At 36.5% G+C, this 70,011-nt stretch overlaps 1 protein-coding gene across 1 annotated transcript; it reads left to right on the top strand.

Moving 5' to 3' along the window:
* Positions 1-35,928: 35,928 nt before the first annotated feature.
* LOC107192288 (UDP-glucuronosyltransferase 2C1-like) lies at positions 35,929-56,784 on the top strand. The gene is made up of 4 exons (XM_015581506.1): positions 35,929-36,551; positions 40,039-40,469; positions 51,999-52,218; positions 56,502-56,784. The coding sequence occupies exons 1-4, from the start codon at positions 35,929-35,931 to the stop codon at positions 56,782-56,784; spliced, it is 1,557 nt and encodes a 518-aa protein (XP_015436992.1).
* Positions 56,785-70,011: the final 13,227 nt, after the last annotated feature.

Below are 70,011 nucleotides of genomic sequence, written 5' to 3'. Positions count from 1 at the left end.
ATTTTTGTACGAATGTTCAGAGTAGTAATGAGTAGGGTTGTAAGGATAACATTTAATTGTAAAAATAATTTATGTGTGTACAACATAATATGTCTGTATATAATAAAAAATTTAGATATTGAAGTGGAAAACATTTATTTTCTTCTTTTTAAATGCTTCCCCAATTAATATTTTTTAACTTTTTTATTTTACTTAGAGGTTACAAAGTGAAATTATAAAATAATTAAAAATAAAAAGTAAAACCGCCGCATTGGGATGAGAACAGGGTCTCTTGACTGTTGCTCACGCGCTTAGGTTGCGGGGCATCGCGTCGAGAACGTGAATTTTTTAATATAAATTTAATATAATAAAACTCTTTTCTAAATATAGCTCACCGTCTCTCGAACGGCCAGCGCACACGGACAGGGCTGGCATATGCTTGTGTGTGCCAGCACGATGGACGTAAAGTGGGGGTAGCCGGGACGCATAGTGAGAGACGATGGTACGTCGGAGTGGGAGAGTGGTGGGGATAAACAGTACCACGATTTTGGCATCACTGACAATGAGGCTGGCACGCGCGTTACAATGTTGTATCGCCCCATGAAGAAAGCAGGGATTGAATGAAACCGTGAACTTTTATAATGTACTTTTATAAAATCTGTTCGTCAAATAAATTCTCATCAAATAAAAAAATTATTTGTCATGCGTCGAGTAAAGATTACCAGAATTATCTTTATTCGGCGCATAACTACTTATTTTTCTATTTGATGAAAATTTATCTTCAGCGTGCTATAAAAATTTCATCTTTATTTGTATATTTATTTGACGTAAAATAATTTTCTGATCGCGTTCGAGCCGCGCTGCCGAGGACTGGGGAGTCGAAGGCCCGGCACGCGCGTTACAATGTTGTATCGCCCCATGAAGAAAGCAGGGATTGAATGAAACCGTGAACTTTTATAATGTACTTTTATAAAATCTGTTCGTCAAATAAATTCTCATCAAATAAAAAAATTATTTGTCATGCGTCTTATAAAGATTACCAGAATTATCTTTATTCGACGCATGACAAATAATTTGTTTATCTTGTATTCGTTATTTGAAATTTTTATTTAAATAAAAATTTACCCATCTCTGGTATCAGAGGTGGGCAACTGATCGTTCACGAGTATCGCGCGGCTGGAATTTCTCCTTTCGATGATCGTGAGCAAACAGTTGCCCACTACCGATATAAATGTACGAATATAATTATAAGATCTAATTTTTATTTTACTGTTTCAAATAAAAAAAATGATAAAAAGAATCATGTATAGCGACCGTCGCGGTGGACGGCGCGGCGGCCGGCAGCCGCCTCATATATGTCAATAATTATTTTCATTAAAATAAAACATTTTTGATAATATGAAGATCGTACTTTTTTTCAAATCCTTCAAGTCCTTCTTTCCTTATCCCTGTGCACATATATACAAGAAAGTCGAAAAATCGTTGTTAGTTCAAAATCTATTTCCGCTGGTCGACAAATGAAAAGATTGAGGGAGCGTTTGCGATTAATTGTATTCTTTTTGCATCTTTTTATGAAATATATGTGTAAGTATATAACATCTGCATTAATTAGGTCAATAAATGATAAATAACTATTGTTTCTCGGGAATGCCATTTCAAGTATTTCGTATGTAATAAAAAAAATTAGCATCATTGCAAGTACAAATAGAAAAGGTTTATCGTTGCACACATTAGTACGTAAGTATTGCTTCATTCTTGAATCTCTTTCAGTCGCACCATTCTGTTCCTATGTTCGGCGAGAGTCGAAATCTCGCCACAAGCCGTAGGTATTCCATCGTTCTCCTGATGGGCAGAATTGTCGAATGGCAACAGCGTAACAAAACAATTGATACGATCCAGCACGTGTTGCGAGGTTACATATACCGACTTCCCTCTGTTTTATCGATGCTCGGTGGTAACATGGCCAAAGTGACTGACAAATACCATAAGCGCCGCTAGTGGAGAATCCTTGAACTATACCAGTGTATATTCCTGAGCCTGGACGCGTCAAATCGTAGAATCCAACTTACGCCTTCCACAAGTGATAAATTAACAAAAATCGGTTTTCTACGATAGTGTGACAGTGGTGTACAGGGTGGTCTGGTCAGCATTTGACGAGAAAACAACTAAATCGTGTGATATTTGACAAAATGTGACTTGAGCAGCCATCTTGTGTGCTTCATCGGCGTCTGTCACAATCGCACAATTTCTAAAATTCTAATTCTTTCAATTAAAATGTGTTTATTGGTGTTTATACGGACCAGACCACCCTGTAGGGAAGTCTACCCGTGAGTTCTATACCAGTGAAAAGTGCATTTGTGCAATTGTCGAGGCAGAAGTTGGATTCTACGAAATCGAATGTCTCTCTCGTGTATCGCGTATACATACACGGTTCCCGTTGATTGCGTGAGTGAAAATCACAGTTTTTCCCGACTTTCCACCTACAAGTGTAGTAAATCTAACAATTCTTAGATCTTTTGATGCCTGTCGCTCGTTTCTGTATCAACCGATTTCAATGTAAAGTTCAGTATGTATATAACTAACAAAAATCTTCGATATGTATTTATTAAATTTTCATTATAGCCTCAGATTAAAAAGTTGTAAAAAACGACCTTTACTATTTTCTTCGCGATTCCAACCAATCGCAAGTTTTTCAATTTTTTTTACACATCATTTAGTAAACTAATGTCCCTAACATCACAAAAAAACTCAAGTCACTCGGACCAATTTGAAAAAAGTTGTTCCGTTTTAAAGGGTGTACGAATACTTTCGTTCCCCACAGTATGATTCCATGAGCAGTAGCGTACGTCTCCTGCAGCAGTGAAAGTGCTAAATCAAGGTTTTACTGTAACAATGATAATGTAATAGCAGTTAAATTTCACGTTTCAATTTTTCATTTATTTCCTTCGTATATTTTTTGTACCCCAGGTACTTACAAGGAATATTCATTAAGTAATACACATGATTTTTCTATAACTTTGCTCAATTTTTTCTGGGACCAACTTGAGAATTTTTCCGTATTTAGTTCGTGTCAGTTTTAGACTTTAAGGGAGAAATCAGCCTTTTTATCCGATGCGTCCCTTTACTTATTCGCTTGTGACTCTACATCGGTAGGTAGCAATTTTCAAAAAATTATTTTTTTTTAAAGTCAAACGATTATTTATGAAAATTTTTGTTTCAAAATAATTGTTTGGAAAGTATTTTCCTACCGATATTTAAAAAACTGAAAACGATATAAAATTTATCTGAACTTCTTTTCGATATCTTTTGTAGTGTACAAGTTACAGGCGAATAAGTAAAAGGAACGCTTCGGATACAAAAGGGTGGTTTCTCCCTTCTGGTCTAAAAGTAGCACCAACCAAGTACGGAAAAATTTTTAAGTTGTTCCCATAAACAATTGAAGAAAGTTACAGAAAAATCAGTGGGTATCACTTCGCAAACATCCCCTGTTAGTGTACGCTTAAAATAACACAACTCCGTGATTCATTAACGAACAGAGAGCAAAACGACAGGAGCTAAGGGAAATTAATTCGTCGTTTCGCGCTGGATGAAGAAAAATGGAAAGGCTAGGATATAACAAAAAGAGTAACCATGCAAATTTTCGAATATTGTTTTAGGCGATTCGTTGTATCTACCGGAGCAGCTCCGTAATTTCACGCAGCTGCATCTGACGAGAGATCGATCGACCGATGCAACATCATACGCCACTGCACAATAGGAAACAAATTACGAAATTACCATACTAAGCGACATCCGGGGAACGACAACAGTAGAAGCAAACCACAGAGCAGATTGAACGAAATCTGTGAACGGAAGATCACGGGGTAGACACATTATTTGCATCTGACTGGTAGATTATGACGACTGGACTCGACAGTTGGACAATATTACTATGCATCGTCTACTTTGCCGAACTGACCGTTCATGGGCGAATTTTTATCGCAAAATAAATACATGTAGGTTCATTGCTTCACGATTTGGGGTGAGTGAGAATTTTAATACAGGATACCGACGAAGTTCCTATCTATTTCGTAGAAATTAGTGAAGAAAGAACAAAACTCTGACATAGGAAGTTACACAGATATTAAATTAACTCTGAAAAAGTAATGGTTGGAAGTTGGAGGATTCGACCTCCTAAGAACTGAAATAAGTTTTACTCGTCCAGAAAATTCATTATCGACTAGAAAAATGGTATCAAAGTCCGTCATAAGCATATCTGAAAAAGGATATCACTAACTTTCATTTTATGACTTGTTTGACATTTTAGGTTTATTTGAATATATGTAAATTAAATAAGTGGAAGAGAAATAGAAAACCATTTGCTGGGGTAAACAAAATCCCATGTTGGTATTTTGTTGTTTCATTTACAATTATTTTACTTATTACACTTTGACGCCATTTTTCTGACCGATACTGGATTTTCCGAATGAGTGACATTTAGGATAGATGTACCAATACTGCCAGCTTAAGATTGTAACGTAACTTCATTTAATGAATTTACATTTTGTTCAACCTAAATATCATTTCAGTTTGGAACATAATATTATTGAATACCTTCTTCGTTAAGAAAATAGTTTTATACAGGGTGTTCGACAACTAGTGGGAAAAAATTTAAGGGGTGATTCTTTGAGGCAAAATAAGACGAAAATCAAGAATAGCGAAATTGCGAAAAATGCTTCGTTTGTTAGTTATAAGCGTTTAAAAATTGACCGAAATCATGGCAATCCGCGCGCACGGAGTGTCAGCGGATCACGGCTCAACAGGGGCGTACAGTCACTTTAAAAACTCAACGACGTGCAGGAACAGTCGGTAGAACAGCTGTTTACTTACCTCGTAGAAGATGTCGATAACTTGTGCCCGCGGTGTTTCAGTCGAATCCATTTGTATCGCATTAACTCTGATTCCTCGATAAAATTCGTAGAAATGTAAATATCTTCTTACGAATATTATCGAGTAGAGAGGGTTAATGCCCCCTCTAGTTGTCACGTATCACAATTGTCCTGTCCACGAGTATCCATGAAATTAATCCGCACACGCACGTACATCACAGAAGTCCGCGAAAAGTGTCCACACACACACACTGAGCCATTGTCCCGTCCGCGAAAAATGTCCATACACACTGCGCGATTGTCCCGACCGCGAAAAATGTTCACACACTGCGCGATAGTATGTCGTCGTCATAAATAGTGCAAATTAATTATTGTAAGTTTTAATAATTATTGTAGGTTTTATTAAGTATTGCAGATTTTATTAATTATTGCAAGTTTTAATAAATATTGTAGATTTTATTCATTATTGCAGGTTTCATTAAATATCGTAGGTTTTATTCATTATTGCAGGTTTTATTAAATATTCTAGGTTTTATTAATTATAGCGTGTTAAAAATTAGTATAAAAGTTAGTGTTAAATAGTTTTAAATTAATTATTTTGAGTGTTAGTTTTGTGTAACCTATAGAGTGTTAAACCCAACGGAGGAACAGCTCGCGGGTCTACTTAATCGCGCAGTGTGTGAACATTTTTCGCGGTCGGGACAATCGCGCAGTGTGTATGGACATTTTTTATGACTTATATAATTTATCTATATGTCTTTTGTGATTTGCAATATTTCGTATCTATTCAAAACTTTTTAATGTGTTGTAATTCATACATTGCACAGATCGCTTAAAATTGACAGATTAGAGTTTATTACGTCACCTTAACGAACAATGTAGAAATTAAACCTTGTTTCTTATGTGTTTTGAGTTGAATGAAAGTTTTCATTTATTACATTTATACAAGGTACGTAAAAAATTTTCCATGTGTATTTATAGTAACAGTTTCAAAGTCCAATATTATATTTTGCTATTCTAATCTTCAACATTACGTTATCTTAAGTAAAATCAAGAAATTGCTAACACTTTTTTGACATAGATTTTGCCAAAAACAAAATATAATACATCTATAATATTAACGGAAGAACGTTACATACTATAGATTAATTGTGCCCTTTTAACTCTTCTATATATAAATTTTAAATTACTAAGGATATCATTGCATTAAGATATTACATAGGAATTTTTTAATACTTGAACTTCTCGATCTAAAATAATTAGTGGAATTAGCTTAAGAGCTTTTGACTTTATATTTCTGACACGAATTGTAAGTTAGCTTTTTAAAGCATTTCAAAAGGTACAATGCATTCAGTCCATTCAGAAAATGCGCAAGAATTCTATGAAAATTGTCCGACCAGACACTTCCATTAAGGTTCAACCATTCACTTGGCTCTTTGCAATCGGCGATATAACCGTTGAAAATGCGTTATGTCCCTTCAAGGAACAGGTGTATTCAGTATAATTGACCCTTTCCTCTCATTTAGTAATACTGCATGAAACGAATGATTCATTGCAGTCTGTTACGGAATAAAAGTTATTCAATCGATTACCGCATGCGTCCAGAAGTAGAATACAATAACCAATCAAAAAAATTCGCTTTGAAGTTGTTTGAAAATTTTGCCTGTTCATCTGAAGAAAACTGCGGCAATTGAAAATTTCGACGAAACTCCAAGTGTAGTATGCTCTCGAGTAGATGAGATTTCAATTTGCCTTAACAATTTAAACTTTCATTTATTCGGCTATACCTAATTAACGAGGTTTGAATTTTTTAACGAACCGAATTTATAAAGGATGCTGGTAAATAATGGATTTCTATTAAATGTTGAATTGTCATCAGATTTTATGATGGAAATTAGTTACTTATTAATCGATAAATTTTAATTGATAATGAATATACTGTTTTATTAGTACATGTTATCTTTAATTGGATGAAAAATATTTGCAAACAGTTCATTAAATGAGATTATTGTTTCCTCAGATTCCACGTCTCGTCAATATTTGATTAAATTCGAACATATGTGTTGAAATAGGTGAAACTTTGTATTATGCGTAATTTTTTATTAGATATACGCGGGAGAAGCTACTTTGCGATCTCCAATGGTGGCGCGCAAGAATTAAAAAATACTTTCACCTACGTTCTAACTGTGCAACTGTCAGTAATATCCAAAAACATGTAAATAGTAACGTTGAGCACGTTATAACGTAGAGCAACAGAAATGAATGAGGATATTAGGGTTACGTATGGAGAATAATTTCATTTTCGATCGTATTCTACTGCGCGGCTGGCAACGGAAAACGCCTTAAAACTCCGTCTGTTTATTCCTCAAGTAATAGAGGGGCACAATCTCGACCAACTGCTTCGCAACCTAGAGACAGAATCATGATTCACTCGCGACCGTTAAGATTTCCTTATAAAGAAATTCTAATGAAACCCCATCCAGTTTTGGGACTATACAGGGTGTTAGAAAAATGTCCTGCGCAGCTTGCCTTGGCTGGCAAACTCGCGCTCTGATTGGTCGGGGTTTTTCGTTAATATCTCGGTAACGAAGCCTCAGATTACATTGTTGCTAAGGAAAAAGTTGTTCCAATTCACCCCCCTAATGCCCCATTTCCGGGTCGGAGGACATTTTTGTTACACCCTGTATAAACCCTCTGATTTTAACCCTCGGGGCCAGAATAGTACAGTTACTTGTAGAATGACGACGTATTATATCCGGCAAAGAGTCGGTTATATCGAGTTAGATCGGGCTTAAGTTCCCTTTTGAATCATCAATTAACTTTATAGAATCCACGAGTTCGGTTCTATCCGGCAATTTATAAAACCCGCTCTTACTCCCCGCATTGCCAGTGCGTTAACACCGAGCATTTAACCGGTAATATTACACTTAATACTTTACCGCGACAATACTACACTACATATACTTGTACCAAAGAATGTTTGTATAGTATCCAAATAATATTCTTTAATAAACGTGAGTAATTTTATTATTAAAATTCATTGGTTTGGTAATCATTATAATCGTAGTTGACCTTTCCCACACGACACAACTTTAACGCTCGAATTGTATCTAAATTCATAAAACGAGTTACGAGGCTTAACTAACATTTCCTGCGGCTCCCTGATTCCGCATCAGGTGCGTCCGCAAGTGACTCCATTCCAAGAGGCTCCCTGATTACGTATCAGGTTCGTCCTCACTTTCAATCATCCTAGCGGCCTCTCTGATTTCGCATCAGATTCATCCGCGCACCTCACTAACAAATTGATAAACCATATTCCTTGGAAAACCTACTCCGCCGGGCTCTTGCACTGCTCGCGACCCTGGCTCGTATCATTAGTTTAATTTCACTGTTTTCGGAGGGCTGATCGTTAGAAGTATTTACTAATTTTCGTACAATGCCTAAAGCAAGAAGTGACAAACAAGTTATAATTAAGAAATGGATAAGTGAAATAGCTGATACAAATTTTATAATGGAAGGAGACATTGTTAATTGCTAGACGTGTAATAAGCAGATTAACTGTGACAGAAAATCACAGTTGACTCAGTCGGTAGGTATACTTCTTGCATATTTTTTGCATATTTTCTGCATATTTTCTGAAAAATTTCTGCATATTTCCTGCATATTTGTTACATATCTGGGTATGTTTTAGCTGCGTAAAATTCCGCAGTCTAAGAATAATGATGCAATGCAATTAATAAAATTAAATTTGAAGTTGTCCTCGATAACAACGATGTAACACACACAATGCAGCAGGTTGAACGCACATACCATTACTGTTGAAATAATTTTACATATTCTAAATTTCTATTCATATAGTACATACCCCGTACTCCATTAAAAAACAATGCTACCTGCATTCATTTACGGGTGTGTTCCGATTTAACTGTAGATCTTTATACATTTATCGTATACGCGAAGACAAAAGCATGAAAACTGTGATCATTCTTTCTTCATGTCTTGCATAAAGACAGAAACATGAAAACTTTAGTCAGTCTCAACGAAATGTTTTTTCTCCTAGCATGACACATTCTATGATATAATAATACAGGGTGAGGCACTTAAAACCGGCCACCTGAATAACTTGGCTGCTATTGGTGATAGGAAAAAATGCATCAGGCCAAAATTATTTGGTATCGAGGGGCTGATCATCCGATGTTACTAGTTTTTTGATAGGTGGAGGCATCAAGGAGATATGAAGGTCATCTGTTTTTTTAAATGGAACGGTATGCTTTTTAACTTACATTCTGATAGAGTATTTCAAGACGAAGACAATGACCTATGGAAAGGTCATTCGTGGTCTGGGTTAAGCCAATTGTGATGGAAAATAATTTACTTTGAAGAAATGATCAAGCACCGTTGATTTATTTATCTAACAGTAATACACGACTAATACAAGTGTTCAAAGTGGTGACCTTGAACATTGATGCATGCTCTGAAGCGTTGCTTGACGGATAATACGGCATGTTGAATTTTAGTGGTGTTTATCGCGGCACAAGTTCTTCTTATACGCTCTTTCATATCTTCTATGGTTGTTGTCTATTTTATTATACACTTGCTGCTTTAATTTTCCCCACAAATAGAAGTCCAGAGGTGTTAAATCTGGAGAACGTCCGGGCCATATATGATTTCCTGCACGACCAATCCATGAATCTCCGAATATTACGTTGAGGAATTGAGTAATTATCCGTGCAGAATGAGCAGGGCATCCATCTTGTTGGAACTACATAGTTTGCCGTATGTGAAACGGAATATTTTCCAGCAGGTGTAGCAAAATTTCCGTTAATATGTGTTTATATCTCGAAGTGTTTAATGTGCCATCGATAAAAAAAGGACCAATTATTTCACCGTTAAGAAGTCTGCACCAAACGTTTATAGACCAAGGTCTTTGTTTATCCACTTCTCGCAGCCACAGTGGATTTTCTATTGACCAATAATGCATATTATGACGATTGACCTGGCCACAGTTTGTAAATGTGGCTTCGTCCGTAAACAAAACTTTAGTCAAAAACAGCTCATCACTGTGTAATTTCTGCAGACCCCATTCACAAAAATTTAAACGGTTTTGAAAATCATTCCCATGTAATTCTTGGTGAAATGAAACATGAAAAGCGTGGAATTTGCTTAAATGTAATATTTGCAAAACACTTCGTTGACTGATGCCACTTTCACGTGCTAGCTGCCTTGTACTAGCATGTGGATTTTGTGTTACAGCTGCTAAAATGTTCACTGTATTTCGATCATCAGTCGCTGTCTTGGATCTCCTTCGTATTTTGTTATCTACACGTCCAGTTTCTTGAAAACTTTTAATAACATTCGTAAATGCAGATCGGGAAGATGCGACACGTTCGGGAAATCGTTCAGCATACAAACGGACTGCATCTCTTACAATTTGGCGACATTTCCCATAAACAAAAACCATATCTACTTTCTCCGATATTGAATAACGCATTTCGAAAACTTGAGATACAGTTCGCTCGGCAGAGATTCTCATAAACGAGTAATCATAATATATATATATAGATGAAGCGTACAGTGTGATTGAATGTTTATTTCCATTCAACGACCCATAACAAGAGATTACGAGACAGAGATGAAGTAATAATATCAGCAACCAGAGACGACAAGGAAGTGTTCGACCATTTCCTCAAAGTAAATTATTTTCCATCACAGTTGGCTTAATCCAGACCGCGAATGTCCTTTCCAATAGGTCGATGTATTCGTCTTGAGATACTCTATCAGAATGTAAGTAAAACAACATACCGTTCTATTTAAAAAAACAGAGATGACCCTCATGTCTCCTTGACGCCTCCACCTATCAAAAAACTAGAAACATTGGATGATTAGCCTCTCGATACCAAATAATTTTGGCCTGATGCATTTTTTCCTATCACCAAAAGCAGCCAAGTTATTCAGGTGGCCGGTTTTAAGTGCCTCACCCTGTATAATGAAAGAAATAAAGTGTTTTGTTTCTTTGCTGTTTCAATATTCTGTAGAAACGTGTGTAAGTATATTAACCATGTCATAAATAAATCACCAAAAAGAATTTTACTCTTGAAACAACCCTTACACAGTATAACAAACACAATAAAGCTTGGTTTAAAATTTTAATATTGAAATATAATAATCGCATGTCAAAATGGAAACTCACTCTAAGACTATTAAATCTTTGTTAATATTGTATACACAGGAAAGCTTCGTACAACAAACAATTACGAGAATATAATCAAGTTTCTAGTGCATATTCGAGCTATCTATCGAGCCATCTCATTATAACCACGCTCACGACTGTAATATTCCACAACGAATTCCTTACCATCACGACACACGAGCGCAATGCTATCAACAAAGAGTACTAATACATTCCCAAGATTCCTGGTGCCAACAGTAATTAAGAATGACATTCTGGGCGTGCAACGATAATTCTTGGTCGCGGTACACCACGACGAGCCGCATTACTCGCGACACACGAAATCAAGAAGGCCGGAATATACATGCACATTTTTAGATGCCCCGCCGGAGAGGGGTAAAGGACTCGTTGAAGATAGAAGTGGGACGGACCTTCTGCTCGACGCTGCTAATGAGCGACGCACGACACTCGAGAGGGATGAAACCGGACCGGTTGGAAGTGGACAGATCGGACGCTTCCGGAACCCCGAAGCCCCGGTGTTGTTGCCACAGAAAGAGGGTAAAACGAGCACACGCCTTTTCCTCAGAAGCCCTTTTGCAATTTTCCGTGACGGCATGTAACGAGCGACCGATGAAACTCTAACGAGCCTTGCCCATGACTCGTGTTTCATCGCAAATAGTCCTGGCATGCCTACCCACGCCGGCCCGCCCGTACTCCTCCCTCTACCACTATTCAGGTTTCCTGGCTAATTTACTGCGGGAGGACCACCGTGAACTAGCGTTCGGTTAATAGGGACCACCCCCTCCAGGGTCGTGATTTTTCTCGAATTCAGTCGCTCGATAACGGATAGCCGGCGGAGATTTTTGTCCGTGGGATCGTGTTTGATTGGGGAACGTTTGACAGATGTGTATGTAACTGTTAAACGTTTCGTTAAACCCTCCGTCGGGCGTAATATGTTTTGTAACATGAACGGGAGGAACATGCCTGGGGGGCAGGGATTGAAAACAGTTATGAGTCGGTTTTGGTTCTTGAAATTGTTGTAAGAATTGAAATAATATTGAAACTCTTCTGGATATAATGATTCTAGCCAGGGCTTAAAAACTGTTATGATACGATTTAGGTTTTTGAACCTGTTAGGAAGAACCTTTATTCTGAATAACTGTTATGAAGAACCTAAACCTTAAACTATATCAATTTCAGTTCTATAACTGTAACTTTATAGGTTCTATATAAGTTCCAAAACGGTTATAGAACCTGTTTTCGTAATGTAATTGTACAGAATTCCCGCGGTAACGTTGGCTACCAATCGCAGTGCGTAGCCAACGAACTCGGTTGGCAGACTCGCGCACTGATTGGTCGGGGTTTTTCCTTAATATCTCGTTAACAAAGCCTCGGATAACATTTTTGCTAAAGAAAAACTTTTTTCAAATCAGCTCACGTATCTCCAATTTCCGGGTCCTCCAAATTTTTGCTGCACCCTGTTTGTATAAGCGTAATATGTTGTGGTTTCATTTGCAGTAAATTGTTTTAGAACTTATATAGAACCTAAACATAACTGTTATAGAACTGATATGGGAGCTAATATAGGAATCTTAACTAAAACTGATATCGTCTGAATTTTAGGTTCTTCATAACAGTTATTCGGAATAAAAGTTCTTCATAACTGTTTCAGTCGGAACTTTTACATAACAGTTTGAAACAATTATCTTCGGAACCGTTTCAAGCCCTCGTTCTAACCTACATACATTATACAGTATATCGGTTTTGGTATCGGTTCTACATTTGGTCTATAACTTTTATTTTTCGGTTCTTGAAACTGTTATAAGAACCGAAATAATGTTTACAACTGTTATGGATACGACGGTTCTGACCTATATCAGTTTCGGTATCGATTCTATATCTGTTCTATAACTTTTATTTTTTGGTTCAATATCGGTCCCACAACTGTTATTTTTTAATCCTATAGCGGTTTCGAAACGGTTCTTGAATCGATACTCGTATGGTTTTTGCAGTTACTGGAAACCTTAAATATTATTGTCGCAGATTATGTACCAGTTCACAACATTAGAATTTTACAAAGTTTACATTTTACAATATATTTAATATTTATTCTCTTCGAATTTAAAGTAATTTGTTGTCTATTTCATTTATACAAGGATTACAGAAAAATGATTTTACTGTACTAGATAAGTAATATATTTAACGATCAATATAATATAAGTATCGATTCAAGAACCGCATTGGAACCGATACAGAACCGAAAAACAATAGTTATACAACCAATATAGATCTGATATTACGATATGGGTTCTCAATAATCGAAACCAATATGAGTGAAAACCATTGCATCCATAACAGTTACAACACTATTTCGGTTCTCATAATTGTTCCAGTCAGAACCGATATGTATATGACAATTTGAAACAGTAAAGCTATGTGCTGCGGCACACGGTGCTTATTTTCTTGCAGGCTCGCTTGCTTGGAGCTGTGCATGCAGTCGCGCAGGGAGCGGTGCTGGCAAATGACGTCACTGCAGGCTACCTACCCTGCAAGTTTCGCTGCTGGATTTCGTGATTGCTCCCGTGCTATTTTTCCTGCAAGTTTTCTAGCTGACTCGCATGAATTACCAATCGCAACACAGTGGACTGTCACGTGATGTGGTCTCGTGGTCCCTCCCTTATACTCATGCGCTTCATTACAAGATCATGCAGTCTTTTTTGTTGCTAGATTAGGTTAACTTTTTCGAGATCGAATTAATTTTTTAATTAAAAAATTAATCCTGCCGCATACGATATTTATTTTTTCCATTTTCCGTATTTAAAAAATAAATACGTGGGATATATGTATATATCACGTTAGCCTTTTGTGAGCTATAAATGTGAGAACAAGGTTTGGAGCATTTTTATTAAACTTAAAGATTCTAATGTCGAATTTTAACTCCACAATTAATAAGTTTGTTATAATATAGGTAATTTTGCACGTATTTGAATCATTTTAATTATAATTACTTTCATTTTAATGCAGTTTTGTGTTGGCTATCGTCAACGCTTTTTTTTGCAGAGCAGCAGTGTACTGACAATGAGGGGCATCTAAAAAGTCTCACCACTACAGGAATTGGAAAGAAAAACTGTTGTTAATATATTTGAATAACGTATAAATAAAGGCCACAAAATTAATTCGATCTCGAGAAAGTTAACCTAATCTAGCAATAAAAAAGACTACATGATCTTGTAATGCAGCGCATGAATATGAGAGACCACGAAATCACATCACGGACAACCCACTGTGTTGCGATTGGCTATTCATGCGAGCCAGCTAGAAAACAAGCACCGTCTGCTGCGGTCTTTATTCTCAGAACCGTTTCATCCCCTGTTGTGGGAGAGGGAAGGGGGGCATAATTGATAGTAACGGGTTCATTTTCTGCTTCCATGAGATAATATTATTATTCTTTTTGTAAATAATTCATTTTAATAATTATAGTTATTTTATTGACAGTATTAGTGGTATTGAAATATTAGGCTAAAAATGAAATAAACTAGAAACACATATAACTAGACTGCAGATCTTTGTGCACGTATCAGTGTTTATAAATTTATTTCCAGACACTGGAATTAAGCAGAAATTTCTTTACAACACTCAAGGTTCTACAGGGTCCCACATAAAGTGTAAACCGTACTCAAATTTATTCACGTTCTCGATGTACTGAATATCAGACGCAGTCTACACATAACCTTTTAAAAAGAACATACAGTTGGATGATAGCGTTTGTTAAACGGTTCAATATTGTCCCCTACAATTTTTTTCTAATTTCAGTTTAAGCAGTGCTATAACCTAGCCCAATTGCCAGAACCACAGTGTAGACATGAGGAGAATGGAATTAGAAAAATAGAGTGAGCGTACATAGTCAGTGAAACTGCATCGGGCACTGGAGAGGTAATCCTCGCAAAAGGAATCCGTGGAAGGCACAGCCGGCTCATTTCCAACCCACATCGAAATCTTGTATAAATATTTCATCAAAGTTGTTAGCCTGAGTTTTAACGTAGGCTTAGAGCTTGGGTCTCGAGTGACCTACGTGTGTTATTCAAGGGTTAAGTTAAACAGTACCGTATCTTCATGACCATTTTGATGTAGGATGTGCTGGTTACAAGATTTCTTTCTAGTAAGGAATCCTTCTTTGAACTGACAGATGCAGGTGGATGTGAAAATTATTGATAATACCTGGAAAGGTTTACAATATGGACACAGACATATTGTTGGCATTACTAGTTTGTGGCTTTTATACATTTGTAGCAAACGTACTTAAGTAGAACACGGTAAACTATGTTTTAATGAAGTTTAATACGGACTTTCGTCATAAGTTTTTTCTTTACCTAGTGTTACGCTGCATTTTCGCCAACATAACGCTACCGCTCCAAATTCGAACTTAAAAAAAGATTCGAATAGCGACTAACCGCGGCTTTTTCCGCGCCGAAAATCTGCGCACAGTTAGAGAGCCGTAACGAGGGTTAGGCGACACCCGACTCTGGAACTGTTTTCCCCCCGCCCTGACCAGGAGCCGTCATAGGATATTGGGAATCGGAGCATCCGATTATTGGAAAAAGGGTCTCCCGCCCTACGAGGGGACACACCGCCGAACAACGGTGGAGAAGCCTATTTCGCGAGGCAGTCCAGTCGACTGCGGAGTCGGCGAACATTCGCACCAACAATGTACCTAGTAGTAGTAGTAGTAGTACACGATCTCCCGGGGGAGGGGAAGTGCGATTTCCCCCCCAAGGCCCAGCTGTGGCTCAAAACGCCGGTAGCTATCTCAACAGCCCTGCAATAGGGCTGCGGTGGGCATTACCCGGGGAGACTGTTTCCCCCGGCTTTCCAACCCGACCAACTTTTTTAGGCCCGGGCCACATGGAGGCGAGGAAGTACTCGCCCGTGGGGCGGAGAGTCACTAGGATCGTCCCATCCCTACCTGAGTAAATATCTAAGGGAATATGGTCGTCGGGGCAACCGATCCTTCGTCTCCAAAGTGAGTACCGGTTCACTCTTTGCTTCACCCACAGACCGAGTCTGTACCAGGGGTGGAATCATCGTGCTTGCGTACGTTCCATCATCGAGAGAGAGCTGTGTCGCCTGTTTCAACCCCCTATTGATCTACCTACCTATGTCCCGAATAATTCAGGAGCCCCCCCTCCTCTGATACCCTCACAAATCTACCACCCCCCCTCAAGGACAGGGAGGGAGTCCCGGGACTCCAACAGCAATACATGGGGAGGCCGTTCTAGCCGACCTCAAGGAGAGACGTGGTCGGGTTCGGCGATCACCTCCCCTGGGAGCCGCAGTGGACCATAAATGAATCCACCGCCATGTGAATCTAGTCTAAGTCTAAAGATGGGTATGTGAATTTATTAGAGAGGAAAAACGATGTAGAGTAGGTCGCGCCCTCTCCCCACCCTAGAGTCTGCAAGGAACGCGACGCGAGACGATAACCCACCGGACTTCGCCGAAATTTCTCCGAAGAGGAAATATCAGGTTCATCAGGGACTACCGCTCGCGTTCTGGGTCGCGAATAACTCGCCCATCCCTAATGGTCGACGCTCTCTCTTTCCGGCGTACCACGGATCGTTGCAGCGTGTGCCAAACGCCCCCGTGACCCGTCGACATATGTGTTCCAGGGTCGCGGTGTCTTACCGGCACGTGAGGCCTATTTTTAGTAATGCCATACTCTACGTCCGGCGCTTCGTTCGTAGAGAACTGCCTTCCGGACTACGATGTCCGCGGGGCTCGTTGGGCCGATATCTCGCAAAGTCATGCTCTTCATGCTTCCAAGACTCGGTACGCCAGTATACGCCCCGCTGTCCGACATCGCAATCGGGCCCCTTCGCGTGATAACTAGGCGGGACGACCAGGCCTCCGAAGAGTTATATGCCATGGAACGTCCCATAACCCACCTTCCCTCAGGCCCGATTGAGCGACGCTGATGAGTGACTGCTTGCTTCTGTTCCTGGAGCATCCTTTCGTTGATCCTCCCGGTCCAGTTCTTGACCTCGCGTCCTTACCTGCTGACCCTCCAGCTCACCGGCACCGGGATCCTTTGCCCAACAATGTACCTAGTTAGTTAGTTAGTATCACGTTTCTCCCGGGAGAGGGGAAGTGCGATTTCCCCCCCAAGGCCCAGCTGTGGCTGCTAGTGCCGGTAGCTTTCACACAGCCCCCGCCACAATAGCCGGGACTGCGGTGGGCGTTACCCGGGGAGGCAATTTCCCCCGGCTTTCCAACCCGACCAACTTTTTTAGGCCCGGGCCAACAATGTACCTAACCCAGACCCGACGCCTCCCTTCGAACAAGACTCCCAAAGGAGGTAGCAGCGGGAGAGACCCGGAATAGGAGATCACAGACTCGCCTATGAGACTGAATGCTGTACACCATGCCCGGCTCCAGGGGAACCGGAAATATTGGCGGGGAAATCCTCAGGGCCTGAGGAGTCTCCGAAAAGGCAGTGTTCCTGAAGACCGGCGGATACTGCAGGGGAGATTCGCGGCGGGGCATGCGGGCAACGACACGGTAGAAAGGGGAAGGGGGTACCGCCGAATGTTACTGCCGATTGCTGGAATGCGCGATAAATCATTCGGTCGCGAGCGTTACGATTGGACGGAGTACTAGAGCGTTTGTGTTGATGGTAAAATTGCGACTGCGAGGAAGGGGCGAGTTATTAAGCGACGCCTGGGCAAAAATTGTAGCGTTAAGCCACCCAATTTTATCTCTGGTGATTCTGTAATATGATTGTGAAAAGGTCGTAACGAAGCGAAGAACATTGGACACCGTCCCACCTTCTGTGAGAGGCTGCGAATTCACGGTCGCGACCGCGAGTAGCGGACAGGCGTATTTTTTTGGGGTTCCTTATATCATAGCATACCACTCATACCATCTATCGGAGGCGCCATAACCGAATCAATTGTTAACTATGTTGCGAAGTGTTCGCGAAAAATGTTGAACTTGGAGTATTTCACGAACGTCGCTTTCCGAAGAATAAATTAATATTATCGGAATAGTTGGAATAAAATGAATCGACACTGATGTCGTGTGTAGAAACTGTATTTGGTATCTGAGAACGCACTAGACTGACGAAGTGGTCTCTACTAATGTTGGATACAGAATGTCTTGTTGTCGTAGAACTGAAAATATCTACAGGTTCGTGTGTGACTTGAGTGGTGTGTTGGAGTGGTGGATGTATTTGTATATGATTGGTGTTCTGAGTTGGTGTGGGTGTGGCAAAATTTGTCTGTAATGTTGGAAGGGAGAACGATGCGCTAAAGTTCCCCTTCTCGAAGTAGACCTGGAGTTCCGGGAATCGATGGTCAGGAAAAACCGAAAATTAATAAAAATATGAGTGTCCTGCACGTGGTTTGCAGCTGTCCAAGAACCCCAGGTGATGGTCATCGTCGACGTCTAACAGCGATTTGAAAACAAAAGGCCGCGGGTCGGTCCTTGGCTGAATGCGCTGGTAAAAATTCCCTGCCATAAATGACCCGATTGCTATAGCCCCGACTTTGCTATAAGCACGTTTCAACAAACTACATATTGTATTGCGACGAGAGACAAGTTTCGGCCCAATTTTGTTATCGAATTTTTTATCGCGGGTCACTTATTGTAGCGCTGCCCTCAAGTGTAGGCGCGTGACGTTAATAAATATCGAGATTAACGTAAAACAACTACCGTTTATTCGCGAGCCGCCTCATGCTGTGATGGGAATTTCCACATCCTACTTGCGAATCCCGACCGTATTGCGCGCTAGCCGGCAACCGTTACTCTTTCGTGGCCTTCACTCTAAGAAAATCGTAAAGGGTATCGGAAATCGTGCCCGATACCGGCACTCGGGGAATGCCCGGCGTTCAACCCGCGGAGGCGCGTGTAGTAGCGGAGGCCGAGAGAGGGGTTTTGTGCGCGGCTGACCGTGGCTCGTCACTAAATTCCGCGTAACACTAGTTTGTACATAATTCTATAAGATAGGTAATAAATTCTATTTAATTCTTTTTGTATAATCTATTATAGAGAAAATTTCGTATTCTAATACTGAACACTTCCTGAAGATAGTAAAATGTTAATATAAAAATATAATTCACATATAGTTTCCTACGATGTATGCTGACCTACTTGTTCGGAGCTTCGTAGTACAAGCGCAGCGCGTAGCCACCGCTAGCGCGGGAACTCGGCTGGCAAACTCACGCTCTGATTGGTCGGGGTTTTTCGTTAATATCTCGGTAACGAAACCTCAGATTATATTGTTTCTAAGAAAAAAGTTGTCCCAATTCACCCCCCGAGTGCCCCATTTCCGGGTCGGACAACATTTATGTTACACCCTGTATATGTATACATAAATACTGACTTACATATGCATGATCATAGTTTCACTTTTGTGTAAAGTATTTTTGTTAATCTGTAATTTGTAAATAAGAGATGTGAACAAATTTTTAAGAACCGAAGCAATACAAAATTGCGGTCTGAAAGCAGTGCTAAATGTTGTAATATGGTACGTACTACTACGTACTGATAGTCTTGTTAGCTGAAAGTAATATTGCTACGCGGAATGAAAGTAACTCTAAAGAATCTCAATAATTAAGCGTTACAAATGAACGTTTCACTTAATTGCTGTCCTATTAGATAGAAATTAAATGAAATCTCGTAAAAATGAGTTGAAGCTTTAAATTCCAACCTAGTAATCAGTTGTCAATAAAATTAATAACCATTCACCTTTTAATTCCATTGAGTAGTTTCATTTAGACATTACTTACTGTAATTCATAGCAGAAACATTGAAGCAGTTTATATTTTCAGGAATCTCATAGAATAAGTAAAGTTTGCGCTGCTTTCAACGTTTTCTTTGTCGATACTCGGGTTCTATAATAAGATATTCGTCGGTTATAGTTGGTGAAACTGCAGAACTGATTCCTTTTGTTCTCATTCCAATTACTACAAGAGGCTTTTCCGCTTTTTACTGTCAGTCGTCAGAAAGTTGCTTGGTAGCTTCGATGCTGCAAGTTTCTTTTTATTCAGAAAAGGTTTATGGTAATTAATAGCCGCAGTAATTAAAGGACACACGCAAAAGTAACAGACAGAGGATCACCTCTAATTTAAGCATTGCACTCAAACAAAATTTTTAATCACATTTGTAGACTACGTGAGTTTAGATTGCTATATTCATTATGATTTGAGTGAATATCAACCAGTTGGAAAGTATGGCAAAGTACCTTATTTTAACTCTGTGAAAAATTAATGTTAATAGGACATTGCTTTAGTCCTTCATTTCACTTACAAATAAAAATTGCAATTCGTATTTTACTAATAGGGAATTAAAAATGAAATGACTCTTTTAACATGTTAAGATTTAGTTGCCTCTGCTATCCTGGCAACATCTATACAATTTCAGTAATTATTTTTATAAGATGATTATAACCGACGTTTGTAGAATTAAAGCGTAGAATAGTACATACATCCATGAATGTTATCTAAAAGCTAAAAACATCAAGCAGATTTCATTGAATATTGTACATAATTCACGAATGTTGAAGGACACCTTTTTCATTCTAGGTTTAAGGCCCAACAAAAAATTTTTTTCAGAAACTCATTTACCACGTTTACAAGTAACACTTTAAATCAATCATAACAATCCGTTGGCAAATTACACTGTTTAACACCTAAAAATTTTTGCACTTTCCAATAAGCGTTTCTGATAGACCTTTATGAGCTGAATACAAATCTGCAAATCCTTTCTTTCCAGTTTCTTAAAAAATCACTTTTAAAAGAATTGCAAATTTTCAACTTTGAAACTGTGTTGTGCTTTTAGAGTAATAGTTATGCAATTTCTTTTGCCACGAAATAATTCTCTGGATTTTTCCGAACAAAATGATATAAATTATTATTATATTATAAACATCTAAATATGTGCAAATAATGTTTAAATTGAAAAGGACACCGAAAACGCACCACTTTTTGCTGATATTCTTTAATTTATTTAAAACACTAAACGTCTAGGAAAAAATCTAACAACGGCACGCGATAGAGCAGACCTTTCTGCTTAGGTAAGTGTCAAGGAAAGTTACAAAATCGGTTTTGTTTTAAATATGGAAGCGAAATAGTTCAGCAAGACACGCGGCGCCGACAGTGGTGGCCGTGCGCGCCTAGCGCTTCCGTTACGTTGAACGGCACGCAAGGCGACCGCCATCATTGAGTACCACTGCCAGCGTGTGTTTTGCTGAACTATTTCGCTTCCCTATTTAAAACAAAACCGATTTTGTACCTTCCCGTGACACTTTCCTAAGCAGAAAGGTCTGCTCTATCGCGTGCCGTAGTTAGATTTTTTTCCTAGACCTTTAGTTTTTGAAATAAATTAAAGAACATCAGCAAAAAGTGGTGCGTTTTCGGTGTCCTTTTCAATTTAAACATATTTAGATGTCTATAATATAATAATAATTTATATCATTTTATTCGGAAAAGTTCACAGAATTATTTCGTGCCAAAAGAAATTGCATAACTATTATTGTAAAAGCACAACACAGTTCCAAAGATGAAAATATGCAACTTTTTTAAAAGCTCATTTCTTTTCAGCTCATGAAGATCTATCAGGAACGCTTATTAAAGGTTACAAAAACGAAACGAAGTTAAAATTTGTTGAACAGTGTTAGTGTGAATACTTATAAATTAATTTTATTCGAATCTTTTTAAAGTCTTTCTCACATTTTTCTTATTTCGTTGTACTGTAAATATTTCAATACTTCGATATAATTCTAATCAACAAATTGCAGAAACTAATATTTGTTTTCTAGATGATTGTTACTTTCCAAAATTCTCACTACCTAAAAACATGGCAAAACAGGTTAAATAGTATAACTGGGTGTGTATGAGATAATATTACATGCAATATTAATATTACATGCTAAAATACGCAATAATATTTTCATGTAATGAAAAAATTATATGGTTTGCAAGAAGTTCGAATTTAAAAATTAGTTTCATACGCATGAATTTAAAAACGGTGAACTACACTTCAACCATTTGTTAGTAATTATTTTTATTCATGTTAATTATTTGTAAACATTAACAGTAATATAATATTAGTTTTATGCAATAGAAGATATAACTGATAAAAAACAAATAATATCTAATGTACCTTTCTCTGCTTTGATTCTAAGTAGAAATAGTGAATCATGGTCAGATAGGGTAAACGTAGGTAACCGAAAGCACGCGTGTCCAAATATTGATTTTCTCGAAAACAAAGTTTCGTATGAAAAATGATTTTATTCTACATTTTCGATTTACTTTTACACGCGTTTGAACTCTTTATAAATCAAAGCTACTGTTCTGCTCAGAGTTTAATTTCAATAAAATGCATTATGGAAAATATTTCATCGGCGTATTATCTTAAGTATTATGTTACATGCAACCTTTTAAAAAATATTATCTATAAAAGGTTGGATTGCACGTGTCAAGTAGATTCATTGTTTATATTTGCGCAGTGCACGAGTGCTTCACTTGCTTTTTACACAGCTTAACTTTTTAGAAGAAAGTTTACGGCTACTGTGGTTCCTCAGTGTGTTAGGAAACGTACTTTTTTCTGTAGTGAGGAAAGTAAACATTTGCTCTGTAACGTACTATTAGACAAGCAGAAAAACAGAAAATTTATTTCTTACTCTTGCGAATGAAAAGTTAGCAGCACTTTCCTCATCGTTTACGCTACCTATTAATAGATAGAAACGTTTTCCTAACCATACTATTATTTTTTTCCTTTTTGTAGAAGTTTATCATTTAAAACCCCAATAATATAAATTCCATTTGGTATATACTTGTAAAATCGAATTGCTTTCTTAAATATTACTTTCTGAGTTTATATGGATCAACAACTTCTTAATTCGTTCTACATTCTGTAATGAGACATCTGAGATTCTGTCATTGAAAAATGTTTTTTCTGATGTATTCTTTAATAAAATTTTTCTTTCATAAGTTGTATTAACTAACGATGAATTAAAGAGATTTAAGGTTTAATGCTGGTTAGAATCTGCTATTTTGAGAAACAAGTATAATATTTACATATATAAACACTTTGATTATACTATGTAATTATTGTAATGTTTTCTACAAACTCTTTATGATTTGGTCATCAGTACTTCATTATTACAAAACTACTTTACTATTATCATTTACAATTATTAAATAACAATTAGTGTCACAATATTTGTAAATGTAACTTATAATACTCGTATTATGCGACATAATAATATGTATTCACATTTCACTAATTGCGAACAATATATTTCATGATCATAGCATGGAAGTTAAACATTTAGTATAGGAAGACCGAAAGAATAAAACCACAGAAATAACATACACATACGCCTTTTAACAGTACCTTATTTCATCCGCTTTTTTCTCTTTTGAAGCTTCATGCACTTCCCTAGAAAACATTAAATTCTTTCACGTTTCACGTTTTACTTTGTGAAACTCCTACCCTCCAGATAGAGACACCTCAAAGATTCACATGTTTCTGTTTTATGAATACAAATGTACTTTCGTTCCTTCGTCTACTATTTTAAAATTGAGAGACCTAACCTCTGCGTTCCTGAAATACGCACGCTTTGAAGAATAAGAGACAATTTTAAAGAAATTTTGAAATTATCACAGCAATGAAACACACTGTGATTCGTTAAGCTATCGTTAAAATAATTTGAAAATGTTTAGAATGCGAATTTATCGCGGGCCGTGTCGATCATTGGGTTGAAACGACCGCCTAAAGATAGCTAATTCTATCCTGAAAAGGATACGGAGTGAAGGTGGTGTCAGAGCGAAAGAACAACGGAGTTGGTCGTAACAGTTTATTGTTCAAATACTTAACAATGTTTCATGAGAACACGATTACACACGGTGGGCACCGGAGAGCCGCGAAGCGATGATCGAGAGTGCCGTACACGAAACAAGATGGGTGTAAAGCAATATATTTAATTAATAATTATTATAAATTCTGGCATCAATCAATAAAATTAAATTCTGGATCATAATAAATTATTTATAGCGAATGACGAAAGCTCCTTTAAACTCTGTTGACGTCACTCTAGTAAATGGTTTTCGTTTTAAGTATATTGATATTTCAAAAAATTTAATTCAACCTGTACACCTCGTTAATTAACGTCTTAATCTCTGAAATAGCAACCGAGTCACGTATCATAAACACAGTCTTAACGGAGTGTTTGAACTCATCAGCTTTTTAATTGCAATTTCAAATGACTATACATATTTCTACTAAGTAATTAACCTAGTTTTATTTGTTAGAATTCTGCAAATTTTATTTCTTGTATTTTTCAATGTAATAATACGCATAATATCATATTAACGGAATGCTGTTATGTTATTATTGTAAAATGACAACAGAATTAAATTAAATTAAATTAAATTAATTTTAAACCTGTTAGCTATTACTATTGTACATGTAACTGAGCCTACTACGTATCTATCATGTTTCGATTTCATGTTATTAGAGATAAGGTCAATTTAACGCTAGTCTTGACACTACACTAAACAGAAACGTATATCACCCGAAGTTTGCTATAATAAGTGACATAAACAGGGTAGAATTTTCTTCAATGCCATATTGTCTCTCTACTTTTTTCAATTTCATTTGTACGTTTCCCATTTTTCTTATTTCTTCGTACAACTTGTTTTATTTACTTGTTTCTTAACGTTAGATAAGAAAAATAATATGTAAGAAGTACAACATTACATTTCTATTGTCATTTCTAAAAATTCTAAAACCTCTTATACGATGTGTGGCCGAAGTCCCAGAACAAACAAAAACGTGTTCGTTTTATGAAAGTTTGCTAACAACGTACATAAAATTTTATGGTGCGAGTCAATATTATTAAGGAAATTTGTTGAAATTTAAAAAAACTTATAATAGATGTGTAGAGTAGTACTCTAATAGATATTAGAGTATACATACTTAGAGATGAATAAAGTCAATTTTATGAATACTCTGATACAATAAATGTGAATATAGTGAAATTTGTACTAGTGTAGATATTACGTATGATTAAATAAAAAGAAAGAACATTTCCGAAAGATGAAGTCGAATACAAAAGACAAGTTAACTCGTCTTCCACTGTTATCAAGATGAGTAGCTATTTTACAACATAGGGATTTGTACAATAATTCATTACTTAAATAAACAAATTTTACCCATAGTTATTTCTTTATTTAACTTGCTTATTTAAGCAAATTTTTCAAGCATTATAAACTTGTAAAGAGTATGTGACACAAAATCAGTTCATGGGCCCTCTTTTCGTTGACGCAGTTACAATTGAATAAAGAAATTTATAATTTTCTAGTATCTACCATAGTATTCCATATATTCAGAATTTATATCTGCAGAGTATTTTACTATTAAAAAATAATCATTGTTTTCCTAAAAATGAATTTCCATTTAATAACAGCGCGTAGAAAATGAACTTACAATTAGAGGTTTGCTGTTCGGTTACGTGACTACTTATGCATACACATTATAGTTCAAGGCTCGGTTAGCCAAATTATATTATGATATTACGTGCCCCTTGAAATCGTAAAATCTCAATAACTTGAATTTTGTCTAGAATAAATATCCTTGTAGTTTACAATGAAAATGTCATGTGACAAAACATGATTTCAACTAAACAAGAAAAATTTTCTATAATTTTTATTTGAAAACACAGTTTTGTTTTGCAGTTACAAATTATTTGTATGTAGCGAATCACCCCTTTTCCTGTTGCATCAAGAATGCAGCTAGATTTTGTCTAACTGTTTCTGTAATGTAATTATTAGGAGTAACGTGGCCCCCAGAAACATGTATTACGTTATTCAGAAATAATTAATGTTATACGCTCGAGAACTCAGTACTTTATCGAACCATCCCCTTGACCATTCAATTTACGCACATCGCTCAAATGCTACGCATGTTCGAGAACTTATGCGAAACAAAGGGAGGAGTTGCTGTTAGTACAATTAACCAACACATAACGTTTTACCATGAGCTAAAAGCAATTAACACAGTAGCATTTACGTGTTATTTTGGGATTCTCACGTAAACGTTAACAATTCAATATTAATATTAATACTGAATTCAATATTATTACTGATGAAGTAGTTGTTAGTTGAATTGAAATTCAATATTAATACTGAAACTGTAACGGTATAAGCTTAAACAACACTAGAAAGTCTTAATTTAACACGGCTTAAAAACAAGTACTTTGATTGACTTCGCTATTAACGTATTCGTATGCATTTATTTTATCCTTCAATAAGAATTAAAAAGCCAAAACGTAATAGTAGGTCAATACTGGTCACCAACAGTTCACAAAATAAAAATTACAGTCATTTCTCTTATAATTAACATATCATGCGCAGTATTCTTCAGAATTCTTCAACCAAATTTCATGTTTTAAGTGTAACAATCATTTACATGGTCCAACTGCCAAGTAAATACTTTGGTCTGATACTTTGCCGAATTAGGCAATGATAGGTCTTTGAATATTATTTTTCTATATGACTGTTTCTCAGACGCTCGTTTAAAGTGTCTAGAAACTTTCATTCGGAAATACTAGTCACAAATGGAGCACTGGCATAAAAAAGTAAAACATTGAACAAGCACAGTACCACGGCAGGTTGAAACAATGACGAAAAAGCAACGCGTAGCAATCCACGGGAAAAAGTGGCGAGGGGGCAGTGAGGGCGGGCGGCGATTGGAAGGGCAAGACAAGGTGCGGTGAGCAGCGAAGATGACAGTGAAGGTTTTCTTATCTGAATTTCAAGTGCTAGCCTGTAAGAAGAATGTTGTGCTCCTTGTCTTCCCGGGTTTCTCGCACCAACCGTTGCAGGAAACTTTCGCGATATCGTCTACGACTAATTAAAGCACGGAATAAGAGGGAGCAATTACCAGGGCGGTTCCATTTAATTTCGTAGACCGATTTAAGGCACAGCCGCGGAAGGAAGTGGGTCGTGAAACCGCGTCATATATTTGCATACGCCACTATATGCAATGTTCTGGTACTTTTTCCTTTTTTTTACATAGTGAAAGAAAAACACTACACACACGGCTGACTATGCGAGATCGTCGTTCTCCTGTTTCGCGAACATTGCTACTATATTTGACGTGCGTTACGAAAAGTAGCACGTTTCATTTGTCTTACGAAGACTAGCACTTCGGACTTTCTGACCACGAAAAGCAGCACGTTCCGATTGTGGTCTCGAAAAGTAGCATGTTTTCACTTATAGCGACGAAGACTAGATAGCACATTTCAGTACTCCATTGCGAATAGTAGCACGGTTTGCTTTTTGTCGCGAAAAGTAGCATGTTTCAATTCTAGCTACGAAAACCATCACATTAAATAGGTTTCCTATCATTAATGATAGGAAATTGATTGAAAAATTGATTCAAAAACCTTTCATTCAAAAATGAAAAGGTAAACGTTTCTTTTAACTGAAATGAACATTTATTGTATATAGTACGTTAGTTGTATATAGTATGCAGGTTCTGTATATTTTAGCCAAAATTCTTCGGATTCAAAGGGTTAATGAAATAAATGAAACAATCAAATATAAACAAAAATAAACTATTTTATTTAATTAACCATATCATTATTAAGAAAGGAATAAATTTTGTTGAGATAAAATTCTTTGTATTCTTTGATTTCTTTTGTAAAGATAGTTCAATATTAGCACTGTAGACATTTTATAATCTATATTCAATAATGTCCTGCTTTAAATCATACCGTTTCAAAATATTCATTTCTATACTGTTTTCATTCACTTTTCTTTAACAATATATAGATTATGAATTTTACATTCTCTCATGAATCTGCACCACTCATCTTGTGTATATACAGATTTGTTTTTACAATGCTGGTCAATACAGGCATGCATCGAATCACCATCATTCTGCATAGGTATAGCGAACCTCTAAAAATCTAAGAAAAACTAGATTATTTATTTATTTTTATTATTTTATTTATGAATTGTTTTTGCAATTGTCGCTACATCAGGAATCTGGAACCTTCCAGGATTTTCCAGAACCCGTTGCTACGTGCCATCTGTAACTCACACACGCACACACAGCATTCATCCATGATCGGCTTTTGTTAATCAAGCCACGTGCATCATGAAGATTCTAGAATACGGAGAATATTCTCGAAGAGTCTAACATGTGCAATACACACAGACACACACGTACAACTCTTTTCAAGCTGAGTGAAGACATTTTAAAGTTTTATCAATTTATTATGTATTCATCTATTTACAATTATAATGATCATTATTACAGATTTTGAATTTTATTACTTTTTCACAAGGTAAACGTCTGTTTATATGTATACAGGGTGAGGCAATAACTACGTCCACTTTGGATATTGCAGTTATTTTATAATAATATGAAAAAATGTTATATACAAAACTTACACGTTATAGAGGGGGGCATATTGTGACACCAACATTTTCTGCGTCGGTGAAGGCACAGAGTGGCTTCCTTTTAGTTAAGGTCATCCCTATTTTTTTTAATGGAATGCTATGTTTTTTTATCGCGATGTGATAGCCGCTGTTGAGGCGACTTCAGCGAGCTATCATTGAAGGTCATGCAAGGTCAAATGTAGTAGTAAAATAAACTTTCTTACATTACAAGAGATGCTCCAAGTAGTGACAGTTTGCGTGAATGTAAAGTTGCAATGTTTGTATCGCTGCATCATAATTGCAGCATGTGCTAGAATAAGGTCAGAAACGATAAGACATGCAGACTTCGTGGCGAACTGTGAAACGTGCTTCTTTTCGGGATAGATTGAAATATGCTGGTTTTCGTAAGGCCAATGAAACGTGCTACTTTTCGTAACGCACGTCAATATAATGTCATCTTTAGTGTTGTTACGAGCCAGGGCTAAGCGTCTGCGAGAGCCGAGGAAATGGCGAGTTTGGTTGTTACGTGGACGAACCTGTGCCTATTTCATCACAGGGAGCCACTAGGAAAGATTTGCGTGGACGAACCCGAGCCTATTTCATCTCAGAGAGCCACTAGGATTGTTAGTATGGGCCTCGTAACTTTTAAGAATTCGGTACACTTCGAGCGGTAAAAGTGTGCCTTTGTGGGTTCGCTTCTAGCTGGGAATTTAGATGTTATTCTAGAGTTGAAATGAACAACACTGAATTATAAATATATGAACGTATAAAAGTATATTCACTAAAATAAAGGTTTTACAAATGGTACTGTAAAGTGTAGTCGCGGAAGCTGATTCCAACTTTCACATTTCTCAGAGTTTAGCTTACTTTTAGAAATGCTTGACAAGGACTTTAATACCCAATTTTACTAGCTAAACTTCTGATATGAATATGATCCCCCGATTTACTGTACGCATCCCTTTTTATATTCCGAAAAATGAGTCTAAAAGTAGTGAGGGACACGCCTGTTCTCAACGGAAACAGCTTTCCAAGAAAATCTGGCCACGCCATAACACCCCGTGGGCAATTACGTAATCTGGCCGGATGCATTCCATCTCCCGAAAGGGTTAAGAGGTCACGAGAGTGTCTACGTACGTAACAGTGTTAATTATATTTAGTATATGTAATTTTGGTAAATATTTACAATAAAGGAGCCACCTCCGATTTCGATGATTTTTCAATATGTTGTCAAAGTTATCACCCTGAGTAATGCTGTCAAGGTTTTAGATGGAGGTCGCCGGTTATAAAAAAGTTATTACCAAAAGAAGTTTAGGTAGATAATTATTTTGAAGTTTGGCCTTCTCACTGATTTCAATGCACTGAAGTCAAAAACACAATATTTTTTTGCGAAATTACTAACAAAGACAAACTATCATCCTTCAAAACAGTAGACGAGCTTCTCAGTGTAGTTCAACAAGTAGAGACTCACTTATTGTTTTGGGGGAGTTATAATCAAAAACGTTACTTTTTTTCTTGAACTGTCTCTTACCAACTCCGATCACTATGTATAATGGTTCAGAGTTGGTTAGAAACAGTTCAAGAAAAAAAAGTCATTCACAGTTGGTTGGAAACAGTTCAAGAAAAAAAAATTATTCAGAGTTGGTTAGGGATAGTGCAAGAAAATAGTATCGTTGTTCTCCTAATAATTTTTTAATAAACAACATTTGATAACTCAAACTTTTTGAAGGTCACTTAGGAGGGTGACTTTGAGAATACACATGAAGGTCATTACGTATCATCGGTCATTTTACGTATCAATATTACTAAACAACGATACTAAACTTATTTTAAGAAGAACTATTTTACAAACAGCGACCCCCGACTAAAATCTTCACAATACTTCTCAGGGTGATGATCGGGACAACTTACTAAAAAATCATCGAAATTGGAAGTTGCTCCCTTATTGTAAATATTTACCATAATTTTAAATACAATTCTGAAGATTAATCAATTCCATATCAAAGATTTATTTCTGTAGATTTGATTTCTACTCAGAAAAACATTACTTTGTAATTATATCTTGAATGGAATCGATATGGATAATTTCACAATTGCATGCTAAGAGTTCATTTTAGGAATTTCGACGTTTATTTGAGACTGATTCTTGAATATTAATACAAGGTGTCCTACCTAAGATAGAACACCTAAATGTCTTTTTTATTTTTAATGATCGCAGAAATACGTCACACACAGTTTGAATGGGTTCAAAAGGGAAGTATGATACATGTATCTTTTTTCGAATGATCATTTTTTTCGAATTTTTCTGCAGCCGCCGGTATTTTTTTGTTTATTAGCCGTAATGATAGTTACTTAATTATAAAACTGTTATTCTGGTATCTCCAAGAAAGAGTAAAATCACCTATGAATGTATTTATGTCAGCTGTTTCTGGCTAAACCGAAACGTTTCTCCAACACTTACAAGGAGTGTATTTTAGATGTCCGACTCCGATTGCTTTGGTTTTCGGATATGTTTTAGAGGACCGAAAAATAAGAGATACGTATTTTTTTATAGCGGCCCGTTTTCATATTTAGGGGGTGAAACCACCCCTCAAAGTTTCGACCCGGAAGTACTATCTCGAAAACCAGAGGAGATACATGAAAACTTTCAATTGGTGGCTTTGATGGTTTTTTATGTACAATAAACTGGTGCTAACAAATTGTCAAAAATACAATTTGTTTATAACAAAAAAATTTGTTATAACTTTATTTTACAACTTATTGAAATTTGCGTAATGACATAAAATGACGAGCACTTAATTCCAAATCCATTAGTATATTTATTTTTGAAAGTCTGCGAAACATGTTTTTCAGTAAGCCAACCTGATCGTGTGCCAAAAAAGTCATGTATAATAGATCAATTTTCATTTGTTACAAAGTTATAAGATAGACGTAGGAAATGTATACGAATAAATAAGTGTTTTTTTCTGTTGTATCCTTTTCAGTTCATATAACATATATTTTTTATATACATTTTAATGGTATCTTATAACTTGTCCGTTTTGATAATGGAATCACATAAAAAAAGACCAGAAGTTATTTTGTAGGAATGAGACTCCAGTATGTTGTTTTTGTTTATGACTGTATAATGAATAAGATCACATAAACAGAAGTTTTTGACGTTTCTTGGATGCCCTGATTTTTCAGGCAAAACGTATAATACAATTCTGCTATTATAACAGAGCTTGTCCTTTTTACCACTAAACCTACTACGACCGATCAAAATGACAGGTTTTGGCGTACTAATTCCTATCTTTCTGAAGGGTTCGGTAGGTTTAGTGTTAAAATAAATTTAGAGTACCGTCGTTGTTACCGCATTATGTATCTCTCATACTAAGTTTTCTATTTCGGGACGGTGAAATTCGAATAAAATCCACCAACAATTCACCTCAATTTCTGAACATTAGTTCGAAGCGAAGTGATTTCGAAGTCTGAACGGAGACAAAGCCAAGGATCTCGAGAATGAATTCGACTGCAGCGAACTGGGAACGCAAGTTATATCGGTTTACAAAGTTAGAGCCGTTAATGTGACTCTCCTTTAGCCTTGCCCCGGCTGTAGAAGTGCATCCAATACGCTAGCATTGCATAACTTACAATTCAAGTAATGAAAATTACGTCTTTCAGTGTTCCTCTTCAATTACGTTTACCTGTTTCGTTAACTGCTAAGTTACTGTAGTTTTAGCGTTCTTTTTTTCCCTAATTTCAATTTCAAACATCAGGAATATCAACACATCAGGAACACATAATATTCCGATATTATTTAAAATACAAATACTGATAGCATAAACGTATTAACTTTACTATTATCTCGTTTTAAATTGTATAATTTATGGAACTGCTTCAATTGTTTTTATTTTTATAGTGGGACAAAGACTTTACGTAATAATTACAATATTCTACAAATATAAGTCATGGTAAGCAGTTTATAACTCGCTACCTCAATATTAGCAATTGTTGAGAACATATTTCTTCTAAACAGCGTTTATAATGACACCAAAAGTTCTGAAACCCTTGACACTTCTCTTTCAAGATGAAGAACGAAGCAGTTGTCCTAACAACTCTTTCAATTTTGAACATCGGAAGCCGTGTAGAATTAACGATTAAACGAACTTATCTGTAAGTGAATTCGATCATAATTATACCAGCTGTCTCGTCCGAATAGATCAATAGGTAGTAACGCCAGTTGCACGATCCTATCACAATATTTTTAAATTTGGCACATTAAAAACAAGTGATGCCCACACAGGGTACTACTTCATGGCAGGTGGCGTAGCGCCTTGCTGACCATGCTGCGCTGCATTCCCGCAGTTCTCCATTTGTTTTTAAAATTATCTAGAGACAGACAGGCTGGAGAGCAAAAGAAATGAAGGGGACTATAACATATAATAATCATTAGAGGTATCTAATGTTTGAGGCTTATACAAGGGATGGGAGGGTTTGATCTATTCGGAGGAGACATCTGGTATAATCACGATCGAACTTCACATACAGGTAAGTTCGTTTAATCGTTAATTATACTTCAATGTCTCGTCCTCTAGATCAATAGGTAGTTGTTTAAAGTATGTTGTAGTCTTCACTTACAATCTATTCCATGAATGTTAGTTATAAGTTATGACTCATAACCATTGCAGTAAATGTTGTTTCCTTTGTTAAGAGTCTGTTATAACAACGAGCAAATACCCTCGACCTGTCTGACCAGCCCGCTGCTTCGTGTATTGCCTGTATGCTCAATCTCGAGATTCTGAGTAACCGATGTGACGGCATGTAGCGTACTCCTTCTTGGAACCAACAGACATCCCTGATTTTTAATACTTTTGCCCACCTTTCAGCAAGCGTGCTATGAAATTCCGGTCTGTTTTTCGAAAGAAGATGCCTGGGAAGTAGGCCTGCCTCGGCGCGTGGCCTGCCGGGGATCCAACGCGAGCTGCGTACTTCGTGCGACGTTGTCACGGTCTCAATGCCACTGTGTGTCTCTTTCCATCCTCCGGCAACTTCCTTCTTTACCCTGCAAATTCCACGTGTAACGTTTAATAATCTACGTATTAATTTAATCTCCTTTTAATATGTTGCTCAATTTTGGGTACAATACATTTTTTCAAAAGAAATAAAATTTTTCTCATTCATGTATTTTAACTCTTGACGTGTATAAACGTTCAGCGTCTCGTCAACATTCTCCGCCATTTCCAGACAATGGATGATTAACGGGCGCTTGCCAAACGCAGTCCTCACTACTTGAGATTCTAGGTAGGTCCTTCTAGAGAGGTTTCTAATACGTACGATGGAGACATACGACCGTAGACGAGAACGCAAGTTGACGGTCAAACGTCGTTGGCCAAGACGCGAAGAGTGAGAGAGACACAAGCGCCGAAGACGTGTCGCAATCGCGACAACACCGCGAAAAGTCGGGCCTACCTCCCAGGCATCTTCTTTCGAAAAACAGACCATAAGTCATCTCCTAGCAGTTCGAGAAGCTCTGCAGATAACTCTCGTTCTCTTCCACGTTTGCTTCATCATGGAGCGTTGGATTTTGTTTTCTAATCTCTTTCATTGACATACTGCAAAAATGACGTGATAGTGTCAACCTTTCAATGTCGCCGCCAGACAGCGCCATAGTACCGTTCTGCATATCTGAAAACAAGGTGAAGTTGCTGAAACAAATACAGCTCACCAAACTACTAAAAACTGAGCTCACAGTTCTTGGTACCCGTCGGACAAAGCTCAACATTCTCTTTGTCATTCTGCAGTTCCCAACATAGACTTTGGCTTGTCGACGCTCTACGCCATCTTTGTCAGGTTGTATCTGATATTGCGTATGGCTGGACATGCCTCTCAGGCGACGTTCGACGCCATCTTTGTCGTGTCGTAGCATCAAAAATAGATTACAATAAGACGCATCACGTGGGCTACGTTTATCACCGTCTTGATCAGACTTGTTATTATACCTTTCGTTTTAATATTTTCATGCGCAGAAGAAACCGATTTCAATGAAAGTTTCAGTATGTATATAACTAACATAAATCTTCGATACGTATTTATTAAATTTTCATTATAACCTCAGATTAAAAAGTTGTAAAAGACAACCTTTACTATTTTCTTCGCGATTCCAAACAATTGCAACATTTAAAATTTTTTTTATACATCATTTAATAAACTAATGTCTCTAACTTCACGAAAGAACTCATGTCATTTGGATCAATTTTAAAAAAGTTGTTCCGTTTTAAAGGGTGTACGAATACTTCTGACACCGACTGCACATATATTTAATATGATACGATGAGAATAAAGCTGCATTGAATCTTTTAGACAATGGAACATGATACAACAGAAAAATAATTACATTTTATAAATTTTGATGTGCTAACGCAAATATAATCGGGAACTCGGAGAATTTTGTGGTCAAATTTACCGTGAAAATTACTTCTTATTTATTTTTTACTTGACTGTTCCTTATATTCCTTGGCTTTCAACCTTCTCGCAGTAGTGTTCTTATTCCCCGGTGCATTTCTTAATAATGCACCGCTTTAATCTCACGCGCAAAAATACTAGAGAATCGTAACTCGTGTTCGGAACTTCTATAAAGCTAGGCAATTAATCGATACCCCCGATTGTAGAATAATTCGATAAGCCCTGACTAATTCGTCCAAGAAACGTCTATATGAATGTATACATATGATATGTATTTCATTTCTCCATATCGAATAATGATTTTTCGCTTTTGTGTGCCCATAAAACTGATGTACTTTTAATAAGTACGTAACATTATAAGTAGACTATGAATTTTATTCGTTTATGCAACATGGAAACCTGTGAAACGTAAACAGACGAACGGAAGTCAAAAAGTATATGCAACTGCCCGAAAGTATACGTTCTCGGCACTCATTCTAAAACAAGGTAAATGCAACAAAATTTGACCTAATCGTAATGATTTTTTGTCAAAGAACGTAGTGACGTGTCAGATTTTAGAATATGCATGTCTTTTATTAATCAACAGCAGTGCTTTGCATTGAAATACAAAAAGCATCATCTACTGCAGAAATCTCACATTACTTTCTGGGCGATACCATATTTCCTGCGTCACTATTCGAATTATATTTTCTGCTGCGTAAACAAATGATGTTACATCTCGCGAAATCGGCCCCACTTCTCGGTTAAAATGTAATCAAAGGTCAATAAATCTTCGGCTTTTACATACAAAGCTCACACTTTATCAGATTCTTATCGCATTAATGGATAACTTCAAGTAACCTGGGTATACACCATATAATGATCACTTCGCGGATCATACCCGTCGTTCCGGTATCAGCGTTCAGTTTTCTTCTAACACTATCACGGAACAGTGTAACGACGCGTGTTAGTGCCTTAATATGTGATTTTTGAACAGCCTTATCTCCGTTTGTAGAATAAAGTCAATTATTTCGAGTTGTTTAAAATGAATTTATTATTGATATTGACAGTGATTGGTTCTTTGTACTTGGGTGCAAATGGCGCCAGAATTTTAGCGGTATTCCCGTTCGAAGGGAGGAGTCATTACAATGTGTACGAGCCGGTAGTGAAGAGGCTCGCGGAGAAAGGTCACGATGTCGTTTCTGTGACGCATTTTCCGAGCAAGGTACCCACGCCAAATCTCACGGATGTGAAAATCACTTTGGACCTGCCAAAGTTGAATGATAGCGACTCGTTCATGAAAATTATGAATGCACCATGGTGGGCCCGACTCCAAATGATGCTTTACTACTGCGGCGTCGTCATATGCGATCCAGTGTTCCAGCATTCGGAGATGCAGAAGATTATTCAGTCCAAGGAGAAGTTCGACGTGTTCATTGTCGAAATCTTTTCCACTGAGTGTTTTCTGGGTATTGCTCACACTTTAGATATACCCGTTGTGGTTGGAATGATCAGCAGTGTCGCTGTGCCGTGGTCTAATGATATCATGAGAAATCCTGAGATCCCCAGCTACATACCTAATTATTTAAGCGGACTTACGGACAAAATGAACTTCTTTCAGAGGATTCAGAATACGTGGCATTTCCTATATACTAAGACTTTTTATAGGTAAAACTGGTCTTTGCTATTTTCAACTTTTACGATTAACATGTGGAACCACAGTGGGTTATGGTAACTCAGTCCGACCGATGACACCTGGCATTTCTGAACGGTAAAGGGTGGAAAGTTAGGGGTGTGATGTTTTGTCACAAGATTTGTGACTAAATTACTTATGCAGGGTATAACAAAAGTGTTGTTGGTCCCTGAAGTGGGTCACTTATGAGATGAGTTGGGACAAAGTTTTCCTTAGCAAAAATATGTTATTCGATGCTTTGTTAACGAGATATTAACGAAAAATCCCGACTAATCAGAGCGCGAGACTGCCGGCCTCCTTTTGTTACACCCTATACATTTCAAACGGAGGCAACAGAACGTTCTGGGTTACGGTATCCCATGGGTGGTCGAATCAGTAGGGTAGTATAGTGTGGTCTTTGAGGGTTAAATATCATGTTGTCAATTATTAAACTGTTCTATGAGATTCTTAACTGTACCACTGCAATCAAGTGCAGCCAGGCTATGTCAAATATTAATATGAATTTATCATGTCAATATCACCTATCATCCCTAGTAGCAATTACTTTGCATATTACTGATGGATCGAAATCTACACCTACCACTTTCAAAGATCATCACGTGTCTCGTATCTATATATGTAACTGTTTACATACTATGTAAGTACTTCCTTACCAGTTTCGTCAAATATTCTTTTAACACCGTACAATGTCCAATTTTCGTCCGGTATTATTCCTCCTTGTAAGGCTTTATACGGTGGCCACACACATTCTTTTTTGAGAGGTGTCAGCCACTTTGCTCGTACAACACTGATGCCTCCTCCACCTTCACTACCGTCGTGAATTGAATTAAATTCGACCACTTTGTACATTTTAAAATTATAATAATTACTTGGTCTAGGCAAATGAAGATCGCCGTCGCGTGCGTGACTTCACGAACTCACGTGACTCACGCACGATTCGGTTGATTTGCTGGCGTCAGCTGACGTCGTGACACGCAGCATTCTGTTCTTTGTTTCAAATGCCATTGTATGACATAAAACAAAACAATAATAAATCAATATATATTCGTATACATAAAAAAGCGCGTTGCAATGCCGACGCGGTATCATGCTCAAAGTTGTATTAACGTTGTAAATTTCCATGTTATTTAACCAACGGTAATAATTGTGGACCCAACGTTTTCTATCCGTTGGCAAAATGTCATAACTTTTTGTCGTTGGCCCTATGTTGGGAATTTGTAGGCAAAAACACTAACCATATCCCAACGAACTCCCAATCAATGCTACTAGGGATGTCAATAATTTCATAATTTTCATGATTCGCAGTTACGTGTATATTTCATAATATGGATGTATGTTGTACAACGTGTACGCGCATAAGGATAACAGTTGTCATACTTTATATCTGTTTAAGTGAAAGAATATGTATTTATATGCTCAGTCCATATATCATCTTGATATGTTAAATTTATATCACAATGAAAAATTGATAACACACTCGTTAAAATAATGCATATAGTATATACAAAGTGATAAACTTACATATACAAAACATTGAAAAGGAAGAATTTCCATTTGTCTAATTCTGTATAGTGTAATGATATATCTTATACTATAAACTTAAAAGATCATTCTATGAGACTGTGCAGATATAAGTGAATTTGTTGCCGCAATCGTTTTCATATTACCTGTAGAAAGTTTTCTACATACACACCTGTCTACAAAGTATAGAAAATTTGGTTGTTTCGAAGGAAATGAAACTCAAAGCAAAGATACAATTTTTGGAAGCAATCTTAACAATGTATTATATTCTTACGTGAGATAGTGATCTTGAACATGCCTCTAATACCTTTCACAATTACTTAGAAAATTACAACATAATAATCGGCTATAAATTATATAACACTACCCTCAGTCCTTGTAATTTACTACCATCAAATAGTTCTGGCACTAATTTCCGAACGAGTTTTCGAATGAAGTGAACACACTTATTAAGCCTCGTGCACTATTCAATAAGTATTGTATTACTATTCTTTGAATTAAATTAGACCTGAACCAACATGGAAATAATGCTTTGGGTCAAATTAACCCATACAGCGCGCAAGGGTTAAACACATACTTAACATTGTTTACACACTAAATACGATTTACATTTTCTTTATAACGTACAAAATTAATAAGGTTTTGTTTATTTCATACTTTTAGTGATTTTCTATCATTGACATAAGTCGATCTTATTCTACGTTAATGGCATAAATGTTTGGTAATTTATGGACATAAGTGTAAAAACATTGAGATTATCTTCATTCTTAAAACTTTATTAAAATCACACAAAATCAATGTACGTCTTCCCAATGTTTATTAAAAATTATCAAATTTGATGGTTCAGTTACCGTTCCTATCACTTATATGAAAACATTTGAGTAGTATAATATTAACACGTGGTATACACAGAGGTGATACCAATCTTCTATGCCAATGTTCATGCGATAAGCACATTTCCGAACATTTCGAAATTACGCATTTATCTTAAATACATCACATGTTTTTCTTTTCTCAAATCATGACAACATTTATGACTACTTCATCATAAATCTGTACAGATAACAATGATAATTATCAAACAATGAATTTCATTTTTCATTTAGGCCACTAATGTTCTTTCAACTTTTATATAAAAAACAAAATGTCTTATTTAAAAAGACCCTGAAGTAACCTGAAAAACTACAGAAAAAAGCTACATTTTGCCCATCAATTGTCTTCAAAACAAAGAAAGAGTTTCTTATACTTTACGAAAGTAGTCTCACAAATATTATGTAGATGGTATAGAAATCGAATTAACTTCTTGAGACCTAACTTCTTAAGATTTTTTGTGGAATTTGTTGATATGGGACAAGACGGTTTAAATTTCAGAACATACCTTAAAATTATTGTACACTGTAATGTGAACAGACGTAATGTAACACGAAATGCAAATTGTTTTTTTTATACAATGAAATTCCTGTCTAATGTATCTTAAAAAATGTTAGAACTTTTTCAATAACTTAATACAATACCATTGTTGTTTGCGCCCCTTTAAAATGCAAGTGCAACGAATTAGTTACCATTGCTTCGAAATGATCAAGCTAGATCAACTACCATTCACTTTGGCTTAATACCATTCATGGTGCAAACGCTACGATTCTGAAAATAAACTTTCTTTTGTCCAAGAACTAGATTGCGGTAATTTAAAATGACTGATCCATTTCCACGCATAGGCGTAGCCAGGAGGCATTTGTCCCCCCCCCCCTCTCAAGGGAGACAGTGGTCTTTGCCCTATCCCAAAAGGAAAAAAATTGGATTGTGCCCTTACTATCATACGAGAAATTAATATCATGAAATTTACCTTAAGATAAATTTTGATACCCCATAATGGATAACCTAGCTACGCCTATGTTTCCACACATATTAACGCTTATACACCTCCAAATTATTCTGTTGTAGATATTTTTCAGACAAACCGAGCTATAAAATAGCGAAGAAATATCTCAGCGATAATTTACCTGATTTCGATTGGTTGCGATCAAAGATATCTTTGATCCTAGCAAACGGACACCTGACCATCAGCCCACCGCGTGCACTGGCTCCTGGATTTAAAGATGTCGGCGGGATTCACATACCGCTGTCAGGTCCACCGCCGTTGCCAAAGGATCTCCAGAATTATCTGGACAACCAACGGGAAGATGGCGTTATTTATTTTAGTCTTGGATCGCAACTAGACGGGACAACCATGCCGGAGCAGGTACTCGTTGCCTTTTACAGGGCGTTTGAGCAACTACCACAGCAAATACTCTGGAAGTGCACCGAAGAGAAAATGCCCACCCTGCCCAGGAACGTTAAGTGCATCGAATGGGCACCCCAACTCTCCATATTGTGTACGTATATACGCTTTTTTACTTCTATCCACTACGGTTCAACTGTCGACCGAAACATTATCTAATGGTAATTACAAAAAGACCAACGAACGGTTTTACCTCGAACTCTCAGGGTTATCTATGATTAAAGCTTTACGTTATGTCTAACAAGTTGCTAAACTTTTTGAAGTGAATTGCGTTTATATAGATATTTATGAGGAAACTGTTTCTAGATAGAAAACGAAATATTGTCTCGAAAGGTGATAACACACTTTTTTAATCAAAATTCGGGATATTGTTGTACAATTTCACGGATTTAACACGCTGGCTGCGCGAATTTGTATATCTATTAATAATAAAATACCTACATTTCTTTAAGTTTTTTCTGTTAAAAATATAAATATTTATATGTAGACTACTAAATTTGTGATTTTGATCGTCACTTTGCTGATTATACGCACAATATTGTAAATGTTATTATTTAGAAATTGAAGTTTTTGGCACATTTGATTAGCATCTATCACCGATGACGATCGTGGCAGTTAATGTGTTAATACTATTACTTTTCTTTAGTTATACATACTGTAACGAAAAACAAACAGGCATCAATTATTTAATCTTGTGAATATAAAAAACTGCATGACGGTTCCTTATCAAGTATTTAATTTAGTCATAAGAACATCTACTTCCGGCGACAAAAATATAATATTTCGAAAAACTGGGATCTATCGTAAATCAGTTATTTATGAATAAGAAAATATATGTAGTAGTAAAAAACGAAGTTCACCTTTAAATCTCCGAAATGCCTCCACTTACGAAAAAAATATATGCATTACATAATGTATCCCTCCAAACCATACAAATTTTCTATAAAAAATTTGTTCATACAATGCATACTTTAGAAGTACCCATTAAAATAACACGAAAAGGGAACTACAGCAGAAGACAACACAATGAGGTTTATTATAACTATTCTCGGTTCTTTACAGCTGCATTTTGAACACAATTGTTAGCATGTCCAACGTTATATGTATATCTGCACGTTTTCGATTTTTAGACAGAATCTGCTTTTTTATGTAAAAAATCGAAAGCTTTTTTATAATTAGAATTTGAAACAATGAAATGAAGGAAGTATTATTCATATAACATTGTAGAAACAAAAAGAAGAATTTATGAACATTTCACACATTCAAACTATACAGGGTGTTCGACAACTAGTGGGAAAAAATTTAAGGGATGATTCTTTGAGGCAAAATAAGACGAAAATCAAGGATAACGAAATTGCGAAAAATGCTTCGTTTGTTAGTTATAAGAGTTTAAAAATTGACCGAAATCATGGCAATCCGCGCGCACGGAGTGTCAGCGGATCACGGCTCAACAGGGGCGTACAGTCACTTTAAAGACTCAACGACGTGCAGGAACAGTCGGTAGAACAGCTGTTTACTTACCTCGTAGAAGATGTCGATAACTTGTGCCCGCGGTATTTGAGTCGAATCCATTTGTATCGCATTAACTCTGATTACTCGATAAAATTCGCAACAAATGTAATTATCTTCTTACGAATATTATCGAGTAGAGAGGGTTAATGCCCCCTCTAGTTGTCACGTATCACAATTGTCCTGTCCACGAGTATCCATGAAATTAATCCGCACACGCACGTACACCACAGAAGTCCGCGAAAAATGTCCACACACACTGAGCCATTGTCCCGTCCGCGAAAAATGTCCATACACACTGCGCGATTGTCCCGACCGCGAAAAATGTTCACACACTGCGCGATTAAGTAGACCCGCGAGCTGTTCCTCCGTTGGGTTTAACACTCTATAGGTTACACAAAACTAACACTCAAAATAATTAATTTAAAACTATTTAACACTAACTTTTATACTAATTTTTAACACGATATAATTAATAAAACCTACAATATTTAATAATACCTGCAATAATGAATAAAACCTACAATATTTATTAAAACCTGCAATAATGAATAAAATCTACAATATTTAATAAAACTTGCAATAATTAATCAAATCTACAATACTTAATAAAACCTACAATAATTAATAAGACTTACAATAATTAATTTGCACTATTTATAACGACGACATACGCGACACTACTAAATAATCACTACGTAATCGCTAAATAAACTAAAACTTAGTTTTCCGAAGATGAACTCTATTTGCTCGTAGAATGCAAAGGGCACCGTTCGGAAAGGACGACTGATATTGTTGAACTGATCCTCCCTCGTTAGGATCGATGTGGCGTAATAGGTCGATCCCCACTCTTTCATGGTCAATACTTTTTGGGAAGGAAAAACTGCATGGGAAAGTGTCTTGGAGGTCGCGTTTCTTTTCGTATATTCTTAGAGCAACATCTGTATTTTTTTCTCATACACCACTCGGGGCCTCGAGGCTACTTGGCCACGATGCCGAGGGAGCGCGCGTCTGGACATTATAAAACTGCCTCTTGTCTTCTGCAGGACGACCACCCGCCGATTTCCTGTAACGTCTTACTGCCATCGACGAAGACCTTGCCTATTGTGTTTTCGGCCGTCCCTCTAGACATTAACTTGTAAAAAGAACTTTCAACCTCGAATTCCAATTCCATGTTAGAAATGGTTCATATTACACCGAATGTATGTGTTTAACAATTTTATTTATTTTAGTTTCTTAGTTTCTTCATGCATCGTAATGAAGGTGCGGCAAATTTCATCTTAGTTTCATTCTAATATCATTATACGTTTTGTATGATCCATGTTAATTGCATATTATTTTTTTGCGGAAACAAGAACCTCAAACACTTGGAGTAAGATCGAAGTGGTAATAAAATGTGCAATGCACATAAAACATACAGTAAGTCCATATTCAATATTTCAGGAATAAACAGCGGCGCGCTCCGTCTCAGGTAGCAAGCCGCCTTCGTCGGTCGACCGTAAGCGGCTGGTGTCATTCATACCTGAATGACTTTACATTTAGGGGGTGACTGTGTGGACGAGCTTGTCCTCCGTCGCGGGGTGCCGAACGATGTTTTTAAACGAGTGCATGCGTTAATTGCTTATCGTTCGAAGCTTCGCTCGATAGGATAATATCTTTATTCCTGAAATATTAAATATTGACTTACTGTATGTTTTATGTGCATTGCACATTTTATTACCACTTCGATCTTACTCCAAGTGTTTGAGGTTCTTGTTTCCGCAAAAAAATAATATGCAATTAACATGGATCATACAAAACGTATAATGATATTAGAATGAAACTAAGATGAAATTTGCCGCACCTTCATTACGATGCATGAAGAAACTAAGAAACTAAAATAAATAAAATTGTTAAACACATACATTCGGTGTAATATGAACCATTTCTAACATGGAATTGGAATTCGAGGTTGAAAGTTCTTTTTACAAGTTAATGTCTAGAGGGACGGCCGAAAACACAATAGGCAAGGTCTTCGTCGATGGCAGTAAGACGTTACAGGAAATCGGCGGGTGGTCGTCCTGCAGAAGACAAGAGGCAGTTTTATAATGTCCAGACGCGCGCTCCCTCGGCATCGTGGCCAAGTAGCCTCGAGGCCCCGAGTGGTGTATGAGAAAAAAATACAGATGTTGCTCTAAGAATATACGAAAAGAAACGCGACCTCCAAGACACTTTCCCATGCAGTTTTTCCTTCCCAAAAAGTATTGACCATGAAAGAGTGGGGATCGACCTATTACGCCACATCGATCCTAACGAGGGAGGATCAGTTCAACAATATCAGTCGTCCTTTCCGAACGGTGCCCTTTGCATTCTACGAGCAAATAGAGTTCATCTTCGGAAAACTAAGTTTTAGTTTATTTAGCGATTACGTAGTGATTATTTAGTAGTGTCGCGTATGTCGTCGTTATAAATAGTGCAAATTAATTATTGTAAGTCTTATTAATTATTGTAGGTTTTATTAAGTATTGTAGATTTGATTAATTATTGCAAGTTTTATTAAATATTGTAGATTTTATTCATTATTGCAGGTTTTAATAAATATTGTAGGTTTTATTCATTATTGCAGGTATTATTAAATATTGTAGGTTTTATTAATTATATCGTGTTAAAAATTAGTATAAAAGTTAGTGTTAAATAGTTTTAAATTAATTATTTTGAGTGTTAGTTTTGTGTAACCTATAGAGTGTTAAACCCAACGGAGGAACAGCTCGCGGGTCTACTTAATCGCGCAGTGTGTGAACATTTTTCGCGGTCGGGACAATCGCGCAGTGTGTATGGACATTTTTCGCGGACGGGACAATGGCTCAGTGTGTGTGGACATTTTTCGCGGACTTCTGTGGTGTACGTGCGTGTGCGGATTAATTTCATGGATACTCGTGGACAGGACAATTGTGATACGTGACAACTAGAGGGGGCATTAACCCTCTCTACTCGATAATATTCGTAAGAAGATATTTACATTTCTTGCGAATTTTATCGAGTAATCAGAGTTAATGCGATACAAATGGATTCGACTCAAATACCGCGGGCACAAGTTATCGACATCTTCTACGAGGTAAGTAAACAGCTGTTCTACCGACTGTTCCTGCACGTCGTTGAGTCTTTAAAGTGACTGTACGCCCCTGTTGAGCCGTGATCCGCTGACACTCCGTGCGCGCGGATTGCCATGATTTCGGTCAATTTGTAAACTCTTATAACTAACAAACGAAGCATTTTTCGCAATTTCGTTATCCTTGATTTTCGTCTTATTTTGCCTCAAAGAATCACCCCTTAAATTTTTTCCCACTAGTTGTCGAACACCCTGTATAGAGTGAGTCATGCAACCGTAAAAAAAATAATATATGTATTTTGTTTAGTTAAAGTTACAAAAAAATATTAGAGAAAAAAGATGGATGGTTCAAGGGTCACGGTAGACTACATATTCACGATGATATCTATTTCGCAAGTACAATAATGCATATGTGCATTTTACAGTCGCACTATTTCTTTAAGTAGGAATTTCCTTTTTTGTACACATCGAATGTTCTTGCTATTCTTCGTAAAATAATATTAGGGTAACATCGTTGAAAAATTATTAGTTCGCGGGATATTTTGAAAAAATCTCTTTATTAAAGGAGATGCTCAAACGCCTTTTCATTACATTCTAAACATTTCGTACAATACTTTGTAATCATTTTCATAACCGAATCAAGTCGATCTTTGGTTAGTGCTTTGGAAGTTACTCTTTATTTGTTCTTTTACGTCAGCTACAGAATTTGAGGAACGTGATTTATTAAACTCATTTTATTTTTTAAGTAATTAACATTTATATATCCGTTTCTTAATTTTTCATGCATTATTGCACTTGAGAAAAATATATGGTCGTAAATATATAATTCCCCTTGAACCTTTCTTCCCTGAATCTTTTTCCTCCAACATTTTTCTCTACCTTCAACCAAAAAAAAGATACGACTTGTTACAGTTACACGAATATTCTTGTAGCACAAAAAAATATAATTTTAGAATATTTAGACAACTAGCAGGTGACATTAGAACGATACATTATATTGGTAAACTTTATTACTCCACGTTTTGATCCGTGGTTAATGTTCGGTACATAACAATAATTTTCAAATATGTTGGCTTCGTAATTCTATTTTTTCACTTTCTGATTCGTATTTTACAGCAAACATCGAATTAATAAGTAATGATAGCATTAATAAAATCCAAACAAATGAGCTGAATTATTTGCATTTATGTTTCTGGTATAAATTGTTTATCTGCTAGATAAATGCAGAACATATATCATTTAATTTGAGAACAATACTTATACGAATTTTGCAATGAGGCATAATAAGCATATCACGTAAATATCTGCGCTTGATATTCAATTAAGTATTTAGCCGTCTCCTTTATACGAATCGATAATTGTTGTGAATTTATAAACTAATAGCAGAACATGAACGTGAATAACAGGTATAGACTGATTTGAATAAAATTTTATGGAATTACTTTTACAGCTTGCAAATAGCGATGTCGGTGTTCTTTACATCAATTTATAAAGAATAATTTTCAACCAAACCCATATTTATCTTGTTTATATGCTTAACACGTGGACGGCTTAAAGAGCGAATATAGTATAACGGCAAATAAAATCGCAGACATATAGTTAAATGTAAATTAATTACGCCAATTGGCGATACAGACATTACATTTCCCTAATTAATTAGACATATGAATATGGCAGCGATAGCTGTAAAATGGGATTAAATTAACGCAAGCTGAATTTAAGCGGAATTTAATACTAGAAAAAGCTCTGTTGTCACTTCTGTTTTAAATGTCTAGTAATAGTAATCTCGTAAAGTAAAAGTAAAATTACATACTTTAACGTAAATCTACTAAATTTAGATAACATTGTTCTACTTTACGAAAAATTACTCGTTGTTAGGTACTGAATTTATATAATGGAGAACAAAGTTTCTTTTCGTTGCAAAAGTATATAATAACGAATTTCAGATGTTATAAGAACAAACTTTTATTTGCAAAATCAAAGTACAGTAGACTCCAACTATAATGCCATTTTCAGGGCTGTAGAAGAGTAAAATGGCAATGAGTTTAGAGCCCCCTCCATGCTAAATTCTATCGCCATGGCCTCGGCCTCAGCGCCTGTGGAAAAGCTGGATCGTGCTGATGCACCGGCGAACGCAACGTGGTGGGAGAGCGAATGCGTGTGCGTGAAAGTACGTGTGAAGGGGAAGTGATTCATGTGGCAATGTGTTCAGTGACATTAAAGTTAGAGTCTACTGTATTATACAACCATTCGAAGTGTTTTCAAAAACATTTGAAAGACAGACATTTGTGGATTATTTCGAAGATATTCTGCTGAAATAGAAACCTATTTTTTTCTATTAATTGTTCTGTATTAAACTGTATTAACCTTCCGTTAATGTTTTTGTCTCATTCTGTTTTGAACTATGTATTTCATATATTGCATACGCTACAAAGTAAATTTCTTATATGCTTTACTTCCTCTGAAAGAATAATAACAAAACTATTCATGTTGATGTGCCATGGCAGTAACCTAAGGCGAGGAACAAATGTATTTATACATTATACAGGGTGATCCCCTCGCTGCGCAAACCAACGGCCTTGTCGCACCAAACAACTGCAGCCTTTGAATTTGCGCAGCGACAGGATCACCTTATACACACACATTAGTATTATGTTTAACTTTCATATGTGTATATTTGTTATTACTAATGTCTATGTACATATATACCTACTCGAGTATAATTTATTATATAGAAAATGGTATAAAAGTGTAATTTATCACATAGAAAGTAAATCATTTCTTTCTTATACATTCTTACTGTATAAATACTTATGTTCCTCATTGCATGTAATCGATTTTTGCACTAACATGGTTCCCGATATACATACATAATTGGCAAGTCCAGCTATATGTTCGGATATTAAAGTATGTATGAATGTTAAATAATATACAAATCAATCGACTCGTATATTGATCCTCTTTTTATGTCTCTTATACAAATACAGCGAATCGTTTATTTTTATTATATTAACTGATTTTATTGGTTTATGAACCAAGCACATTTTAAGTGTACAGTACTTACTTTATACAAAATTGCAACCAATTTTTCTAAACTTTGCTTCATTATGTCAATCACAAGAAACAATAATGTGAAATAAGATATTTCAATTTAGAGACCAAGAAAAATATTTATTACTAATGTTTTTCTTTCAAAATACTATGTACTCTTAACACAAGTTGGGGTAATCGTGGATAATCGTGTTAGTGGTCTATGAATTTCATGTCAAAGTTGCTTAATTTCAAAATATTGGCTCAGGTACAGCTTAGATTGATACAAATGAAATAAAAATTATCGATCTATTGTAATAGCAAGCCCGCTTTGCTATTGTCTTCGTGTTCGTCATTTTTATTATAATTTTTTATTAACACTTTTTGGCCGTACATATACATCTAAATAATATTATTTTCTTATTTCTGTACATACAGTGGCGAACAAAAGTATTGGCACAGGAGGTATTTCTATACATAATGTTAAATAAATATGAAAAGAACGCAATTTCTTGTTTAATCCTTTTTTCAAATATAAGTCTGGAGTCCGAAGTTCAAATATATTACAAGTCATAAAAGTTAAATAGACCTATAACAAAGAAAAAAAATAAGAACCATATCATGGCTCGTTTGCAGCGGAACAAAAGTATTGGCACACATAAAAATTTCATGTTTCTAGGGAAATTTGAAATAAATATTTCGAATGTTGTACGACTGTCATGCCCGCGAATGTTCCACGATTCAGTTTGATGTTCATTTATCATAAATTGTTGCCAGTATTGTTGTAAAAACAAAAACGCACAAAAATGGGTCGCAAATCGCAGGAGACAACAATTTCTGAAAGGAAAATAATATTGAATTTATCAAAAGAAGGAAAGTCTTACTCAGCTATTGCAAAAATAGTAAATAGAAGTCGTTTTACGATAAGAAGTGTCGTTAAACGATTTTCTAACACGGAAAATTTAAGAAATTCTGATAGAAGTGGCCGGCCACAAAAATTGACCGTTAGAGAGAAGAGAAAAATTATTAACACAATAAAGAAAAATCCTACTACTACCTCTTCAGAAGTAGCAGCACAATTAGAAAATGAAAATAATGTAAAAGTTCATCCGATAACTATCCGTAGAACTCTTAGAGCTGCCGGATATAATTCAAGAATCGCAAGAAAGAAACCGCTCATTAGTAAGACGAACAGAATAAAAAGATTAGAATTTTCAAAAATGTATGTAAATAAAGATTTAAACTTTTGGGACAAAATTTTATTTTCGGATGAAAGCAAATTTAATATTTATCAATCGGATGGGCAAGTTAAAGTATGGCGGCAATGTAACACAGAATTAAATGAAAGGAACACCAGTAAAACGGTCAAACATGGGGGTGGCGGTGTGCTAGTATGGGGGTGCATGAGCTCTTCTGGCCTAGGAGAGCTTGTGTTTATTGATACTATAATGGATAAATATGTTTATTTAAACATTTTAAAACAGAATCTTAAAAAAAGCGTGAATAAATTATATCTCGGAAACGACTATTACTTCCAACAAGATCATGACCCTAAGCACACCGCCTATATTGTTCGACAATGGATAGTTTTCAGCACACCTCATACGTTACCCACTCCACCACAGTCACCGGATTTAAATCCTATCGAGCATATTTGGAACGAATTAGCTCGAAGATTAAAAAAACACCATATTGTGAATAAACAACAGTTAAAACAAAGAATTTTAGAAGAATGGCATAAAATAGGGTCAAAGATAACGAACAAATTAGTGAATTCAATGCCTAATCGATTAAAAGAAGTTATTAGAAGAAAAGGTGTAAATACCAAATATTAGATCTTACAATATAATAAATTATATGAAAAAAACGTAGGTGTGCCAATACTTTTGTTCCGCTGAAAACGAGGCACGATGTGGTTTTTATTTTTTTTCTTTGTTACAGGTCTATTTAACTTTTATGACTTGTAATATATTTGAACTTCGGACTCCAGATTTATATTTGAAAAAAGGATTAAACAAGAAACTGCGTTCTTTTCATATTTATTTAACATTATGTATAGAAATACCTCCTGTGCCAATACTTTTGTTCGCCACTGTATATTTGCAGGTTAATAGCTTAATTTACAGACACCCTATATATATGTTAGAAATATTAATCCGAGACCTTTGATATTTAAAAGAACTACTCTCTTTCGAAGTTCTGGAGTAAGTGCCGTGTCTCTTGACACAGTCCTCTTGCCAGAGAGTCCACCGACTCTCCCTACTCTGTGGTCAGATTCTTTATTTTACATCTTTTATCCCACGCGCCTCCGTGGCTACCGGCAACAGAGCATCGGGCTTTTTGCCACCACGCAACACCCGGACGCCGAGGCCGCGAGAAATCAACAATATATCACTACTCGAGCCGCCACCGAATCTAAACACTGATGATATGTTTAAGTTTCCAGCGATTGGTGATACAATCTCTTCTGAACAAGCCGACGCCACGTGCCTCTTCTTTCATAAAAGAATTGACGCTAACATATATGTATTATAGAACGAATTATGACATGAGAATTATGTGTGAATGGTGGTAAGGGTTGGTGAAACTGAGAATATGTTTGGGTTAAATCTTGGAGCAGGTCCAAATTTGTTCCGGCGTTACCTGCAAGTTTCACTTCGTATGTTGTTAGTTCCAAATCACTCTGCATACAAACGTTTGCAATCGAAGTAATTGATTTAGATAAGATAGCAGGATCATAAATGATGTTGACGAATTCTCTCCCACCTGACAGTCATTTCTATGTTCCACAAATTCAATTAATAATTCAGTTTTAATAGAGACTGCACAGTAAACATTATTTTTATCCTCTATTCTAAAAAATGTTTTAGTTACACTTTTTGTGAGCTTTTATTTGGAATGATCGTAATGTAATATCCCTGATAACCAGTTGTATACAAGTTTCGAGCAAATTGCCAGCAAATAATTACAAAATTTATCTAAAAAAATCATAGCATACTGTTTTCTCATTTGACTTGGGTTTTACAGGCACAGCCTGCTGACAAAATGGTAAAGCAAAAATTGACAGAAAATTAGCAGTAAGTCCTGCAACACAACCCAGGCTAACTAACCTAGGTCAATTACAACCATTCTGTTTTTTTAACGGGGGAAAACCTTCATAAGGTGCAATGTCTCCGCTGGGGGCGGAGACGGCCTATGTGGGATTTTTGCCCACTAAAAACCGCCCGGTGACCCTCTCGGGCGTGAGGGCTGGTCGCGGGAACGCCGAAGCACATTATCGCGACCAGCACCGGCCTTGCCCTCCCCCCTCATTGAGGGAGGGGCTCTTATCTGGGGAGGGGGGGGGCTACTGCTCCCCCGTCCCCTGTGGCCACGCCTCCACCTACCTACAGCCTCGAAGGGTCGCCACTTGACGCTGTCTCCTTTGGACCGACTGCGACAGGGGTGGTACCCACAGTACCACCCTTCGGCCCTGGTTGCCGTGACCCCATAAACTCGCGTGCCCGCGGGGCGGGGGTCAATTTATATCCTAGTGTAACGTCCCGGGTATTATGTTATCCCGGCGTCGACGCTACTTCGGGTTCTTGCTCCTATTCCCGCCCAAAGGCAATAGAGTGTATGGAGCAGTCCGAGAATAAAGGAAAGGAAAGGAATGGATTGGAGGACGAAAAAGAGAGGCGCGTTTCGTCTCAGAACCACCAACCAGACTCATCAGTAGGGCTACAACTGGACGTGACACTAGACTATATTCCAAGGCTTGTTGCAAATCTGCTGCCAATCTCAGTGCAAGTTGTTGATAGCAGATCTTGCATCAAACTTGTAGCCCTGTTGAGTACGTAACATTATAACAGGCATTGGACAACATTTGCCTTTGAAAGTTTAGCTAATTGGGTGGTTAAGTCATAATATAATAAGTTGTTTTCATGAAACTGTGCGAATGTAAAACGGAATGGAAAATGTTCGAGACATATGAACTTATTACCCGAATACTTACAGGTCACCCCAACGTGAGGATGTTTATCACCCACGGTGGACTGCTGGGAACTCAAGAGGCGGTTTATTGCGGGGTTCCGATGCTTGGGATACCCTTATTCGGAGACCAGCACTCGAACGTGGCCTACTCCGTGAAAAAAGGACTAGCGTTGGAGCTGGATTACTATGGACTTTCATACGAGACAATATCGAGCGCTTTGAATGAAATGCTTAAGAACAAGAGGTAATTAGAAGCTCACCATTCTTTGCTCACGCAGAAATTTCATGATTCGGATAATGATTGAAAGGGAGACAAAAGGTTACACAAGTGAGACGTTCGGCTCATTCACATAATTTATAGTATAGTAGCACGATTAACCCTAAGAAGACGGTCCCTGGGTCTGTTTGAACTTGGGTTTTTAAAAGCTCCATCGAAATCATCAATTTATAAATCGAATTTACCGTACGAATGATTTATATTAGGTAATATAAAAAAGGCCTTCCTAAATAATTGTCATCGAAAATATGTTTACGGAGCCAGAAGTATAAGAGTCCAAACGGATCTAGGCAGCGCTCTCCGTAGAAACATTAAAAACCTCCATCTTTCGGAGGTTTATTTGTCTTACAAAATGCAGCACTCATCTCTTCGTTGTCACAAAAAATATAATGTCTTGTTTGTCGCCGCGATAAGTAGCATGTTGGATTGGCTGACTACGGAAAGGAGCATGTTTCGTCTTTCGCTGCGAAAGCCAACACGCTTCAGTGGATCCGTACGAAAAGCAGCAGTTTTTAGTGACGAAAATATTTTTCCTATGTCCTTGACGTAATATTTTTCCGTTTGATGATTGCATAGAGTTATTATTTATCAAATAATATTTTCAAAGGTTGAATTTTTCAATGGAAAATACATTTCAATAATTTAAATTGATCACAGGCCGAAACGTGATAGATTTCGCCACAAAATTAAAAATGTGCTATTCTCCGTGGTATAACAGTATAATATTATGTTAGTTTCCACGGCGGAAGATCAAACATACTACTGTTCATAAAAAACGATGAAATGTGCTTTTTTTCGTGGCAAACGGAATCGTACTGTTTTCCATAAGATATATGAAACGTGCTACTTGTGGTAATGCACGTCAATATTGACTCAGCAATAGCGCCGCGATATCCACTGCAATGTCTAGAATGAATCATAAGCATTCACATCTTTATGAAATGATTACAAAGTGATTGTAATAATCACCTTACCGTTATCTGATGAATACTGTGTTTATCTGAACATAAACAGTGATTTTGACTTTAATCAGGAACACGAAACCTTCCAGTAGTTAGGACAGAATAATAAATTATTTAAGAAACATTTATCTTCTGGAAGTATTAATCAAAAGTCTGTAGAGTTGGATAAATACTAGATAATACAGTTATATAGTGTTATTCTGCAACACTTTTTAACATTTCTGTGTCATTCGATCTAATACAGTGCCTATTGCTATTAACTAATTATGTACCTGAAATAATTTTTTGCTGTACCATAAGACAAGAGATTAAACTTCGAGATCTACACATAAAACTATAGTGGGTAAAAAAGTATTCGTATACCCTTTAAAACAGAATAACTCTTTCAAAATTGGACCAAGTGACTTGAGTTCCTTTGTGAAATTAGAAGAATTAGTTTACTAAATGATGTGTTAACAAAATTTTTTTAAATTTGCGACTTTTTAAAATATCGAAGAAAATAGTAAATGTCGTTTTTTACCATTTTGTGTCTGAGACTATAATGAAAATTTAATAAATACATTTCGAAGATTTATGTCAGTTATATACATGCTGCAACTTTTATTGAAATTAGTTAATACAGAAACGAGTTATAGGCATCGAAAGATGTAAGAATCTTTAGATGTACTACAGTTGTAGGTCAAAAGTCGCAAAAAACTGCGATTTTCAACATTTTTAACCGTTTGTATCTCATAACAACGTTAACCGATTTCGATACAATTTTCGATTAAATTTTCATTACAATCTCAGATAAAAAAGTCGCAAAAAGCGACCTTTACTATTTTCTTCGCGATTCTGACCAATTGCAACATTTTCAACATTTTGTTAACACAATAATTTAATGCACTAATCCTGCTAAGTTCACAAAATAACTCAAGTCACTTGGTCCAATTTTGAAAGAGTTGTTCTGTTTTAAAGGGTGTACGAATACTTTTTTTTACCCACTGTAACTCAAAAATGTAAAATAAAACTTTTTCGTATTATGTTTGGTTTTGTAGAAGATTGAATTTAAAACGTTAGTATCAATCGACAATGATATTTTACATTAAATACAAAATTGTCGCCAGTAGGCTTTATAAATCACTATTACCACCTATGGACAGTGATTATATCTACTTATAGGTTTTTTAAAGTCAATCAACATGATAGGTCAAAAATAGACATTTTATTATATTCCTAACCATTAAAGCAACGTAGTTTGAACTATTGTCTGATGGGAAGAAACTAATGCAGATGAAGGTTAAGTGGTTTATGAACACACACATTACTGTTAACAGAATTCATTCATTAAAAAGAATTATAAATTGCATATCTGGTACAGTTCTTACTGGTACTATCTATAAATTATATACGGTATCTATAATTGTATATAATTGTAATCTGGTAATATTATTTTGTCATCAATCCAACAGATGTTGATCATCTTCCCTTGATTAACTATAAAACCTGCAGATGGCTGCTAACTGTATTATAGTTTCTTAATAACTGTTTTGAAAATTTGCCTGTGAAACAAATTAAATTCGGTTAATTTTATAGAAGCTCCAAAAGGGTATTTTTTATATACATTTTTATGTACATTTTTTATAGTCATTTACTATACAAACGAATTTTTATGTGTACAATTTGATTTACCCGAAAATTATGTTATTATTAACTTTGTTACTACTACTACAAAAATCACCGTTATAAAATGAGAATTTTATCAAGTAATTGTATAACCGGTTGAGTTCATCAAAAACTTCATTGTTCCGTTGTATATTCAAACTCTTGGGAGGATATGCAATGAAATTACGATGCGTGTTGTACGTACCCTGCCTATACAGAACCTGTTAAACTAGGGGTACTTGCTTGTTTAGCTGAATCTTATTGCTTTGAACCAAGTTGTGAATAGATTCCTTTAACTTGATGCTTATGATGTTCACCTATCTTATCTGATGGACTGAAAGTCATTCGGGAACTATGAGTATTATTTCAAACGCGCTTCCAGAAATTTAACCCTTTATGGACGAAACATGTAGAGCGCATGCAAGTCTACCTGGTCGCGAATTTGAGTGGAAAAGACGAAGTTGTATATATTGCTTTTTATTTGAGGTTAAACTTCTTTTACCTTAGACAAAAATATAGAAAGTAACGAAATTTTCCGTGTCTTGTAGAAAATATCGCTGCCATTATTAGAAGCACTTATCACTGCAACTATCTACATCAAAATGAATTGTTCTAAGAAAAATACATCGTTACTACTTTCCTCAATGCCGCTTTCAGATAAATAATAATCAAACACACGCTTTCTGTTTTTCTTAGACATTTTATACTAAACGTTAAAAGTGTTGCAATAAATGTATAATGTTATTATGTATAATCACAAGTGCTTACAAATACGGTTAAAAGAACAAGACACTGCAAATACTGTAATTCTGTAATACTACAAAACGATTTTATCTTGAAAAAAGAGTCGAATAACTGACTGGAACTGCAATATCGACAGTGAAAATGCAATGTGGTTATGTAGTCAATTATTCATACTTACTATTTAAGTCTTTTACAAAATTATTAAATACTAATATATTGTAATTTGTCAAACAATAATTATTATTTGATATAAAAGTTATACTACCCTGCAAAACGATAAAAGTTTAATATTGGCAATATCCTGACGCACTGTCCCGAACCGTAAAGTTACCAGTCAGAAAATATTCAGATGTCCATCTGTAAAGAGTCGGTATAATATTCAGATTTTTTATATAAATTTATAATGACTGACAACGGATGTTTATGAATTTGTGATACACACAGATGTGGAAGCACAGTAAAATAAAAACATTCGTACGATGAAATACAGTTTTTGTTAAATTTCTATTGAAATGAAAGCATTTAAAACGAAAGTCATAGTTCTGTTTAATGTTAGTTTTTATACATTAATCTGTAAAAATGTGACTTCTCCGAACACCCTTAAATCACATATCTAATAATATTTTCTGTTTCGAAAACTTCTTAAAAGTTATGCGAAGTATCATGGTGTTCCACTCAGTATCACTTAAGCTGTCCATGTAAAAAAATAACCAATTCTCTCGTTATTAATTGGTTGTTAGTGTAGTGGAATATTGCTAGTTGCTGACCTAATGTACATAAAAGTATTCGTGTTACCGTAATAATTAAAATTCTGCTAAAAATATTACTGATTACAATGTAAAACAAATTTTTGTGTAAACTTTTTTTGAAAAACCTTCGTTTGTTTTGCATGGGTCATAGCTACGGGGAAGTGGCGCAGAGAGCTTCTCTGCAGTTCAGAGATCGACCAATTCCACCTGTCGAGGAAGGTGTGTATTGGATAGAGTATTTAATTCGACACGGACCGGATTCCTTGAAGATCGAAGCCGCAAATCTGACATGGTACCAGTATCTACTACTCGACATTGTTTGCGTAATAACAGCTGTGATTCTAATTGTCATTTGGATCATATACAAGTTAGTTAAGTTACTATTTCATTCGAGGCGATTAAGGTTGCTAAGATCTCGCAAGAAGTTCGACTGAGACTTATTTTAATTTTTGAAGTATTCATTAGGTATAGATAATCTTTGTAAGAAGGACAACTTATTATATCGACACACATATGTAGTATTTAAATTAGGTATCGGCGTAGAACAAAACTAAATAGATAATTTCATGTAATCTCAGTTCAGCCATGTACGGTGTCTTAATGGTAGTATATCTTGTAAGTTATAATTAGTTACTCTACGCCAACATAGTATAGTTTCACAGAACATTTTCGCTTATGTAAGATTAACGATGTTTATGTTACGTGTAAAATTAAACATAGAATGGTACTATGAAGCTAATATTATAGCACCTGCAACAAAAACACCTTGCAAAGTTATGAAACAAAGCGTGACTAATAAAGTCCTGCAGATGATAATTTCGAAATATTAGCCAGTGTTTGTGTGGTTTTTTTTAAATAAGAAATAACAAATAATTTTTTTGATAATTCATTAATATTAGTCTGCAAATACTTACTTTGTTATTTAATGTTTTTAAATTATGAGTCTTATGTGTTATTTTACTTCTGGTACCGATAAGTAAGGAATATATTTTTCAGTAAACTTTTCAGTAATTTAAAATAATTAAACTGTTAAGCACAGTGTTAATAAATGATAATAAGGTGTACTAAATAAATTACGTAGTGAGGAAATATTGACTATGAGAATATTTACAATACGTTATCCTCAGTTATCCTTCCTGCTCAAATGAATATGAATGGTTGAATCATTCGAATAGCATTAACGAGTCGCGATTGTACATATATATAATTCGCTTATTTTGAAGAAAAAATTTTCTTATGTGTGTTTGTGTGTCCATGTTACATTAATTTTTCTTATTACACGTTCTATTTCATAATGGAGTTAACTAAATCATGTGAACCGAATTATCTACGTCAACTTTCCATGAAAGAAAATTTAAACAAATAAGTAGGATTAAATTTAACAAAGTTTCGCTTTATTTTCTGCAAGTGCAAGGACTGCACATTAATGTAGTCCGAACTAGGAGTTTAAAATTTCTCTTGTTCCAAGAAAGAAGAGAAAACATTGTTATATTAGATATGAGTCGCCTTACATTGCGAAAAGAAGCTTTTGCATATTCCAACGTTATATCATTCGCGCTTTATTATGAATGCACAGGCTTGGAGTAGGAAAAACAGGAAACCGGAAAAGCCGGGCGCGTTTCGCATTCAAATAATAAAAGTGTAGTTATAAATTAGGGTAAATACCTTTTACGAATTTGAACGCAATCCAATATAACACCTAAACTTCCGTCATATAAACAAGGAATTACGGAACAATTAATAATTTCAAACTTAATGTACCAAGAAATTAATTTTGCGACAGTTGGAACTACTTATCTTTTAAAGAATCGATTAATGAATTTATGACAATGTAACTCCAATGAATGTTTATAAGATTAGATGCGATACACTTATGCTAATAATCCAGTCGTGGAAACACTTTTTATAGGCACTTTCCGGTATGGTCCTCAGCTCTTCTGCGAATTATGTTTTATGGCTTCAATGGACTGAAAACATTTTCCACAAACTAGTAATTTGAATTTGGGGAGCAGAAAAAAGTCTCACGGGGCTATATCTGGCGTATACGGTGCTAAGTCGATGCTATTCGTTGAGCTTTTGGTCAAAAATTCGCGTACAAGGGTCCATGTGTGGAATGGCGCATTATTGTGGTGAAAAATCCAAGAATTGTTCTTCCACAAATCTGGCCTCCGACGAACATTCTTTCTCGAACGTGTCGTAACGCCTAGATCAGCGCTGGATCAAGGAGGGGTCTAGGGAAGGTGTAGCCCTGGGCCTCACGTTCCAGGGGGGGGGGGGGCGTTCTGTGACTTCCATTTCGTTATAAGTAAATGTTATTTCATTTTCTTTAAAATAAATTTCAATTTTTGAAGATTTATGTATTTTGTTAGGCTGTATTACAACACCACCCTCCCCCTTTTTTTCAACCAAGGGAGCCTCCGAAAATATGATAGTCCTGGGCCACAAAAAATCTTAATCCGAGCCTGGCCTAGAAAATATTATTTGCTGACTGTTGACCCCTGCGGAAGGAATTCCGAGTGGACAACACCACGATAATAAAAGAAAACAGTCAATATGGCTTTGATTTTCGTGCGACATTGACATGATTTTTTGGGTTTCGGCTCGTTATCGAAGCGCCATTTCGAAGCTTGCTGGCTGGTTTGCATGTTAAACTCATGGGCCCACGTTTCGTCACCCGTTATGATGCGTTTCATAAATGTAGAGTCCAAATTGGTTCGTTCAAACATGTCTTCAGCAGTCTGTTTGCGGTGCTCTTTTTGAAGAAAATTCAGCTCCTTCGGAACAATCCGTGCCGCGACGTATCTCATGCCCAAAACATCAACTAAAATGGTGCGAACGGATTCGTGAGACATGTCCAGATCCTGAGCCATCTCTTTTAAGCTAGAATGACGATTTTCCATCACCATTTCATTCACTTTGTCGATGTTTTCGCTAGTCGAAGACGTTGGAGATCGACCGAAACGAGGCCAGCCTTCAACTACTTCTCAGCCTTCTTTGAATGCTTTGTATCACTCGTATGCTTGTGCTTTCGACAAAACTGACTCACCATAGGCCTTCTTCAACATTTTCAACGATTCAGTACAAAAGACCGTGTTAGCAACTGTTGGAATAAGGCAATCTAAATTTCATGTATTGGCGCCAAAAAGGAAGTATGGTTGCGTTTCCGCTGATATGGACTAGAAGAGAATTTGCGTTGTTTAATTTTTTTCTTTAAAATGTTTGATATTTCTTTCCGTTTACGTATTCATTTAATATTAAGTTTGTTTATTATATAATAAGAATAAAGTGTGATAAAGAATCACCAAAAATAAGTTAAAAGCTTTGTTCTTTATGACCTGATGCCAACAGCAACACAAAATTTAAGACAAACTTTTTGTTCGATATTTTTATCTATTTTAAAAATCGCAGAGCGTACTTGAGGCAGACTAACAAAACCAACAGCTATAAACAAACTGGTTGCCAGATTGCTCCAAAGGCCAAATGACAATTAGATGTATTGTTACCAATTTACAACAAATAATTGTTTTTATACCTCCTACTATGCGAGCATTTTAAATGAAGAATTTCCGGTATTCATTTGACAGAATGTATGAAATTGTTATTTTACAAATCTTCCTGTTACCTGCTGGTTATAATTAATATATACATTGCCACAAAAATAATCGCTCATTTTAACAACCAACGATCATATCATTCTGAAAGCACAAGTTCTCGTCCTCCATTTACCATCCGTCTGTCGTAGGTAGAACATATCCACAATCATAACCAATAGGACAGGGTATAAAGAAGACCGAAAATGTGTAAAAGGTGAAATAAAAGAAAGCATTGCGTGCAGTATAATTCAAGCAAACAAAGAAAATCTAATAGAAAGAAGTCATCAACCAGAAGAACCTGGAGGGGGGGGAACAATGAAAAAGATGACGAGCGTCCACGTGTCGGGCATGCCATGGGGGGGGGGTAATAAAAGGCAAAACTTTCCGTTAATTAATTAAAAACAAAAGTGTTGTTTTAAGGGATTTAAAAGAGCAATGCTTTCTGTTAAAATTATATCTTAAGTTTTGGTAATTCTGGTCGACTCAGTAGTAGTCTATGTGTCCTGGAAGGTGCGCTGCAGTTGGCGATTCCTCCCTTCTTCTTGCGGCGACTGTGAAAGCGGGTAGGTGAGCTCACCAAAAACGTATAATAAAATAAGAAATAAAAACGGTCTTATAAGATATTCATTGGGAGCTTAAATTCGATTTATAATATTCTCAACAAGTTTATTTGTTCGTCTCTAGTTAAATAAGTTTCCCAAAGAGTGTTCGTTTGCTTAAATAAATTAGTATATCTATATAGGTTAGGAAACCACGTGTTAAGTTACTTAAACCACATTATCCTCCTAATAAAATAAAAACCATAATTCAACACTTTCCCTCTCTTATGAAATAGTTGTAGAGATGGCACGTTTTTCCGCTTTGTATGCTCCCGGTGTGAGGTATATGTGTGAAAGCATTAATCCTATAATTTAGTTTTGAATAAGTATTGTATAAGGCAATGTGTTATTTCTTTTGTATTCAAAAGGCTGAGTTCCTAATAGATATATGTATAATATAAGTGTAGTATTAAGAGTAAATAAATATAATAGTGATAGTATGTTACATAATCGGATTAATCACATTAATCTGTTCAAATACATAAACAACAAGAAGGAAAACAACTCCTATGGAAGGGCCGAAAACAAAAAGAAAAGAGGTAAAAGAAGCTATTCCATTTAGGAATAGATTCGATATACTTAGTGATAATGAAGATGGGGTTATCTCGGAAGGGAAAAAACAAAATACAGGTGACAATGTAACGGCTAAAAAAACAACACCACCAATCGTAATATATGGTAATGCTGTGTCACACAAAGGACTAACCGAAAAATAAAGAAATCTACAAAAGAAAAGTTCTACGTGAAATATAGTAGTAACAGGATAAGTATTTATACAAGCTGCATCGAAGACTATACAGAATTACTTGCAAACATAGATGGCAACTCACAATACTATACATACACAATGAAACAAGAAAAAAGAAGAGTTTTTGTAATCAGAGGACTGACAAGCGATACTAAACAAACAGAAATTCAGAATGAAATGATAGAGAATGGGCTGCTAGGTGCCAAATGTATACAAATGAGAGGGACATTCAACCCATTATTCATGGTCACAACAACCAGATCCATCAAAGAGAAGAAACTAAACCAAAAAATCAAATTTCTCAATTACACATGTGTCAGATGGGAGAGAACTACAACAAGAAAAAAATACCACAGTGCCACAGATGCCAGGAGTGAGGGCATGCTACAGCAAACTGCCATATGGCACCTAAATGTCTCAAGTATGCAGAAGAGCACTTAACGAGGGAATACACCAAAGATAGGAATATGCCAGCAAAATGTATTAATTGTGGAGGCAATCATCCCACTAATTCTACCAACTGCAAGGTGTACTTGGAAAGGCTAGATTGGACAAACAAAAACAGAAAAATTGCATTCATGGCAAAGAAGAGAGAAAAAGAAAGAAATGGCAAAAGAAAAGCCCTGGACCTTCAATGTGAGGAAGAGTTTCCACAACTGAAACTTCCAGTGCACAGGACAACAACACAAGATAAAGTAGCAGAAAAACCAACTATCAACATTAGGCAAGCTAATGTAAGAACCAAAAATACTTCATGGAAGAGATCTTCAACTTTAAAACACTCTATGTAGATTTAAAAAATTTAGATAGTCTAGTCGACGTTAAACGAATGATAAATGACATCAGAAATCTAAACAACCAATTAACAGAATGTGAAACTAAATTTAACAAATTTGAAGTGTTTTATAACTTCACACAAATACTACAAAATAGAAATAGATAGATTAGTGATACCTAGCTGGGACGATATGCCATAAGAGGAAAAGTGTAGACATATTATTTATAAATGAAACTAATTTAAAGGCTACAGAGACCTTAAAAATTAGGAACTTTAATAGCTATAGTAGTAATAAGAAAAATGCCATGGGAGGAGTTCCAATATTAAGCAGAAAGGGAATTCCACATGAAAGAGTAGAAATTAAAAAGATAGTGTCCATAGAGCATATTTGTATCAGGTTAAAAAGTAATATATATTTGATAGCAGCATATAATATGCCATCTAATAGTTTTTCACACTCCGACTTGGACTCCCTTCTGGAAGGAAGTATCAAATAAAGCTTAGGTAGTAGGAAATCTAAATGCAAGATACACCAGCTGGAATTGCCACAGAAATAATAGAAATGGACTAACATTAAATTGTTATATTCAGAAAAACAACGTAACAATTTTGCACACTGATAGCCCAACACATATTTCCTACAACAATGGTACACCAACATTCATAGATATAGTAATAAACAAACACGTAATTAATGTGAAAAAGCTACAGGTATTGAATGAGCTACATTCGAACCATTTACCATCATACTTCACATTAGGAAATGAAAGTAATCCAAAATTGAAAGAAAGTTTATTCGACTACAAGGGTGTTGATTATGAAAAATTTAGGTACATATTGGATAATAAAATAATTATTAGTAGTCAAATAGAAACAGAAGAGAATGTAGATGAGGAGGTTGACAAAGAACATACAACACACAAGAGATAAGGTAATTAAAACGAAAACTGTGATAGCACAAAACACTGAACTATATAAATCCATTTTTAAGAAAACAAAACTTAGAAATTACCTAAGAAACTAATGGCAGAGAACAGGTAGTTTACTTTTTAAAGATTTATACATGGAAAAGTGTAAAAAAGTTAGGTTTCACATAACAGAGTTTAGACACAAAAAATGAACTAAGAAGCTGTCTGAAATCAACATGAGGGATAAAAGCTTATGGAGGATGACCAAGGTGCTGAAAAGTGAGTATGAAGAAATACCATATCTAAAGGGGGGAAATATTACAGCACTTACAGATTGGGAGAAAGCAGAATTAATATGTTCACAGTTTAAAAACGTACACAAACTTGACTTGTAGAATAACACAATGAGTTGAGTAATATTACTATATTAATATAATATACAATAATTATTTACAGGGAACACTATATAGTGGAAAGAACTGGTATAAATATCATATATCGCCAAAAGAAGTGTGTTCAATAAATTAAAACGTTAGTTTACACAAAACTCCAGGTATGGATAAAATACAAAACGTAGTACTTAAAAACTTATAAAAAAAGGCAATAATTCCATGAAGTTATATCATAAATAGTCTCTTCAAACTCATGTACTTCCTTCAACACTGGAAAATAACTAATATAATACCAGTCCATAAGTCCAGAAAAGATAAAGGCAAACCCATTAGCTACAGACGTATTAGTTTATTATGTATCACAAGTAAAATTGTGGAAAAAATAATTCTGGATAGAATAAAAAAATACGAGGAATTAAATAAAATTAATAGGGATATACAGTGTAGATTTAGGAAGCAACACAGCACAGTTCAACAAGTAGTACGTATAGTAGATGACATAAGTAAAAATTTTAACGTGGATAAAATAACAGTAATGGTGTTACTGGATATACAAAAAGCCTTCGACAAAGTTTGGATTGATGGATTCATGTATAAAATGATTAAGTAAAATTACCTTGAAACCCTGATTAGATTAATACACTCATATATAATTAATAGAAAGTCCAAAGTAATAATTAATGATGCTAAATCAATGATAAAGAAAATAATAGTGGGAGTTTCTGAAGTATAAGTTTTAGCACCTCAGTTATTTAGCATTTGCTGACGATACAGTTATACAGGGTGTTCGACAACTAGTGGGAAAAAATTTAAGGGGTGATTCTTTGAGGCAAAATAAGACGAAAATCAAGAATAACGAAATTGCGAAAAATGCTTCCTTTGTTAGTTATAAGAGTTTAAAAATTGACCGAAATCATGGCAATCCGCGCGCACGGAGTGTCAGCGGATCACGGCTCAACAGGGGCGTACAGTCACTTTAAAGACTCAACGACGTGCAGTAACAGTCGGTAAAACAGCTGTTTACTTACCTCGTAGAAGAATTATGTGCATTGCACATTTTATTACCACTTCGATCTTACTCCAAGTGTTTGAGGTTCTTGTTTCCGCAAAAAAATAATATGCAATTAACATGGATCATACAAAACGTATAATGATATTAGAATGAAACTAAGATGAAATTTGCCGCACCTTCATTACGATGCATGAAGAAACTAAGAAACTAAAATAAATAAAATTGTTAAACACATACATTCGGTGTAATATGAACCATTTCTAACATGGAATTGGAATTCGAGGTTGAAAGTTCTTTTTACAAGTTAATGTCTAGAGGGACGGCCGAAAACACAATAGGCAAGGTCTTCGTCGATGGCAGTAAGACGTTACAGGAAATCGGCGGGTGGTCGTCCTGCAGAAGACAAGAGGCAGTTTTATAATGTCCAGACGCGCGCTCCCTCGGCATCGTGGCCAAGTAGCCTCGAGGCCCCGAGTGGTGTATGAGAAAAAAATACAGATGTTGCTCTAAGAATATACGAAAAGAAACGCGACCTCCAAGACACTTTCCCATGCAGTTTTTCCTTCCCAAAAAGTATTGACCATGAAAGAGTGGGGATCGACCTATTACGCCACATCGATCCTAACGAGGGAGGATCAGTTCAACAATATCAGTCGTCCTTTCCGAACGGTGCCCTTTGCATTCTACGAGCAAATAGAGTTCATCTTCGGAAAACTAAGTTTTAGTTTATTTAGCGATTACGTAGTGATTATTTAGTAGTGTCGCGTATGTCGTCGTTATAAATAGTGCAAATTAATTATTGTAAGTCTTATTAATTATTGTAGGTTTTATTAAGTATTGTAGATTTGATTAATTATTGCAAGTTTTATTAAATATTGTAGATTTTATTCATTATTGCAGGTTTTAATAAATATTGTAGGTTTTATTCATTATTGCAGGTATTATTAAATATTGTAGGTTTTATTAATTATATCGTGTTAAAAATTAGTATAAAAGTTAGTGTTAAATAGTTTTAAATTAATTATTTTGAGTGTTAGTTTTGTGTAACCTATAGAGTGTTAAACCCAACGGAGGAACAGCTCGCGGGTCTACTTAATCGCGCAGTGTGTGAACATTTTTCGCGGTCGGGACAATCGCGCAGTGTGTATGGACATTTTTCGCGGACGGGACAATGGCTCAGTGTGTGTGGACATTTTTCGCGGACTTCTGTGGTGTACGTGCGTGTGCGGATTAATTTCATGGATACTCGTGGACAGGACAATTGTGATACGTGACAACTAGAGGGGGCATTAACCCTCTCTACTCGATAATATTCGTAAGAAGATATTTACATTTCTTGCGAATTTTATCGAGTAATCAGAGTTAATGCGATACAAATGGATTCGACTCAAATACCGCGGGCACAAGTTATCGACATCTTCTACGAGGTAAGTAAACAGCTGTTCTACCGACTGTTCCTGCACGTCGTTGAGTCTTTAAAGTGACTGTACGCCCCTGTTGAGCCGTGATCCGCTGACACTCCGTGCGCGCGGATTGCCATGATTTCGGTCAATTTTTAAACTCTTATAACTAACAAACGAAGCATTTTTTGCAATTTCGTTATCCTTGATTTTCGTCTTATTTTGCCTCAAAGAATCACCCCTTAAATTTTTTCCCACTAGTTGTCGAACACCCTGTATATGCTCATTCTTTTTGTGCTGTTGTAGCCGCGAAACAAATACAAATACATTTAAATATGTTAGAAAAATACTACAATCAATGGAAAATAACAATAAATCTAGACAACATAGAGCTAATAGTATTTTCTAAAAGAATGACAAGAAATACTATTTTTTCGCCATTAAAAGTATATGGACAGCAAGCAGCTCCTTCAAACAATGTGAAGTATCTTGGTGTGCATCTGGACTCAAAACTAACGTACGAACATCATCTCAAAATGGAAATACTATGGTCTGTTCCACTAAAGAAGAGCCCTGGGAGGTAGGCCCGACTTTTCGTGGTGTTGTCGCGATCGCGACACGTTTTCGGCGCTTGTGTCTCTCACTCTTCGCCTTTTGGCCAATGACGTTGGACCGTCGACGTGCGTCCCCGTCTACGGTCGTCTGTCTCCATCGCATGTATTACAAACCTCTCGAGAAGGACCTACCTACAATTTCAAGTAGTGGGGACTGCGTTCGGCACACGCCCGTCAATCATCCATTGTCTGGAAATGGCGGAGAATGTTGACGAGACCCTGAACGTTTCTACACGTCAACAGTTAAAATACATGAATAAGAGAAAGTTTCTTTCTTTTGAAAGAATGTATTGTACCCAAATATTGAGCAACATATTAAAAGGGGATTAAATTAATACGTAGGTTTTTAAACGTTACACGTGGAAATCGCAGGGTAGAGAAAGAAGTTGGTTTACCGAGCGTCTGAGCGAGAGGCTCTCGTGATGCTCGTGCCGAAGGATGGAAAGAGACACACAGTGTCATTGGGACCGTGACAACGTCGCACGAAATACGCATCTCGCGTTGGATCCCCACCAGGCCACGCGCCGAGGAAGGGAAATCCCTCAGGGTTCTTCTTTAGTGGAACAGACCATAGTAAAAAATTCCTCAGTAACTATGGAAAACAAAGGACTATTACACAAGTATATTGAGGCCAGTGATAGTCTATGGTGCTTCAGTATTGTGTTCTGCATTGTAACCGTACTTTTAGTCTTTTTAATAAATTAACTAAATTAAGTATGCCTGATCTGTAGGGCGGTTACTCTACTTTCTACTGTCCTTCCAATGACTCTACCGAACACAGCAGAAATGCAAGATTCGTGCCTTCCGGCACAAGGACAGAGAGTGATATGGTCAAGTTAGAAAATCGTAGACGGAATCTGGTAGAAAGATGGTGCATTCTATTATGCTCTGGTTAAATACAATTCTGGTTTCGCGACGGACGTTTCTACTGTATCGTGACACGCTCGATCGGAATTCTTATAACTTCGCGACGGACTTTTCTACGAATCATACCACGCTCGATTTGACTTCGCGCACAGACAATTGTGCGCGACACACGCGCGCAATGCTATAATTTCGGTATACGTGGATACCGCGGTTCTAGCTGGAGAGCCTTGATTTCTGTCGCAGCAGCTGATAAATCGGAAAGACTTCTCAGGTGGAAACGCGTACCAAACATTGGTTGTTCTGCAGTACAAAAGATGTCAGTGAGGTATACGCGCACGTGGTCCCAACACTTCTTTCCTACACCGAATAAACAACCCCGATCGTATTTATGCTCCTAAGCTAACCGTATTGACAGTTAAGAATAAATTATTCCGGAAGGAAGCGTCTGAGCGCGTACTCGGCCAGTCCGTCCTTCCTACTTATTCAGAACTGTGAATTTTGTCCGTTCTTGACGCGTGCCGAAATTATAGCATCGGTTGCTACTTGCTTAAAATACTGCGCTGGGCGAGCAACTCAGTTGAGAAGTCCAGCCGACTCTGAATGATTGGTGAATTATTCCGACTTTATAGGATCTGTTCACAGATATATTTTCCTCGGTGTTTGCCTCACCGCGCGCGTCTCAATTTACAAAATGATTTTATGAAGAATTTACTTGAAAGTTTAGTAGCTTTATACTTGAGTTTACTGTTTCTGAAATGTGAACTGAATAGTCAAAGTTAAGTGAAAATAATGAATTTATGGTGACTGCTGCGCTGTATCGTCCTAGTTGTCTGTCTTTTCTATCTGTTCCGTCTTAGCTGTGCCACAATGGGTTTTGCATTTGTGACTCCTTGGTTTGAGGCGCGTACACGTGAAGTCGGTTTACTTCACTTACCAAGTCGGCTTAACTTATCAACTAACGTACCGTTTCTCGCCTAACGGACTCTGATACTAAACACGACTATACTGTATCGCTTCCAGACGCAGAGTGTTGGATCGACGGTCTGGCATCGACCTCCTTCGATCATAGATCTAGTGGGGATCGAAGTGCACACATCCGCGGTGATCAGGTGGTAACTTCGCACCTCGTGAAATCTCGCCTTCTTTCATACTTATTCGTGCGATGCTCGTGGATTGCTAGCCGATCCCAACAGTGGGAGATATAGACTACATACAGGGTGTCCCATAAATGTCCTCCGACCCGGAAATGGGGCACTCGGGGGGTGAATTGGAACAACTTTTTCCTTTGCAGCAATGTAAACTGAGGCTTCGTTACCGAGATATTAACGAAAAACCGCGACCAATTAGAGCGCGAGTTTGCCAGCCGAGTTCCCGCGCCAGCGGTGGCTACGCGCTACGCTTGTACTACGACACTCCGAACAAGTAGGTCACCATGCATCGCAGGAAACCGCATATAATAAAGCAAATAAGCAAGACGTAACAAATAAAATCAAACTTTCTATCATCTGTCGTTTGTTATTTAAAGAGATCAATGAATGAAACGTAAATGTAGGCAAATTATGTGTCACGTAAAAAGATGAATGCACATTTACATTTTTGTAAATTCCTTTTTACGAATTTGTAAATTTCCTTTTCAAATAACGTGTGAACGAAAAGGTAATGTAACAGAGAATAAACGAGAAGTGATCGGGATTTGGTATTGATATAAAAATTCGTAGTTTAATACCTGTCAACAATGTTACTGAGAATGAATAAGTTTCTTCAAAAAGCCCGAAGAAAAAGTTAGGTACAGAAACTTGCAGAATTATCACCGGAAATAAGCCATAGCTTGCGTTAAATTAAGAAAATAATAATCAGCAATAAATTGATTAGAACTCACCCTTTCGGAAATTCACCTGCAGTTTGCAAACCTGTGTCACTAGGTCACTGAACCGATCCTGGTCATCGACGGCCGAAACGGTTTATGGCAGGGTATCGCCCAGTTCGCAGGTGATCGCAGGTGTACCTCACCAGCCGAAGTTAAGGGTTGTTACGTCAAGTGCGTCCTGGTTATTCCACAGAATACGTACTCACTACACTGCACGACCACTAACACTGATCACCCGACACAATCACTTAATGTATTTTTAATCCAACGTGTTGTTACTACGTTCGGAAAATTCGTAGCCCCGGAAAGGGCCGATTGTTTTCAATTTTTCAGATGTTTTACGTAACCAAACACTTGCACAGCAACACCCGCATATCCGTTATTGTGTACGTACCACCATAACATTGCGTAATACTCCCGTGAACTGAACATCTCTGTCGCCCGATTGCTAACCGACTGACAGAATTTTTCCTCTACCCCCAAGTAGTTTCCCATCGTTACATTGTGAGTTCACTCCCACCATGACAAGATTTAGGTAGAAAGAAACCAACGGTTCTAGGATAACACGTGCTTTGCAGAAGTGGAAGGAAAGGACCGTCGCGCAGTTTCTCCAAGGCGCCGTAGCCCGTTAATTTATTGCCAGGGTACCTACTTCTTCGAGATAGAAAACAGACATCACGTGCATCGGCTTAAAAATGTCCGAAATGAAGAGGACCATCAACGTATTCCTTCCTTCGAGTTGGAAAGTACAGTGTACATTGTCTATCTCGAGGAGCAGGGAAAAAAATTTACCGACACGTGTCAGTTGACGCTGCTTGGTCCTGGACGACCACCCTTGTAGAGGCCGGAGTGGAATTTTTGGTTATTTATGACTTAAAATCTT

Source organism: Dufourea novaeangliae, unplaced genomic scaffold, assembly GCF_001272555.1.
Source record: "Dufourea novaeangliae isolate 0120121106 unplaced genomic scaffold, ASM127255v1 scaffold294, whole genome shotgun sequence".
Taxonomy (NCBI): Eukaryota; Metazoa; Arthropoda; class Insecta; order Hymenoptera; family Halictidae; genus Dufourea; species Dufourea novaeangliae.
The sequence above is the reverse complement of the archived record's forward strand: the minus strand, read 5'-3'. Positions and strand labels throughout refer to the sequence as shown.

Bases quoted from the DNA above. Each gene is read 5' to 3' on its own strand.
- LOC107192288 (XM_015581506.1), top strand. From the start codon at position 35,929: ATGAATTTATTATTGATATTGACAGTGATTGGTTCTTTGTACTTGGGT. The intron at 36,552-40,038 runs GTAAAACTGGTC...ATTCTGTTGTAG, and splicing joins TATACTAAGACTTTTTATAG to ATATTTTTCAGACAAACCGA. The intron at 40,470-51,998 runs GTACGTATATAC...GAATACTTACAG, and splicing joins ACCCCAACTCTCCATATTGT to GTCACCCCAACGTGAGGATG.